Below are 72,089 nucleotides of genomic sequence, written 5' to 3'. Positions count from 1 at the left end.
CACAAACACACTGACACACTGACACACTGACACACTGACACACGGACACACGGACACAATGACACACTGACACACTGACACACTAACACACTAACACTGACACACTGACACACTGACACACTGACACACGGACACACGGACACACGGACACACGGACACACGGACACACTAACACACTAACACTGACACACTGACACACTGACACACGGACACACGGACACACGGACACACGGACACACGGACACACTGACACAATGACACATTGACACACTAACACACTAACACACTGACACACTGACACAAACACACTGACACACTGACACACTGACACACTGACACAAACACACTGACACACTGACACACTGACACACTGACACAAACACACTGACACACTGACACACTGACACACTGACACACTGACACAAACACACTGACACACTAACACACTAACACACTGACACACTAACACAAAAACACAAAAACACAAACACACAAACACACTGAAACACTGACACACTGACACAAAAACAAAAACACACTAACACACTAACACACTGACACACTAACACAAACACACTGACACACTGACACAAACACACAAACACACTGACACACTGACACACAGACACACAGACACACAGACACACAGACACACTAACACACAATCACACTAACACAAAAACACACAGACACACAGACACACAGACACACAGACACACTGACACACTGACACACTAACACACAATCACACTAACACAAAAACACACAGACACACAGACACAAATACACACTGACACACTGACACACTGACACACTAACACACTGACACACTGACACAAAAACACAAACACACAGACACACAGACACACTGACACACTGACACACAGACACACTGACACACTGACACAAAAACACAAACACACAGACACACTGACACACTGACACACTGACACACAGACACACAGACACACAGACACACTGACACACTGACACACTGACACAAACACACAATCACACTAACACACTAACACACTGACACAAAAACACAAACACACTGACACACTGACACAAACACACTGACACACTAACACACTAACACACTGACACACTAACACAAAAACACAAACACACTGACACACTGACACAAAAACACAAACACACAAACACACTGACACACTGACACACTGACACACAAACACACTGACACAAAAACAAAAACACACTGACACACAAACACACAGACACACTAACACACTAACACAAACCGACTAACAAACAAAATTCATTGTTTTTCGCATCACAGCAGGAGCCAATCACTGAGCAGAATTTCGACAGATACGTAAGCACCCTGACTGACATGTACACCAACAAGGAGTGCTTCCAGAACCCGGAGAACAAGGCTTTGCTGGAGAGCATCAACAAGGCTGTGAAGAGCATCAAGGTGTGAAAACCTCCACGAGGAAGAAGAGTGAAAGCCACCTAAAAGTAGAGAGGTGGCATCAAGAGACTAGAGTATATTTAAAGAGAATACGAATACAAAAAGGGCATTCAGGTTTTATAAATGGCAACTTAAATTAAACCCAGGGAGCATTCTGTAAAGAAGAAAACGTAACTAGGACCAAAATCCAAACATGCTGCTGCTGGGATCGGAAGGAGGAAGTGGAATGGAACCAAATCCTTCGGTTTGAATTGATGAACAAAATATATATCTGTTTCTTTGTTTTATGTTACCTTCATCGTTTTCATGTATGTCCTGTTTTGGAGGCATCTCTGTTTTGGAGGCATCTCTGTTTTGGAGGTATCTCTGTTTTGGAGGCATCTCTGTTTTGGAGGCATCTCTGTTTTGGAGGCATCTCTGTTTTGGAGGCATCTCTGTTTTGGAGGTATCTCTGTTTTGGAGGTATCTCTGTTTTGGAGGTATCTCTGTTTTGGAGGTATCTCTGTTTTGGAGGTATCTCTGTTTTGGAGGTATCTCTGTTTTGGAGGCATCTCTGTTTTGGAGGCATCTCTGTTTTGGAGGCATCTCTGTTTTGGAGGCATCTCTGTTTTGGAGGCATCTCTGTTTTGGAGGCATCTCTGTTTTGGAGGTATCTCTGTTTCGGAGGTATCTCTGTTTTGGAGGTATCTTTTTGACTGTCCCAATTCATACTGTAATTCAAGGTTTAGTTCAGCAACAATTTGGAGAAGAAAGAAAGAAAGAACAAAGGATGGAAGTAGTGGTATGATGCCAGAGACGACAGAGGGTATGACCTGCCGACATGAGGTGAAGAAAACACACTGGAAAACTGTCCACATTGTGTCCCAGAGAAGACACGAAGGCTTCAGAAATGTTGTTCTGGGGCAGGATAAGGTGAGAGTGCTTGTGTATGAGTGGGTAGTGTGTGATACTGAGCACTACAGCACTCCTATTGTGTAGAAGTGAATGGAGAATCCCTGAACTCTGGGGTCTTCTTGAGCAATGGTTCATGTGCTTAGTGTTGTTACTGCAGCAAGATGTCAACATGACTCCACAGCTCTTCAAGCGAAGATGAAGTCACAAATCACTGGTTTCTTTTTCCTCTTCTGAAAATCAACAACCTTCTCTATATATCTGCTGGAAGATCTGAGAGCAGCAGATGCAGCCTTCTTTCTTTGAACTGAACGGTGATGGTAATGGAGTGCACACTTGTCTATTCCTGTTAGTTTGTGGTACAATATTTATTGTTATAGAAATTATTTACATTTGTGAATACGCAAATTGTAATGTATTGTCATTTTATGTGTATTTATTTGATTTGGTCTATTTATTTAAAAAAAAAAAAAATGTATATTTAGTAAATCAAAAAATGCAACCCTGCTGATCGATCATGGCCATAAAGATTTAAAATAGGGAGTCTTCTACATCAATATTTAAAAAGCTATTTAGACAACTGTCCACACTTGATTATTTTATATATCTTATTTTATTTTAAATAATTTGTAAACATTTTTAATTGCAAATATTTTATAAATGAAAATGTTTTGATAATTTTATAAAGGTTTTCTCCTTCATTTATGTTATTTCTTTTATCTGTATCTTCAGATACCCACAGCTTAAAAATAAAGTATGTATTTATTATTTATTTAATATTAAATATCGATATGATTGTATATTTATTTTGTTATTTATGTGTGTGTTGTGATGGCTGAGTATCAGTAGTCTTAAAATCCATTTCTAATATTTAAATCAAATTTAAAAAACCATGCTCAGAAAGAATAAATAGAATATTGTTTGATTACTTAGGCTTTCCTAGATATATCAGCAGTTGTAAAAGCAAAATAACCAACGAAAGCAATCACTGTTCTGGTGGTGTCAGAGTGGCTTTGTGTCATCGATGATTTATTTGCTTTTTGTCAGGAAAAATAAGACTTAAGAAAATAGACAGATATAAGGATCAAATGTTACCTCTCCAAGCGCTTTGTAGCGGCCAACACTGGCTTACCCAAAACATCTTTAATCTTTAATAGATGTTTTAATGCCTTTTGATAAATTATTTTTCTCTTTTCATTATTTTCTCTCAATGTGTTGAGCAGAAGCTCCAAAGAGCTCTGTTCCGGAATGTTCCGTCTAGACTGGATGTCTGGGTCTAAGACATTTAAAGGACATCTTCAAGGAAAAACTAAACCATCAAGGAGGATGACCTCTTTGACAATTTATATCACATCCACTTCTACGCCCTTGTAGCCTTATTCTAGATGACATTTGTTGATGCACAAAGTGCCACTACCACTCAGTTTCTTTCCTGATTCTTTGCATTCTGCAATGTACGATGTCTGGTCACATGACATGACCAGGGCGTCACATGACATGACCGAGAGTTGGGATTGTTTCAGATGCCTTTATTTCTTTGCCAAGATGGCCGTAAGTACACTATATATACATTCTGTATAAATAGAATTTAAAATGCTATATATATATATATATATATATATGAATAGAAACATACATATATTTTTCCAGTGTAATTGTTGACTATTTTTCTCTTGTATTAGCTTATCAAAGGAACAGTAGTTGTTTGAGAGTTGTGACGACTAGAGGTGGTTATGACTGTGGTTTTAAAGATACTCAACAAAACTGTCATTGTTTTTTAGGTTTTCTTTTCTTCTCTATCCTTGATCCAAACATGATGATGATAATAATAATACATGGGACTTCTATAGTGCTTTTTCAAGGACCCAAAGTCGACATGTTGTAAATGCTAACGTCTGTTGTAATGAATCTGAAATGACTGTCGTTTTAACTTAAATGGTTGGCTCTTTGTTCAAGTGTCGTGTGAGTGAGTTCATGTATAGAGGACTCTTCATAGTAGTCACATTGGCTATATTGTGCAGTACTGTGTCGTTATGATAAGGTTATGATCATGTCAGCCCACTGAGCGGAGTTTTTAAACACGGATCACAATGTTAAAAAGCCAATAGGGAAAGTGTAGTACTTGCTCTGAGTGATCTGTTGCAGCTAGTGGGAGACCCTGTGATAATATGATGAGGTAACCTAGTGGGAGACCCTGTGATAATATGATGAGGTAACCTAGTGGGAGACCCTGTGATAATATGATGATGTAGCCTAGTGGGAGACCCTGTGATAATATGATGAGGTAACCTAGTGGGAGACCCTGTGATAATATGATGAGGTAGCCTAGTGGGAGACCCTGTGATAATATGATGAGGTAACCTAGTGGGAGACCCTGTGATAATATGATGAGGTAACCTAGTGGGAGACCCTGTGATAATATGAGGTAACCTAGTGGGAGACCCTGTGATAATATGATGAGGTAGCCTAGTGGGAGACCCTGTGATAATATGATGAGGTAACCTAGTGGGAGACCCTGTGATAATAAAAACTCTCTTGGGCACTTTTTTAAAAACCATTGAAAATGCGAGCATTTGAGTATGGACTTTTTAGAACACACTGGGTTTTGGTCACTAGCAAAGTACCGGTATTCACCCCAGCATAAGAAACAAAGAACTGTATATTTGACCTGTTTTGTTATATTTAATGTAAATCTAAACACTGATATGTAGAGAATGCCCTTTGCATCAGTGTCCGGAGGGTTGATTCAATTGATGCTATCAGGTTTTTATACATGCCAGTAATACTCTTCAGACCATACATTTTGTCCAAACCATCTATTCTTTTTATAGACGCGGAAGCAGAGTTTGGCTCGCAGGTTACTGGAAAGAACTGACTAAATCTGCATAATAATATGATACTAGGGCATTAGCCAAAGCCTGCGGCGAAAGCAGGGATTGGATCAAGCCCTCCAAGTGAAAAGAGAGGAACGTGTGGGAGTGGAGATTGAATTGCTGCATTAGAGGTCTCCCTCTTGGTTTGGAAGAGGTGTTTGTTGCATAAATATGTGTCCATTACTCAGAATGTCAAAACCTTTTAATGGCTTCTCCTCTTCTGTATTGTGTAACCTTTACTCAGGAAGGAGTTCTTGATGCGTTTAGTTAAGAAAGTAGCTTATTCTTCGCCCGAACCCTTTAATGCATGAGCATAAAACACTAAGAGAGTATGAAGGTTGTGATCATTATCGTATCTTATTTGATATGGCATGACCCCTTTTAAACTAGTTGAACAGCACTGAGATACTGAGATTAAATAGCTAAATGACGGGTCCAACACATTTCTAAAGATTCGGTACAGAACTCAATGTAATCAAGAGTGTTAACGACAACAGCTTGTCCGTTGGATAGGGAGTGATGGACACATTCTTCATAGAAGGAGTTCATGTCTTCCGTATTCGTAATGGTTCAGTATTTTCTAAATGGTCGATTGGGACGGGATAGGAGCACTGAAGCTGGACTGTTGGCACGGACCAGGGTGTTTGACTGGTCGGTTAAATGCATGGTCATGTTAACGTTCATGACTGCTGATGAAACGTGATGGAGGAACATGGATGGTATGTGATTGTACCATGGCATGTGATTGTACCATGGCATGTGATTGTACCATGGTATGTGATTGTACCATGGCATGTGATTGTACCATGGTATGTGATTGTACCATGGCATGTGTTGTACCATGGCATGTGATTGTACCATGGCATGTGATTGTACCATGGCATGTGAAAACGATCCTTTTCAGTTGATAGTTGTGAATGATGTGGTCTCATGTAGTGGTTGTAAAAACACAGTGTGTCTGTTTGCTCTGATAAACAATGATCACATACCTGTGAATCTCCCTGAATAATGGTACATATATTTAAAAAAAATAATAATAATCAATGACCTAATATGTTAGTCTGTGACAGGCCAGGATACACAGAGATCCCGTGTCTTCTCTTTCCAGGCCTGCTTCACCAGTTAAAAGGAGGACAGGCAAGCCCACATTTGAGTACCCTGTGAACACGAGGGAAGATAGCCCAAAGTTCCCTATTCCGAGCTAGGTGCTGTACACATCTGGAGGCCCCTGAGAATGGTCCCCTGATTCTGTTCTCTTCAGGGAAAGACAAGGGAGGGACCCAATCGTTAGGTGCCTATACTTCAAAACATTCTCATCCAATTCAGAAACTCAAAAATAAAAAATAAAAAATAAATTTTAAAAATCCAAGTAGATCACATGAAAGGCAGAAAGGCAGAAAGGCATGTCTAGTAGAATGGTATAACATGTCATTGAGCTAATCAAACCAAAACCAAACTCCCTCTGTAGTTACTGTAGCTTAAAGCTGTGTGCTTTTATCATGTGTGCCTTTCTCTCTCCACTCATTGCAGGCAAAGGTATGTTTACATTTGAAGAAGCTGGTACAAAATCCTGCTCAAGAGGTTGGCAGGGGTGAAGACGCCTTTTTCAGGGGATAAGGGAGGGTTTGGGTGGCTATTCTAAAAAAAAGCTGATTAAATATGTCTTTGACAGGCAGGCAGGCCTGTTGCCGTGGTGACACATTCACGCTGTTACAGAGACACAAAACATCAATATGTTATAATGGGAAAGAAACTGTGACCTAATTACGACGATTCAGGTACCAAACTGCATGGACAGTTTCTGTGAAGGAAAAAAATCAAATGAAAATCAACTTTATTATAGACAATGCATTAGTGTGTAGGGCATTATTTTTTAAACAAGTTGAAACCTCTGTATATATTTGTATTAAAAGAACAGTGTTATTGTTGTTGTATTAAAGAAAAGTTCAACAAACAAAAATAGTACATAGAGTTAGTGACAAAATGCACAGCCAAGGGTTGTCCTGCTAGCCCATTTTTACAGAGAGATTTCTACTGGCCATTTTCTAGGCATTCACATTATTAATATCCTTTTGGAAATTACAAACTTCCAAAATTACAAGCACTTCCACAATGATAGATAGTAAGGATTGTTGTTACTTTTGTAGAGGTGGTTGTTACTTTGCTACCAGACAACTCTTGGCTATGTGTTCTCTGGGTCTCCTGTTATCTTTTGGAAGTTAACTCTGTAGTTGGGCTGAAATTGTGACTCTGTGTTTGTTCCCATGTTCCTGTGTCAATGTCATAAACTAGAGAAGTGATGTCAGTTATTGTGGGCGTATCAACCATTTTAATGTTATCAATAAAAAATAAATAAAAACATTAATAAAGAATTATAGACAATAGTATCTGTCGCATTTATTAGTGTGTGTGTGTGTGTGTGTGTGTGTGTGTTTGGTTTCACTATTCTTGTAGGGACCAGAAGTCCGTCTTCACACGAATAGTAAAACAAGAAGAATTCAGACAACTGGGGACATTTCGCAGGTCCCCACAAGGAAAAATACTATTTTAGGCTAAATCGTCTATCTGAATCCAAAACGTGTACGCACAGGAGTGTTTTAGAATATTGGACAGTTGGCTTTCATACTTTTCGAATTCTCAGCGTAGCTCAAGCCATTTCTCTAACTGTCAACACATTCAAATGAAAAGAGAAAGTTTACCGGATTGTGGGGGATTGTGGGTTCGGGCTGTACGTCCCCTTGGATAATGGTCTCAGAACCCTGTAGCTATGTCACAATGGGACTCTGGACTTTCGCGCTCTAGCATCTGTGGACTATGACTTACGCTTAACAGGGTTAGGTTTAGAGTTACAATTCGAGTTAGGGTTAGAATTAGGGTTAGGGAAAATAGGATTTTGAATGGGAATCAATTGATTGGTCCCCACAAGGGTAGTAAAACAAACGTGTGAGTGTCTATGTCTATATGTGTGTAGGTGCCATACACTGTATTCTGTGTCTATATGTGTGTAGGTGCCATACACTGTATTCTATGTTTATATGTGTGTAGGTGCCATACACTGCATTCTATGTTTATATGTGTGTAGGTGCCATACACTGTATTCTATGTTTATATGTGTGTAGGTGCCATACACTGTATTCTATGTCTATATGTGTGTAGGTGCCATACACTGTATTCTATGTTTATATGTGTGTAGGTGTCATACACTGTATTCTATGTTTATATGTGTGTAGGTGCCATACACTGTAAACTATGTCTAGTTCTATATGTGTGTAGGTGCCATACACTGTATACTATGTCTAATTCTATATGTGTGTAGGTGCCATACACTGTATTCTATGTCTATGTCTATATGTGTGTAGGTGCCATACACTGTATTCTATGTCTATATGTGTGTAGGTGCCATACACTGTATTCCATGTCTATATGTGTGTAGGTGCCATACACTGTATTCTATGTCTATATGTGTGTAGGTGACATACACTGTATTCTATGTCTATATGTGTGTAGGTGCCATACACTCTATTCTATGTATATATGTGTGTAGGTGCCATACACTGTATTCTATGTCTATATGTGTGTAGGTGCCATACACTGTATTCTGTGTCTATATGTGTGTAGGTGCCATACACTGTATTCTATGTCTATATGTGTGTAGGTGCCATACACTGTATTCTATCTCTATATGTGTGTAGGTGCCATACACTGTATTCTATGTTTATATGTGTGTAGGTGCCATACACTGTATTCTATGTCTATATGTGTGTAGGTGCCATACATTGTATTCTGTGTCTATATGTGTGTAGGTGCCATACACTGTATTCTATGTCTATATGTGTGTAGGTGCCATACACTGTATTCTATGTATATATGTGTGTAGGTGCCATACACTGTATTCTATGTTTATATGTGTGTAGGTGCCATACACTGTATTCTATGTATGTGTCTATATGTGTGTTTGTGCCATACACTGTATTCTATGTTTATATGTGTGTAGGTGCCATACACTGTATTCTATGTTTATATGTGTGTAGGGGCCATACACTGTATTCTATGTCTAATTCTATATGTGTGTAGGTGCCATACACTGTATTCTGTGTCTAATTCTATATGTGTGTAGGTGCCATACACGGTATTCTATGTCTAATTCTATATGTGTGTAGGTGCCATACACTGTATTCTGTGTCTGTGTCTATATGTGTGTAGGTGCCATACACTGTATTCTGTGTCTAATTCTATATGTGTGTAGGTGCCATACACTGTATTCTGTGTCTGTGTCTATATGTGTGTAGGTGCCATACACTGTATTCTATGTCTATATGTGTGTAGGTGCCATACACTGTATTCTATGTATGTGTATATATGTGTGTTTGTGCCATGCACTGTATTCTATGTTTATATGTGTGTAGGTGCCATACACTGTATTCTATGTTTATATGTGTGTAGGGGCCATACACTGTATTCTATGTCTAATTCTATATGTGTGTAGGTGCCAATCACTGTATTCTGTGTCTAATTCTATATGTGTGTAGGTGCCATACACGGTATTCTATGTCTAATTCTATATGTGTGTAGGTGCCATACACTGTATTCTGTGTCTGTGTCTATATGTGTGTAGGTGCCATACACTGTATTCTATGTCTATATGTGTGTAGGTGCCATACACTGTATTCTATGTCTATATGTGTGTAGGTGCCATACACTGTATTCTGTGTCTATATGTGTGTAGGTGCAATACACTGTATTCTATGTCTATATGTGTGTAGGTGCCATACACTGTATTCTGTGTCTATATGTGTGTAGGTGCCATACACTGTATTCTATGTCTATATGTGTGTAGGTGCCATACACTGTATTCTCTGTCTATATGTGTGTAGATGCCATACACTGTATTCTATGTCTATATGTGTGTAGGTGCCATACACTTTATTCTATGTTTATATGTGTGTAGGTGCCATACACTGTATTCTGTGTCTATATGTGTGTAGGTGCCATACACTGTGTTCTATGTCTATATGTGTGTAGGTGCCATACACTGTATTCTGTGTCTATATGTGTGTAGGTGCCATACACCGTATTCTATGTCTATATGTGTGTAGGTGCCATACACTGTATTCTGTGTCTATATGTGTGTAGGTGCCATACACTGTATTCTATGTCTATATGTGTGTAGGTGCCATACACTGTATTCTATGTCTATATGTGTGTAGGTGCCATACACTGTATTCTATGTTTATATGTGTGTAGGTGCCATACACTGTATTCTATGTCTATATGTGTGTAGGTGCCATACACTGTATTCTATGTCTATATGTGTGTAGGTGCCATACACTGTATTCTATGTCTATATGTGTGTAGGTGCCATACACTGTATTCTATGTCTATATGTGTGTAGGTGCCATACACTGTATTCTGTGTCTATATGTGTGTAGGTGCAATACACGGTATTCTATGTCTATATGTGTGTAGGTGCCATACACTGTATTCTGTGTCTATATGTGTGTAGGTGCCATACACTGTATTCTATGTCTATATGTGTGTAGGTGCCATACACTGTATTCTATGTCTATATGTGTGTAGATGCCATACACTGTATTCTATGTCTATATGTGTGTAGGTGCCATACACTGTATTCTATGTCTATATGTGTGTAGGTGCCATACACTGTATTCTATGTCTATATGTGTGTAGGTGCCATACACTGTATTCTATGTCTATATGTGTGTAGGTGCCATACACTGTATTCTATGTCTATATGTGTGTAGGTGCCATACACTGTATTCTATCTCTATATGTGTGTAGGTGCCATACACTGTATTCTATGTTTATATGTGTGTAGGTGCCATACACTGTATTCTATGTTTATATGTGTGTAGGTGCCATACACTGTATTCTGTGTCTATATGTGTGTAGGTGCCATACACTGTGTTCTATGTCTATATGTGTGTAGGTGCCATACACTGTATTCTGTGTCTATATGTGTGTAGGTGCCATACACCGTATTCTATGTCTATATGTGTGTAGGTGCCATACACTGTATTCTGTGTCTATATGTGTGTAGGTGCCATACACTGTATTCTATGTCTATATGTGTGTAGGTGCCATACACTGTATTCTATGTCTATATGTGTGTAGGTGCCATACACTGTATTCTATGTTTATATGTGTGTAGGTGCCATACACTGTATTCTATGTCTATATGTGTGTAGGTGCCATACACTGTATTCTATGTCTATATGTGTGTAGATGCCATACACTGTATTCTATGTCTATATGTGTGTAGATGACATACACTGTATTCTATGTGTATATGTGTGTAGGTGCCATACACTGTATTCTGTGTCTATATGTGTGTAGGTGCCATACACTGTGTTCTATGTCTATATGTGTGTAGGTGCCATACACCGTATTCTGTGTCTATATGTGTGTAGATGCCATACACTCATTGCCGATTTTAGCATGTCAATCTTGGTGGGGCGAACTCAAAAAAAGGATAACGTTTTAGATGCATGCCAGCAAAGCCACTACACAACAACACTAAACAATACATGAATTGCACTATAACGGTGACAAGCGGTTCCCACCTACATAAATCTGTCCCAACAGCAGAGCTTCATTTTCAGCACCATGGAGTACACCTGGCTATCAGCGGAGCCTTGTCTGGCAGCGAAACAGTTCATTCTGCCTCATTTACTGCGTTTTTAAAAAACATAGCTGATATGGCCGACCATTTCTCCCTGGAATATTACATCAGTTATGCAGCAGCATATAAGACATTTTTGGACTCACCTTGTTGTGCGCCGCGGTCCTCCGTCGGCAAATTTTGTCATCAAAGAAAAAGATTTACAATTCCGAGTTGGATGACCGTTCAAAATGTGCGGTTAGCCACCGTCACCGATTCCATCCAAACCACTCAATGTTGAATTTGCGATTTCCAATTTGTTGTGTAATGTTTATGTCTAATGGCCGATGAGCACCGATGCGTTTTATCTGTAATTTATCTTCATTATTTATCTTCATATGACAAGGATTAAAAAGGATTTTCCAGTAGATTGTCGACTTGACTCATGATGATGACTGCTAGCTAAGATTGTGAAAGTGTGATGTTGACATGATCAGTCCAATCAAAGCGACTGTAGATATAACGTGATTTGATGTCATTTTATCTGTGGCCAATGACCGTGAGCCTTCTTGGAAGGGCACTTCTAATGTAACTCTATGGCAGCACCCTAAAGGCTCACATTCTTGATGTCTACCCTTACTAAAAGCGGGTGACAGTGTCCCCATGAGTGACAGAACACTGAGCCAATCACGGTGCAATGCTGAGCCAATCACAGTGCAATGCTCCTATTTTCTGCTGGCCTGCCCCATCACCACTGAAAGCACTGAGCTAAGCTGAAACACCTGCATTTTGGAGCTGCCTGTTTGTATGCGGCTTTATTAACTCAATGATATATCATTGTTTTACATTGTTTACAAACTGATATGTGACACGTATTAAAGCCAAAATAACAGGCAAAAACTGGTGGGGCCCTGCCCTGAATGACAGGTCGCCACTGCACACACTGTAGGCTGCCTGTGTCTATATGTGTGTAGATGCCATACACTGTAGGCTGCCTGTGTCTATATGTGTGTAGATGCCATACACTGTAGGCTGCCTGTGTCTATATGTGTGTAGATGCCATACACTGTAGGCTGCCTGTGTCTATATGTGTGTAGATGCCATACACTGTAGGCTGCCTGTGTCTATATGTGTGTAGATGCCATACACTGTAGGCTGCCTGTGTCTATATGTGTGTAGATGCCATACACTGTAGGCTGCCTGTGTCTATATGTGTGTAGATGCCATACACTGTAGGCTGCCTGTGTCTATATGTGTGTAGATGCCATACACTGTAGGCTGCCTGTGTCTATATGTGTGTAGATGCCATACACTGTAGGCTGCCTGTGTCTATATGTGTGTAGATGCCATACACTGTAGGCTGCCTGTGTCTATATGTGTGTAGATGCCATACACTGTAGGCTGCCTGTGTCTATATGTGTGTAGATGCCATACACTGTAGGCTGCCTGTGTCTATATGTGTGTAGATGCCATACACTGTAGGCTGCCTGTGTCTATATGTGTGTAGATGCCATACACTGTAGGCTGCCTGTGTCTATATGTGTGTAGATGCCATACACTGTAGGCTATGGGTTGCCAGAAATAAAACAATTTAAAAAACTCTCTCTTTTTTTGTTGATTGCCAAAATGGAGGACCGTTTTTGATGTCATGTTGCGCACTGACCTGAATGAGCACTGAAGTGGATGAGCACTGACGTGGATGAGCACTGACGTGGATGAGCACTGACATCTGCTGGGCTACATGGAATCTACAAGTTCTAGAATCTCAAATGTTGTGTTTACTGGGATATTTGAATCAGATATTTGAGTCAGCGGTAGAAATCATATAGGATCTATAAAAATAGAAATGACCATAGGCAATTTTTCTTAGGCTGCTATACATATAACAGGACATCATACATACTGTAATCTTGGGGTAGAGGTAGCCCACGACATCATTCAGCTCTTATATGATGTCCTAACTAACAACCCTAACCCTCTATGTTAAGCTGTGTCAGAGGAAAGCCCTCTATATCAGGCGGTGTCAGAGGAAGGCCCTCTATATCAGGCGGTGTCAGAGGAAGGCCCTCTATATCAGGCGGTGTCAGAGGAAGGCCCTCTATATCAGGCGGTGTCAGAGGAAGGCCCTCTATATCAGGCGGTGTCAGAGGAAGGCCCTCTATATCAGACGGTGTCAGAGGAAGGCCCTCTATATCAGACGGTGTCAGAAGAAGGCCCTCTATATCAGGCGGTGTCAGAGGAAGGCCCTTTATATCAGACGGTGTCAGAGGAAGGCCCTCCATATCGGGCGGTGTCAGAGGAATGGCCTCTATATCAGATGGTGTCAGAGGAAGGCCCTCTATATCAGGTAGTGTCAGATGAAAAGGCCCTCAATTTCAGGCTGTGTCAGAGGAAGGCCCTCCATATCAGGCTGTGTCAGAGGAAGGCTTAGGAAGATTGAGGTGAAGCCACACCCACACGTCTGGAACACCTGTAACCAGCCCAGGTGACAGACCCAGGTGACAGACCCAGGTGACAGACCCAGGTGACAGACCCAGGCCGATAGTAGTCAAGTTCCTAAGATTCAAGAACAAGATGGCTGTTCTGGAGAGAGCCAAGAACTCCGATATGACAAGCTCGTCACCTTCCCTTCCAAAAGTCTGGGAGGAGTGAGAGAGCCAAACTTCAGGTTCAGTAGCTTCAGCCAAACATCACACGCACGCACACAATAATAAAAAATAATAATAAATTATATTCCCAAACCAAGATAATTGACATAAAACACAATGGAAAAATACTTTGGAGTACCTTAACTGATTTCATGGGCAGAAAACCCAAATCAGCTCCATCGTTCGTTGAAGTTAATGTTTCATTTATAACAAGACCTTTAAATATTGCCAATAATTTCAATGACTATTTCACTAGTAAAGTGGACAAATGCAGAAGTGAAATGACCACGTTGAACAGTGGACATATTATTTTGTATGAAAGATTTAATAATGAAAGGGAAGGATTTCTGTTTTGAATGTGTTCAAACTAATGTGGGAGAGGTGCTAAACTGTTGTTATCCATCGATAATGATAAGCCACCAGGTATAGACAACCTAGATAGAAACTACTGAGAATGGTAGCAGGCTGTATTGCCACCCCTATTTGCTATGTCTTTAACCAAAGACTTAAAGGAGTGGCGTGGAAGGAAGCTGAAGTAATTCCACTGCTTAAATTAGTAAACGCACCCTTTGCTGGCTCCAACAGCCACCCAATCAGTTTGAGCATTTTATTTGTATTTTATTTAACGGGGCAAGCCTACCCCAGGCCAAACCCGGACGACACTGGGTCAAATGTGTGCCGCCCTATGCGACTCTCAATCACAGCCTGATGTGATACAGACTGGATTCGAACCAGGGACTGCAGCGACACCTCTAGCACTGAGATGCAGTGCTATAGACCGCTACACCACTCAGGGGCCCAAGTTGATTTATTCTTGCTCACAGATGAAACTGAAGAAATGCATAATTTACAAGTCTAATAATTGCAAAACACTCATTTAAAATACATAACACACAATACGTGACATAAATAGAATATTGAACAATTGTAAACATTAAATATTAAAATGTGATTTAAAAAAATAGAATTAACTGTTGAAGTTGAGACTGGTGTTTTGTGGGTAATGTTTTAATGAAGCTGCCAGTTTGTGAGGCTTGTGAGGCATCTGTTCCTCAAACTAGACACTCTAATGTACTTGTCCTCTTGCTCAGTTGTGCACCGGGGCCTCGCACTGCTCTTTCTATTCTGGTTAGGGCCAGTTTGCGCTGTTCTGTGAAGGGAATAGTATACAGCGTTGTACGAGATCTTCAGTTTCTTGGCAATTTCTCTCATGGAATGGCCTTCATTTCTCAGAAAAATAATAGACTGACGAGTTTCAGTAGAAAGTGCTTTGTTTCTGGCCATTTTGAGCCTGTAAACGAACCCACAAATGCTGATGCTCCAGGTACTCAACTAGTCTAAAGAAGGCCAGTTTTATTGCTTCTTTAATCAGGACAACAGTTTTCAGCTGTGCTAACATAATTGCAAAAGGGTTTTCTAATGATCAATTATCCTTTTAAAATGATAAACTTGGATTAGCTAACACAACGTGCCATTGGAACACAGCAGTGATGGTTGCTGATAATGGGCCTCTGTACAATATGTAGATATTCCATTTTAAAAATCTACTGTTTCCAGCTACAATAGTAATTTACAACATTAACAATGTCTACACTGTATTTCTGATCAATTCTATGTTATTTTAATGGACAGAAAATGTGCTTTTCTTTCAAAAACAAGGACATTTCTAAGTGACCCCAAACTTCTGAACGGTAGTGTATGTATGCAGAGGATTCCACACTTTACATGTCAGCACCCAAAGCCAGTGAGCTCGTTGAAATTCTAAATAAGTATTTTCAGTCAGTGTCAGAATGGGTGATTCATAATAAACTGGTCTTAAATACATCTACAACTAAAAGCATCGTATTTGGTTTCAAAAACATTCTCCAAGACCTCAACAGTTTTTTAAATTTTTTTTATATTTGGACAATTAATAGGCTGACACGTTACTTTTAGCTACATAATATTTCACCACTGTGAGAGTTTCCATCAAATCAAAGTTTATTTGTAACGTGTGCCGAATACAACAAGTGAAATGCTTACTTACAGGCTCTAACCAATGGTACAAAAACGGTATTAGGTGAACAATAGGTAAGTAAAGAAATAAAACAACTGTAAAAAGACAGTGAAAAACAGTAGCGAGGCTATATACAGTAGCGAGGCTATATACAGTAGAGGGGCTATATACAGTAGCGAGGCTGTAATAGTAGCGAGGCTACATACAGACACCGGTTAGTCAGGCTGATTGAGGTAGTATGTACATGTAGATATGGTCAAAGTGACTATGCATATATGATGAACAGAGAGTAGCAGTAGCGTAAAGAGGGGTTGGCGGGTGGTGGGTGGCAGGACACAATGCAGATAGCCCTGTTAGCCAATGTGAGGGAGCACTGGTTGGTCGGGCCAATTGAGGTAGTATGTACATATGTACATGAATGTATAGTTAAAGTATAGTTAAAGTGACTGTGCATATATGACTGTGATGAAGATTCCACATTGTCTGCATAATCAAATAACATTCAGCTCAGACACCCGTACATACCCCCCACAAGACATGCCACCAGGGGTCTCTTCAGACACCCATACATACAAGACATGCCACCGGGGGTCTCTTCACAGGCCCCAAGTCCAAAACGAATTCACGGCAACTCACAGTATTATACAGAGCCGTGGTCCCATGAAACTCCCTTCCATTTACAGTTACTCAGCAAACAGAAAAATTACCGTAAAAAAATAAAAAAAACAGATTAAACAGCATCTCATGGAATAAAGGGGACTGTGAGGTGACACACACACACTAAGACACACTCCAACACACAGACAGACCGGCACACACACGCGCACGCATACACACACACATACTGACAACACATACACACCGAACACACACACACACACACACACACACACACACACACACACACACACACACACACACACGTAATTTGCTGCTGCTCCTCTGTTCTTTATACCAAGACACTTTACCCTGCCTTCATTTACATATCTACCTCAAATACCTTATTATTATCTATCCTGATGCCTAGTCACTTTACCCGCTCCATTATGTACATATCTACCTCAAATACCTTATTATTATCTATCCTGATGCCTAGTCACTTTACCCTGCCTTCATGTACGTATCTACCTCAAATACCTCGTACATCTGCACATTGATCTGGTACTGGTACTCCCTGTATATAGCTCCACATTGATCTGGTACTCCCTGTGTATAGCTCCACATTGATCTGGTACTGGTACTCCCTGTATATAGCTCCACATTGATCTGGTACTCCCTGTATATAGCTCCACATTGATCTGGTACTGGTACTCCCTGTATATAGCTCCACCTTGATCTGGTACTGGTACTCCCTGTATATACCTCCACATTGATCTGGTACTCCCTGTATATAGCTCCACATTGATCTGGTACTGGTACTCCCTGTATATAGCTCCACATTGATCTGGTACTGGTACTCCCTGTATATAGCTCCACATTGATCTGGTACTGGTACTCCCTGTATATAGCTCCACATTGATCTGGTACTCCCTGTATATAGCTCCACATTGATCTGGTACTCCCTGTATATAGCTCCACATTGATCTGGTACTCCCTGTATATAGCTCCACATTGATCTGGTAATCCCTGTATATAGCTCCACATTGATCTGGTACTCCATGTATATAGCTCCACATTGATATGGTACTGGCACTCCCTGTATATAGCTCCACATTGATCTGGTACTGGTACTCCCTGTATATAGCTCCACATTGATCTGGTACTCCCTGTATATAGCTCCACATTGATCTGGTACTCCCTGTATATAGCTCCACATTGATCTGGTACTCCCTGTATATAGCTCCACATTGATCTGGTACTCCCTGTATATAGCTCCACATTGATCTGGTACTCCCTGTATATAGCTCCACATTGATCTGGTACTCCCTGTATATAGCTCCACATTGATCTGGTACTACCTGTATATAGCTCCACATTAATCTGGTACTCGCTGTATATAGCTCCACATTGATCTGGTACTCCCTGTATATAGCTCCACATTGATCTGGTACTCCCTGTATATAGCTCCACATTGATCTGGTACTCCCTGTATATAGCTCCACATTGATCTGGTACTCCCTGTATATAGCTCCACATTGATCTGGTACTCCCTGTATATAGCTCCACATTGATCTGGTACTCCCTGTATATAGCTCCACATTGATCTGGTACTGGTACTCCCTGTATATAGCTCCACATTGATCTGGTACTGGTACTCCCTGTATATAGCTCCACATTGATCTGGTATTGGAACTCCCTGTATATAGCTCCACATTGATCTGGTACTGGTACTCCCTGTATATAGCTCCACATTGATCTGGTACTGGTACTCCCTGTATATAGCTCCACATTAATCTGGGACTGGTACTCCCTGTATATAGCTCCACATTGATCTGGAATTGGTACTCCCTGTATATAGCTCCACATTGATCTGGTACTGGTACTCCCTGTATATAGCTCCACATTAATCTGGGACTGGTACTCCCTGTATATAGCTCCACATTGATCTGGTACTCCCTGTATATAGCTCCACATTGATCTGGTACTGGTACTCCCTGTATATAGCTTCACATTGATCTGGTACTCCCTATATATAGCTCCACATTAATCTGGTACTCCCTGTATATAGCTCCACATTGATCTGGTACTCCCTGTATATAGCTCCACATTGATCTGGTACTGGTACTCCCTGTATATAGCTCCACATTGATCTGGTACTCCCTGTATATAGCTCCACATTGATCTGGTACTCCCTGTATATAGCTCCACATTGATCTGTTACTCCCTGTATATAGCTCCACATTGATCTGGTACTGGTACTCCCTGTATATAGCTCCACATTGATCTGGTACTCCCTGTATATAGCTTCACATTGATCTGGTACTGGTACTCCCTGTATATAGCTCCACATTGATCTGGTACTCCCTGTATATAGCTCCACATTGATCTGGTACTCCCTGTATATAGCTCCACATTGATCTGTTACTCCCTGTATATAGCTCCACATTGATCTGGTACTGGTACTCCCTGTATATAGCTCCACATTGATCTGGTACTCCCTGTATATAGCTTCACATTGATCTGGTACTCCCTGTATATAGCTCCAAATTGATCTGGTACTCCCTGTATATAGCTCCACATTGATCTGTTACTCCCTGTATATAGCTCCACATTGATCTGGTACTGGTACTCCCTGTATATAGCTCCACATTGATCTGGTACTCCCTGTATATAGCTTCACATTGATCTGGTACTCCCTGTATATAGCTCCAAATTGATCTGGTACTCCCTGTATATAGCTCCACATTGTTCTGGTACTCCCTGTATATAGCTCCACATTGATCTGGTACTCCCTGTATATAGCTCCACATTGATCTGGTACTGGTACTCCCTGTATATAGCTCCACATTGATCTGGTACTCCCTGTATATAGCTTCACATTGATCTGGTACTCCCTGTATATAGCTCCACATTGATCTGGTACTCCCTGTATATAGCTCCACAATGATCTGGTACTCCCTGTATATAGCTCCACATTGATCTGGTACTCCCTGTATATAGCTTCACATTGATCTGGTACTGGTACTCCCTGTATATAGCTCCACATTGATCTGGTACTCCCTGTATATAGCTCCACATTGATCTGGTACTGGTACTCCCTGTATATAGCTCCACATTGATCTGGTACTGGTACTCCCTGTATATAGCTCCACATTGATCTGGTACTCCCTGTATATAGCTCCACATTGATCTGGTACTCCCTGTATATAGCTCCACATTGATCTGGTACTCCCTATATATAGATTCACATTGATCTGGTACTCCCTGTATATAGCTCCACATTGATCTGGTACTCCCTGTATATAGCTCCACATTGATCTGGTACTCCCTGTATATAGCTCCACATTGATCTGGTACTCCCTGTATATAGCTCCACATTGATCTGGTACTCCCTGTATATAGCTCCACATTGATCTGGTACTCCCTGTATATAGCTCCACATTGATCTGGTACTCCCTGTATATAGCTCCACATTGATCTGGTACTCCCTGTATATAGCTCCACATTGATCTGGTACTCCCTGTATATAGTTCTGATTTACTATTTGTATTTATATTTTAATTGTTTAACTATGCATCATTGGGAAGGCTTGTAAGAAAGCGTTTCACAGTTTATACTACACCCGTTGTATTCAGGTTGATAAACCTATCCCTAGTTTAATGTCCACATCCCAGCTCAACCCTAAACCTAACCCTAGTTTAATTTCCACATCCCAGCTCAACCCTAAACCTAACCCTAGTTTAATGTCCACATCCCAGCTCAACCCTAAACCTAACCCTAGTTCAATGTCCACATCCCAGCTCAACCCTAAACCTAACCCTAGTTTAATGTCCACATCCCAGCTCAACCCTAAACCTAACCCAATTTCAGTGTCAACATCCCAGCTCAACCCTAAACCTAACCCTAGTTTAATGTCCACATCCCAGCTCAACCCTAAACCTAACCCTAGTTTAATGTCAACATCCCAGCCCAACTCTAAACCTAACCCTAGTTCAATGTCCACATCCCAGCACAACCCTAAACCTAACCCTAGTTTAATGTCCACATCCCAGCTCAACCCTAAACCTAACCCTAGTTCAATGTCCACATCCCAGCTCAACCCTAAACCTAACCCTAGTTTAATGTCCACATCCCAGCTCAACCCTAAACCTAACCCTAGTTCAATGTCCACATCCCAGCTCAACCCTAAACCTAACCCTAGTTTAATGTCAACATCCCAGCTCAACCCTAAACCTAACCCTAGTTTAATGTCAACATCCCAGCTCAACCCTAAACTTAACCCTAGTTTAATGTCCACATCCCAGCTCAACCCTAAACCTAACCCTAGTTCAATGTCCACATCCCAGCTCAACCCTAAACCTAACCCTAGTTTAATGTCAACATCCCAGCTCAACCCTAAACCTAACCCTAGTTTAATGTCAACATCCCAGCTCAACCCTAAACCTAACCCTAGTTCAATGTCCACATCCCAGCTCAACCCTAAACCTAACCCTAGTTTAATGTCAACATCCCAGCTCAACCCTAAACCTAACCCTAGTTTAATGTCAACATCCCAGCTCAACCCTAAACTTAACCCTAGTTCAATGTCCACATCCCAGCTCAACCCACCAGTGCTAAGCTATGCTTCATCTCTTCTCCGGCCTGGGTCTGGCCACAATACTTTGTCCACATCACAAGATACGTTTTCTCTTGCCAAACATAGAGGAAAGTATCTCCTAGCATGGTGTATCCAACCTTGGACAGAGACAACCTCTATGTCCCCACATGGAGGGAAGTATCTCCTAGCATGGCGTATCCAACCTTGGACAGAGGCAACCTCTATGTCCCCACATGGAGGGAAGTATCTCCTAGCGTGGCGTATCCAACCTTGGACAGAGGCAACCTCTTTGTCCCCACATGGAGGGAAGTATCTCCTAGCATGGCGTATCCAACCTTGGACAGAGGCAACCTCTATGTCCCCACATGGAGGGAAGTATCTCCTAGCGTGGCGTATCCAACCTTGGACAGAGGCAACCTCTATGTCCCCACATGCGTCCTCCATTGCCTGGAGAAGCGGCATGCGGGCATAGGGTTGGCGATCATTCACTTTCCAGCGCCAGGCTGAGAAGAATTCCTCTATGGGATTTAGAAAAGGTGAATATGGGGGTAGGTACAAAACTACAAATTGTGGATGGGTGGCAAACCAGTTTTGGACCAGAACAGCCCGGTGAAAACTAACATTGTCCCATAAAACTACAAATCTAGCAGGCTCCTGATCTGGATCAGGGACAAGCATTGTGTAAATTGCATCCAGAAAAGTGAGCATATGGCCGGTGTTGTACGACCCAGTGTGACATTGTGATGGAGGACCCCGTTTTGAGTGTTGGCAGCACACATAGTTATATTACCCCCACGCTGTCCAGGGACATTGGTAATTGCCCTCTGTCCTATTACATTTCTTCCGCGGCGCCTGGTTTTGGTGAGGTTGAAGCCAACCTCATCCACATAAATAAATTAATGGTGAATTACATGGGCATCCAGCTCCAATACTCTCTGTAACAGACAAAAGGATATACAGATGAGAAAATATTGTATGTCTGAAGTACCGGAAGTAGTGTTGCATACATACCTCTACAAAGTCATGTCGCATATTCTTGACTCTGTCAGAGTTTCTCTCAAATGGCACCTTGTAAAGTTGTTTCATCGTCACTCGGTGCCGTTGGAGGATGCGTTGTATGGTCGACAGGCTTACAGCATTGATGTTGTTAAATATGGTGTCATTATTCATTATATGCTCTCTTATCTCTCTAATCCTAATTGCATTGCTGGCCAAAAACCATATTTATAATTGCAGTCTCTTGTACATCTGTAAACAAGTGTCCTCATCCTCCATGATGTCTTTGCCTTTCGACTCTGTACAGAATTCAAACACAATGTACAAAATGTAGTACAGCATGATAACCAACCTCATTCATTCAATGCAGTGCAGTAAATGGATGGCTTAGAGTTACAAATGTTTATGCAATACTATGCAGTCATACGTATTTTACATTACATTACTGTAATGCTAAAATTGTCATTAGATAGTTGCATACCTGTTCTCATTTCTAAAGGTTCAAATTATGGACGCCACTGTAAATCGACTCAAGTTGGTCTGGACTCTCAGTCCAGCCTTTCTCATGGTCAAACCGTGGTTGATCACATGATCAACAAGTGTTGCCCTAATCTCATCAGAGATGGCTCTCCTTCCTTCTCTTCTTTTCCCTCATCCTCTTCTTCATCTACATCTTCCTCTTGCTCTCTGTCCATTGTTGGCATCCATTGTTCAAAACAGGTAATCTGACCTTTGACCTATTTATAGGCCTATGCTACAGTAAAGTAAGTGATTGGTTAGTGATCAGTTAAGCTATTAGTGTTTGCACACGTGAGGAGTGTGTGTGTAACCTGGTGAATAAATGTAGCATTTTGATTGGTTGTGTTTGGAAAAGGAAAGCAAGTCACTTCCTATTAGATGTTTGTGTTTTAGGTAGAGAATTGTGTGTAGTGTTAAAAAAAAAGAAGTGTTTTATGCAATTGATAACTGAGCCAAAGGCTGAGAAATAGCTTATGGTTTTGGATATTTGGTGTGTAGTTTTGCACTTTGAGTGAGAGTGTGAAATCGTGTGACATGAAAATATTTTGTGTGTAAGCAGTTGGAAAAAAACTGTAATGTCCACATCATCCCAGCTCAACCCTAAACCTATAGCTTCATGTCCACATCATCCCAGCTCAACCCTAAACCTATAGCTTCATGTCCACATCATCCCAGCTCAACCCTAAACCTATAGCTTCATGTCCACATCATCCCAGCTCAACCCTAAACCTATAGCTTCATGTCCACATCATCCCAGCTCAACCCTAAACCTATAGCTTCATGTCCACATCATCCCAGCTCAACCCTAATCCTATAGCTTCATGTCCACATCATCCCAGCTAAACCCTAAACCTATAGCTTGATGTCCACATCATCCCAGCTCAACCCTAATCCTAAAGTTAAGTACAAAACTCGTATTCAACTGATTGGTGTGCTATATTAATCAGGAGTGATGAAATGTGAGCAATCATATAGCTCTACAATATACTGAAATTCCTTCTGGAAAAAGAAAGTTATTCTCTATCACATTCACTTTAGAATTGCGCTTGTTTAATTACTATTTTATGTTTAGGCCAATTATTTTTAGAAATGGTATTAATCAATACCCAATCAGAACGTTTATTCGATTGTAAAAAATATATTTTTGTAAAGTAAAAATGTGTCGGATTTACTTAACGTACGTGTGACGTAGGCACGTCGGCTGGTTGAACGTTTACGTGTAGCTAGCGGTGCACACTGTGTGAGCGTTTCCGAACAAAAGCCTGAAGACGAAAAAATCAATAGCAGCAATCGGCATTTTAAAACGAAACAATTGATTATCAAATTGTAGGTAATTATATATTACAGTTATTTTGGTGGCTGTATGTGTATTGTCTGTCGTCCTTGCCTTGTACCGAATCTTTGTTTTGCTGTCTGCGTGCGTGGAAGACTCAGATTACGATTGCTGTTGCCTGTTTGTCTTTTTTCAGATTTCCAATGTGACAACCATTTTTTTTTAAAACTATGTAGATAGTAACTAAGCCATTTAAATGACATGGGTTTGCGCATATGTTATGGATATATTCTGGTCAGAGTTGGATTGGGTAAGACTTTTCTCTTAACCCAAGGCACAGGTCCGTCAGGTTCTACAGCGCCATCCTATGGTCGTGTTTTTTTTTTCATATCTGAAAAATTCGTACCTAATGTTATTCTGAAATAGCTATTACCATCGAGGGAAATGTTCTCCTACATTTCACACTTTATTTATTGTGCTTACATGAGTCATTTGGCAACACAATGTCTCTTGTGCATCAAACCAGGCATCATCAAGCTCCTTTCTTCTCTATTGCTTTATGACACAGCAGGCCCAGTAAACATTTGGCTGGTAGTCCTATCACCTATCACCGTGCTTCTACACCTGCATTGCTTGCTGTTTGGGGTTTTAGGCTGGGTTTCTGTACAGCACTTTGAGATATCAGCTGATGTACGAAGGGCTATATAAATTGATTTGATTTGATCTCCCCATTGGCGTCGTTCAGGTACAAGCCACAGGTACAGCGATCACACCTAATGTGTTGAGGAAGACTTTTAGGTAGCTCTTTCAGCATTGGTCATTCTAATGCAAAAAGGGATGGCTGGTTTAATCTGAAATGTACACAATATGACATGGAGGCGGTTTTGTTGAAGTTTTTATTTAGTTAGTTGTCGCAATGCAAGAGACACTTTTGAATTAAATTGCAGATAACTTAAACATTTATCTTCTTCAGATAAAGGCCCAGAAGTTACCCTTCTCTCCAGCTAAGATGGGAGGAGCTGTGAGCGCTGGGGAGGATAATGACGAGTTGATTGACAACCTGAAGGAGGCACACTACATCCGTTCGGACCTGGTGGAGCGGGCCTTCAGGGCCATCGACCGGGCCGACTACTACCTGGAGGAGTACCGTGACAGCGCCTACAAGGACCTGGCCTGGAGGCACGGCAACATCCACCTATCAGCCCCCTGTATCTACTCTGAGGTGATGGAGGCCCTGGACCTGCACCCTGGCCTGTCCTTCCTCAACCTGGGCAGTGGGACGGGGTACCTCAGCACTATGGTGGGCCTCATACTGGGTGAGTTACTGTAGCAGACGGTACAACCACTCTGGGCCTCATACTGGGTGAGTTACTGTAGCAGACGGTATAACCACTCTGGGCCTCATACTGAGTGAGTTACTGTAGTAGATGGTACAACCACTCTGGGCCTCATACTGGGTGAGTTACTGTAGCAGACGGTATAACCACTCTGGGCCTCATACTGGGTGAGTTACTGTAGTAGATGGTACAACCACTGGGCCTCATACTGGGTGAGTTACTGTAGCAGGCGGTACAACCACTCTGGGCCTCATACTGGGTGAGTTACTGTAGCAGACGGTATAACCACTCTGGGCTTCATACTAGGTGAGTTACTGTAGTAGATGGCACAACCACTCTGGGCCTCATACTGGGTGAGTTACTGTAGCAGGCGGTACAACCACTCTGGGCCTCATACTGGGTGAGTTACTGTAGCAGATGGTACAACCACTCTGGGCCTCATACTGGGTAAGTTACTGTAGCAGATGGTATAACCACTCTGGGCCTCATACTGGGTGAGTTACTGTAGCAGACGGTACAACCACTCTGGGCCTCATACTGGGTGAGTTACTGTAGCAGACGGTACAACCACTCTGGGCCTCATACTGGGTGAGTTACTGTAGCAGACGGTACAACCACTCTGGGCCTCATACTGGGTGAGTTACTGTAGCAGATGGTACAACCACTCTGGGCCTCATACTGGGTAAGTTACTGTAGCAGACGGTACAACCACTCTGGGCCTCATACTGGGTGAGTTACTGTAGCAGACGGTACAACCACTCTGGGCCTCATACTGGGTAAGTTACTGTAGCAGATGGTATAACCACTCTGGGCCTCATACTGGGTGAGTTACTGTAGCAGACGGTACAACCACTCTGGGCCTCATACTGGGTAAGTTACTGTAGCAGATGGTATAACCACTCTGGGCCTCATACTGGGTAAGTTACTGTAGCAGACGGTACAACCACTCTGGGCCTCATACTGGGTGAGTTACTGTAGCAGATGGTATAACCACTCTGGGCCTCATACTGGGTGAGTTACTGTAGCAGACGGTACAACCACTCTGGGCCTCATACTGGGTGAGTTACTGTAGCAGACGGTACAACCACTATGGGCCTCATACTGGGTAAGTTACTGTAGCAGATGGTATAACCACTCTGGGCCTCATACTGGGTAAGTTACTGTAGCAGACAGTACAACCACTCTGGGCCTCATACTGGGTGAGTTACTGTAGCAGATGGTATAACCACTCTGGGCCTCATACTGGGTGAGTTACTGTAGCAGACGGTACAACCACTCTGGGCCTCATACTGGGTGAGTTACTGTAGCAGATGGTATAACCACTCTGGGCCTCATACTGGGTGAGTTACTGTAGCAGATGGTATAACCACTCTGGGCCTCATACTGGGTGAGTTACTGTAGCAGATGGTATAACCACTCTGGGCCTCATACTGGGTGAGTTACTGTAGCAGACGGTACAACCACTCTGGGCCTCATACTGGGTGAGTTACTGTAGTAGATGGCACAACCACTCTGGGCCTCATACTGGGTGAGTTACTGTAGCAGATGGTATAACCACTCTGGGCCTCACACTGGGTGAGTTACTGTAGCAGATGGTATAACCACTCTGGGCCTCATACTGGGTGAGTTACTGTAGCAGATGGTATAACCACTCTGGGCCTCATACTGGGTGAGTTACTGTAGCAGATGGTATAACCACTCTGGGCCTCATACTGGGTGAGTTACTGTAGCAGATGGTATAACCACTCTGGGCCTTATACTGGGTGAGTTACTGTAGCAGATGGTATAACCACTCTGGGCCTCATACTGGGTGAGTTACTGTAGCAGACGGTACAACCACTCTGGGCCTCATACTGGGTGAGTTACTGTAGCAGGTGGCACAACCACTCTGGGCCTCAAACTGGGTGAGTTACTGTAGCAGATGGTATAACCACTCTGGGCCTCATACTGGGTGAGTTACTGTAGCAGATGGTACAACCACTCTGGGCCTCATACTGGGTGAGTTACTGTAGCAGATGGTATAACCACTCTGGGCCTCATACTGGGTGAGTTACTGTAGCAGGCGGTACAACCACTCTGGGCCTCATACTGGGTGAGTTACTGTAGCAGATGGTATAACCACTCTGGGCCTCATACTGGGTGAGTTACTGTAGCAGATGGTATAACCACTCTGGGCTTCATACTGGGTGAGTTACTGTAGCAGACGGTACAACCACTCTGGGCCTCATACTGGGTGAGTTACTGTAGCAGACGGTACAACCACTCTGGGCCTTATTGGGACTGGAAATGGGGAAATCAGCAGGCCAGCTGATTGGAAAAGTGTATTTTCTTTATTCAAATGAATTGTGGATTGTACAAAGCTCACATGGTTGTTCTGTTGTTATCCTGGTTCCAGGTCCATTTGGTGTGAACCATGGGGTGGAGTTATATGCTGATGTGATTGAGTATGCCTACCAGAAGTTAGACTACTTCATCAAAACCAGCGAAAGCTTTGACAAGTGAGACACTTTACCTCTGATTTCCTTCCCCATCTAGAGCAGTCTAGAGCAGTCTAGAGCAGTCTAGTCTGTCTGTCGACATCAGTGGCTTCATGTGTAGCCTGCATTTTTTTGTCTCTTTGTTTATGCTGTATTTGTGTTTTTTAGGTTTGAGTTCTGCGAGCCTTCCTTTGTGGCGGGGAACTGCCTGGAGATCCCCTCTGAGTGCAGGCAGTATGACAGGGTGTATTGTGGGGCGGGGGTGCAGAGAGACCATGAAGAATACATGATGAACCTGCTGAAGGTGGGGGGTATTCTGGTACTGCCCCTAGAGGAGAAGGTGTGTGTAAACACCAACACACTCACACTGAAATGCATACATGTTAAATGAGTACTATTACCTGACCCTTACACAACAAGGATGTACCCTAATCTAGGGGTTCCCAAACTGTTTTACTCAGGCCTCCTTTCTAGCATTGGGGAACACCCCCCCCCCCCACACACACACACACACGTCTAATTCTACAGGCACAAGCACTGTTCATGACACAAACTGTTCACACCCCTCTTGTTGGTAGAGAGAAGTTTCAGGTTTAAATCCCATTGTCTTCCACTTCTATACATTTGACCATGTCTAATGTGTATTCATGTGATGATATCTGAGTGACTCAAACATTACAACAACATTTAAGGGCTAAAAAAACAGCTGACATGGGCTCGTTGATCTGGACATTTCTCTAATGGTCTGTAATGACTGACATAACAAGAGGAACTGATGATGTAATACCCAACTACAAAATGTCACCTTGTGCATTCTACTATTACAACTTTCAACGGTAAATTGAAAGCCGGGCTGAGTTCCTTTTAAAAAATAAATGTTTTTATTATTTTTTGAAACAATTTGGGAGGGGGCACAGTTTGAGAACCACTGCTCTGATGTACCCTCTTGTTGTGCAGTCATAACCTCTTGTTTTGCCCTTATAACCTCTTGTTGTGCAGTCATAACCTCTTGTTTTGCCCTTATAACCTCTTGTTGTGCAGTCATAACCTCTTGTTGTGCAGTCATAACCTCTTGTTTTGCCCTTATAACCTCTTGTTGTGCACTCATAACCTCTTGTTTTGCCCTCATAACCTCTTGTTTTGCCCTTTCTAGCTAACCAAGATCACGCGTACAGGCCAGAGCAGCTGGGAGACCAAAAAGATAATTGCTGTGTCCTTCGCTCCCCTGGTGCTCCCCAAAGATTACACCAGTAACATCAAAACATCAAAGACCGCCCCACTACGTGAGTGCCTCATCAGTTTGTTGTACATGGGAGTCATGACTCGCCAGACCGATTGTCGCTCTGCACAGTACGGGGGCCGTTCGCTTGCTTTCCGGTGCGGCGTGTTATAAGGACTGACAGCCATCATGTCGCCCATTTCTACATGTAGAATCAGTCTGCAAATTTATACCGGCGCTGTTTAGAGGTGCTGAGTACTGTTTAGAGGTGCTGAGTACTGTTTAGAGGTGCCGAGTACTGTTTAGAGGTGCCGAGTACTGTTTAGAGGTGCCGAGTACTGTTTAGAGGTGCCGAGTACTGTTTAGAGGTGCCGAGTACTGTTTAGAGGTGCCGAGTACTGTTTAGAGGTGCCGAGTACTGTTTAGAGGGTGCCGAGTACTGTTTAGAGGGTGCCGAGTACTGTTTAGAGGGTGCCGAGTACTGTTTAGAGGGTGCCGAGTACTGTTTAGAGGTGCCGAGTACTGTTTAGAGGTGCCGAGTACTGTTTAGAGGTGCCGAGTACTGTTTAGAGGTGCCGAGTACTGTTTAGAGGTGCCGAGTACTGTTTAGAGGTGCCGAGTACTGTTTAGAGGTGCCGAGTACTGTTTAGAGGTGCCGAGTACTGTTTAGAGGTGCCGAGTACTGTTTAGAGGTGCCGAGTACTGTTTAGAGGTGCCGAGTACTGTTTTGCACTGTTTTGAGGTGCTAAGCACTGTTTTGAGGTGCTAAGTACTGTTTTGAGGTGCTAAGTACTGTTTTGAGGTGCTAAGTACTGTTTTGAGGTGCTAAGCACTGTTTTGAGGTGCTAAGTACTGTTTTGAGGTGCTAAGCACTGTTTTGAGGTGCTAAGCACTGTTTTGAGGTGCTAAGTACTGTTTTGAGGTGCTAAGCACTGTTTTGAGGTGCTAAGTACTGTTTTGAGGTGCTAAGTACTGTTTTGAGGTGCTAAGTACTGTTTCGAGGTGCTAAGTACTGTTTTGAGGTGATAAGTACTGTTTCGAGGTGCTAAGCACTGTTTTGAGTTGCTAAGTACTCTCTACCGGCACTGTTTCGAGGTGATAAGCACTGTTTCGAGGTGCTAAGCACTGTTTCGAGGTGCTAAGTACTGTTTTGAGGTGCTAAGCACTGTTTTGAGGTGCTAAGCACTGTTTTGAGGTGCTAAGCACTGTTTTGAGGTGCTAAGTACTGTTTCGAGGTGCTAAGTACTGTGTCGAGGTGATAAGTACTGTTTCGAGGTGCTAAGTACTGTTTTGAGGTGCTAAGTACTGTTTTGAGGTGCTAAGTACTGTTTTGAGGTGCTAAGTACTGTTTTGAGGTGCTAAGTACTGTTTTGAGGTGCTAAGTACTGTTTCGAGGTGCTAAGTACTGTTTAGAGGTGCTAAGTACTCTCTACCGGCACTGTTTAGAGGTGATAGGCACTGTTTAGAGGTGATAAGTACTTGAGTTGAGTGACGATAGAAAACACCCAAAATAACTTTTTGTCACCATGGAAACAATACTCACGTTAACCGTTTTCTAACTTTCCCATCATTCTCTGTGTGCTTTCCTTTCGATCGTCTCTCTGGTGACCCACGGAGCAGCCACTTTTGAGGTGCGGACGCTGCAAGAGCTGGCTCGTATAGCCATCCGCCACACCCTGAGAGTGACCACGGACAACAGGGGGGGTCAGCCACGAGGCCGGGGCTCTTTTGGAGGAGGCAGGGGCCTGGGGGTCAGTGGGCTCCACAAGTACGGCCCGCGTTTTAAACGCCGGCGCATTCATCGGCGCCACGGCAACTCTGTGGTACTGAGCAGTGCCCTCCCTACCTCCGCCCCCCTGGACAACAACAATAACCGCGGGGGCCAGAAGGTGGAGGAGCAGGGAAGGGCAACCCGGGGAGCGGGAGAGGAGGCTGCGGCAGAGGAGGAGGAGGAAGAAGAGGAGGAAGCAGAGAGGGGGACAGGGGAGCTACTCCGGGCAGAGCCACCTATAAACATCTTGAGAGAGAGGATTCTCTGTCTGCCCCTCCCGGAGCCTCTGAAGATGTACCTGCTGTACTACCGGGAGAAATGACTTCTCCACAGATAGAACTAACAGCAGAAAACAACCAAGCAACCAGCCTTGGGCATCTACAACCCCTGACCCCTACCATTCTTCTAGGCAGGGCAACAGGCCCCCTGTTACTGACTTACTGACTGGGTCTGTATCCCTCTTGTCCTCTACATCATCCTCTCTCTCTCTCTCTCTCTCTCTGTGTTTTTCTTACTCAATACCTTTTCTGTATGTGTAAGAAGCATACATATTTGACCAGTGTAATGGTAAGAGTTTCAACTCTGTGATAGAAAGGCTCCATGGGAATCTGTAGCTTAGCTTTCTCAATGGCACAGATAGCTTTCTCTGACAGCCAAACAGATACATTTTAACTCAGAGAGTTGGGTGGGTGTGAGTTTGTGATCTATCATTCTGTGCTGTGACTGAGCCCTGGACATACGGTGGCGTCTGTTATCTTGTTGGAAGACTTCTTATTGGTCGTTACGTGCAGCCACAGGTTCCAGAGCACGTTGGTTCAGGTCTTCAACAAAGGTAAACCACTGGATATTGCTTTAGAGCCTTGTGCTTCATAAATGGCATAGCGTCCGAGCCGGAGGAGAAATAGCTTGTCATTTCAGTCGTGTCCAGAAGCCAGAGAGACTTTGTTTGGCATAGTGGACAGGGATTTGAGACCACACAGCTGGGATTTTCCCTATTAGACCCCCCCCCCCCCCCCCCAAGTTCCCATAGCATCATAGATCTGTTCAGGGGAGCTGTTTGTGTGGAGTTGGAACTCTGTAAATCAACAGAGCTTGCACAATGAGTATCAGGTAGGATTCCACAGTGAGGCCATTTTGTTTTTGATATTGCACATCGCAACATTGGTCTGATCTGGTGTGGCTGAGTGGAGCTGGTAGAGGTGCCTGTTGAAGACGTGTGGGTGAGTGGAGCTGGTAGAGGTGCCTGTTGAAGACGTGTGGCTGAGTGGAGCTGGTAGAGGTGCCTGTTGAAGACGTGTGGCTGAGTGGAGCTGGTAGAGGTGCCTGTTGAAGACGTGTGGGTGTGGAGCTGGTAGAGGTGCCTGTTGAAGACGTGTGGCTGAGTGGAGCTGGTAGAGCTGCCTGTTGAAGACGTGTGGGTGTGGAGCTGCCTGTTGAAGACGTGTGGGTGTGGAGCTGCCTGTTGAAGACGTGTGGGTGTGGAGCTGCCTGTTGAAGACGTGTGGGTGTGGAGCTGCCTGTTGAAGACGTGTGGGTGTGGAGCTGCCTGTTGAAGACGTGTGGGTGTGGAGCTGCCTGTTGAAGACGTGTGGGTGTGGAGCTGGTAGAGGTGCCTGTTGAAGACGTGGTATGGTTGAAACTGTTGACCTACATTATGATGAGTGTGGTTTAGAGACATATATATCTAAAGTGATGCTATTGGTTGACTCTATTCTGTTAGCAGGTTGACCTTGGTAGACTGGCAGTGAAGACTAGGTGTGTTTTTGAGAGTCAGAGAATAACTGTAGTCAGTTAATAACTGTAGTCAATATATGATATGATTAAGTCCAGAAGACGTTTCAGATTCAACATGATCATGAGACTAAGGTTGGCAATGCTTCTTCAATTGTCATGACGGATTCTACTCATTTCCAGATTCAAAAGCACCTACTAGAGATCAAATTCTCTTTTTGTGTTTAGTAGATTTATTTTCCAAGAGGTCCTATGAATATTTCCTAGCTCGTCCGTGTTGGGACATTTTTAATTGTCAATTCGGGGGGGAAACTCATTTTAAATTTGATTCATAGGTGGATTTAAATTTAGTTGAATTGCATTAGCTTCTGAATTTATTGGATAAAGGTGAAATTGACTCTAACCCTAGCATGTACGTTTATCTAAATATGTTAATTTAGTTTATTTCATAATCGATAGTGAAAGGATGATGTTTTTTCCACCAAATACTAGTTGTGTTTTCCTATTGGTCGACAACAGCATGATTTCTCCTGTCATTCAAAACTATTTGTTTTGTTAGTGGAGTTTTGTGGTGTTCATCAACACATGGGACATTGTTTTGTGTGTAGTATTTGGTCTGTAATGCAACAGGAAAATGTAAAAACGGACTAAAATATTTTTTTTTTTTAGATCTTAATCGCTACAGATATTCCTTAAGTTACAGACTGGATGTTTTACCATTTTTCATCTCGACTCCGAAACTTTCACCCTTCAGTGCCAAACCTAAAGTATGTCGCATGAAGCTTGCATTCTAGTTAAAAACTATTCTGATTTGTCCTTTTTTTAATAGAACATTTGGAAAGATAATGCTTTCTCATTGATCAAATTATCGATAAATCTTTATAGTGACTTGGTCGTCTGACTGTGTAACAGTACACGTCTTGAGTTCTGTCATGTTCATTTTCAATATTGTGGTAGATGACAGTCTTTCCCAATCTGCCTTTTATTCTGTGCTGTAGAAGCATTCCTTTGGTTTCCTTTGAATATCGCTTATTTTTTTTTTTGGTTCTGTCAAAGGTTATCATTTCGTGAATGTATGTGTTGTACTTCAGCAGTTTTGTAAGGATGTTTTTTGGAATTTGAGCTGTACTATTGAATGCTGTTAATAAAATCCTTTATGCAAAGTTGAGAATGTGTAGCACTTTAGTGATTTAAACACCAGATTCACATGGAACAATTTGTAATTAAGTCTTTAATAAAAAGAAATGTACAAGGAAAAAGAGGACTTCTGCATTTCCCAGACAGCACCAGATTGTAGTGCACCAGCACACTCTTATTAACTTGGCTAAAACAATATCAGAGATTCATCTCGGTCAAACGTCTTCTACACAGATACATGGAGTCTGGGTGTGGTGCGGTAAAAATTTAGGGATTATCAAGCAAATTGAACATTCACATTTACCAAATTCTATGGCTTGGTGACAATTGGTAAGAATTTTCTAAAATCATGCAATATGTGGTGTAATTGTTAGCTTTCATAAGATCAGAGAAGTAATTTAATCAGGGGCTAACCATTGTATAAAAGACTCATGGCAAATGTACACAGTGTACAAAACCATTAGGAACACCTCTTTCCATGAGACTGACCAGCTGAACGCTATGATGTTAAATCCACTTCAATCAGTGTAGATGAAGGGGAGGAGACAGGTTAAAGAAGGATTGTTAAACCTTGAGACATGGATGGTGTGTGAATGGGAAAGACGAGAGCCTTTGAACAGGGTATATGGTAGTTGCCAGGCACACCGCTTTGTATCAAGAACTGCAACACTGCTGGGTTTCACACAACAGTTTCCCGTGTGCATCAAGAATGGTCCACCACCCAAAGGACATCCAGCCAACTGGACACAACTGTGGGAAGCATTGGCGTCAACATGGGCCAGCATCCCTGTGGAATGCTTTCAACACCTCATAGAGTTCATGCCCCGACGAATTGAGGCTGTTCTGAGGGCAAAAGGGAGGGATGGCTGCAACCCAAGAAGTCTTCCTAATATTTGCTATACTCTGTGTACACATGTCCCAACATATGCTTTCACACACACAATCTGAGTGAACATCACATTAAGAGAACGCATATAAAACATTGCAGTTGAGCCAACCTTAATTTACATTTTAAAGTTAACCTAGAGCCATTTATTAAACGTGTCAGATTAAAACAAAAAGTATAAACCAATGAAACAAAATGTGTACATAAAGTTGAAATTATACAAATCCAAAAATAAAACTTTAATCTACACGTGTCTATAAAAATGAAAAGTGGTAATAAGTTAACTTCTCCAAATATTGAGACCTATTTACTTGTATAATTTCTACAACTGAAAAGGTGCCGCAGGATTATCTATGGACATGTTGTTCTCTATATATATATTTGTATATACTATGTCACGGGGTAGTAGAACCCAGTAGTAGCAGCAGCAGCAAGCGGCAGCACAGCCCCAGGAGGTGCAGCACAGCCCTCACAGTGACAGGAGGTGCGGCACAGCCCTCACAGGGACAGGAGGTGCGGCACAGCCCTCACAGTGACAGGAGGTGCGGCACAGCCCTCACAGTGACAGGAGGTGCGGCACAGCCCTCACAGGGACAGGAGGTGCAGCACAGCCCTCACAGGGACAGGAGGTGCAGCACAGCCCTCAGTGACAGGAGGTGCAGCACAGCCCTCACAGTGACAGGAGGTGCGGCACAGCCCTCACAGTGACAGGAGATGCAGCACAGCCCTCAGTGACAGGAGGTGCGGCACAGCCCTCACAGTGACAGGAGGTGCGGCACAGCCCTCACAGTGACAGGAGGTGCGGCACAGCCCTCACAGTGACAGGAGGTGCGGCACAGCCCTCACAGTGACAGGAGGTGCGGCACAGCCCTCACAGTGACAGGAGGTGCAGCACAGCCCTCAGTGACAGGAGGTGCGGCACAGCCCTCACAGTGACAGGAGGTGCGGCACAGCCCTCACAGTGACAGGAGGTGCAGCACAGCCCTCAGTGACAGGAGGTGCGGCACAGCCCTCACAGTGACAGGAGGTGCGGCACAGCCCTCACAGTGACAGGAGGTGCAGCACAGCCCTCACAGTGACAGGAGGTGCAGCACAGCCCTCACAGTGACAGGAGGTGCAGCACAGCCCTCAGTGACAGGAGGTGCAGCACAGCCCTCAGTGACAGGAGGTGCAGCACAGCCCTCAGTGACAGGAGGTGCAGCACAGCCCTCAGTGACAGGAGGTGCGGCACAGCCCTCACAGTGACAGGAGGTGCACCACAGCCCTCAGTGACAGGAGGTGCGGCACAGCCCTCACAGTGACAGGAGGTGCGGCACAGCCCTCACAGTGACAGGAGGTGCAGCACAGCCCTCAGTGACAGGAGGTGCGGCACAGCCCTCACAGTGACAGGAGGTGCAGCACAGCCCTCACAGTGACAGGAGGTGCAGCACAGCCCTCAGTGACAGGAGGTGCAGCACAGCCCTCAGTGACAGGAGGTGCGGCACAGCCCTCACAGTGACAGGAGGTGCGGCACAGCCCTCACAGTGACAGGAGGTGCAGCACAGCCCTCACAGTGACAGGAGGTGGGGACAGTAGTCACACCGTGCAGGTTTCAACCGTGTGGAATAAGACTGCATATTTATCCAAAACATACACGGAAAGCTACCTTCATTTTCATTTTCATTTTGATGGAGACTGATATAGTAGTATAATAGGTAGAAGAGCTTTTTATTACGTTTTTTTTTGTACAGTATTCCAGCCTGCTCTTGTTAACCTATAAAATGTCTTACGGACAAGTTTTACATTAGTTATTAGTCCCAACCTTCAACTCCATTCAACCCCTCCAATCTCTCTCAAGTACAAGAAATCGGTTGATTCCAAAGAACATAAAGATGAGTCTGGGGAAACGATACAACCCCTCCATCCTCTCCTTTAGCCTGTCCCTGTAGGAGAATATAAAGGCACCTTGGAACCCTGATAGATTTGGTTTGTGTTGACCTCTAGTTCCCCACTATCCTCCCCCCGTCGTCGCGCCACCCTCCCCCGTCACCCTCCCCCCGTCGTCGCGTCATCCTCCCCCCGTCGTCAAGCCACCCTCCCCCCGCCACCCCGTCGTCGCGCCACCCTCCCCCCGGCACCCTCACCCCCGTCGTCGTGCCACCCCGTCGTCGCGCCATGTGCGCCAGAAAGAACAGAATCTAGTGATTCCAGCAGCAACCGGTCCCCACCGCGCGACGGAGACGTGTTGTAGTGTGCTTCACCCTCCGGCCTGTACACTTCACCATGCAGTACAGACAGTACAGACACTTATCTAGGGCAACAGACGAAGCTCAGACAGACCTCCTGGATAACAGCATTCCATTGTAAACCTAAAGTAGGGAAGCACAACCACTTCTGAACAGACATGCAGCACACAAACACACAGCATGTCAATGACATGTAACAGCTGTCATGTGCCCCATCAGATGTCAGCCCCCCATGTCCACATCCCATTATACTGCAGACCTGGGAGGGGCCCAGGAGGAAACGTACAGCTCAGAAAAGTATTGGTCCAGAAACCATTTGGGATGATAAGATTGTAACAAATCTCTTTAAAAAAAAAAACGCAAACATAAACAGCTACGTTCTCAGGTAAAATAAAAGAGTGTCCTTTACTTTCTCTGCAAATCAGTCTGCAAGACTCAGCAGCAAAACAAAACAAAAAGCAGTCTTGGGGTCCCAAAACAGAAAGGTGTGGGGTGATCACTTGGGCACCAGCCCACGGGATTGTGGGTATAAAGGATGTCCTGGGCTGGAGGGGCTGTATGGAGAGGTGGGGGTGACAGTCTTCTTACCCGTTTTAGGTCGGCTGGAAGAGATAGGAAGATCAATATTTTGTTGGGGGCGAGAAGGTTGATGTGGAAACAGTTTTTAAATCATGATTACTGCTTTATAACCCTGTGGTATTGAGTGTAGCATTTCGCTACAGACATTAACATCTGCTAACCATGTGCATGTGACTAATACAATTTGATCTGTGACACAAAACAGGCAGAAACACTCCCTACTGAAAAAACTGAAAACCCAGTGCTGATTTGTGCAGAACAGGACAGACCCTTACCCAGACTTACCCAGTTTCCTTCCAGCCCCAGTGCTGATTTGTACAGAACAGGACAGACCCTTACCCAGACTTACCCAGTTTCCTTCTAGCCCCAGTGCTGATTTGTACAGAACAGGACAGACCCTTACCCAGACTTACCCAGTTTCCTTCCAGCCCCAGTGCTGATTTGTACAGAACAGGACAGACCCTTACCCAGACTTACCCAGTTTCCTTCTAGCCCCAGTGCTGATTTGTACAGAACAGGACAGACCCTTACCCAGACGTTGGTTTCCTTCCAGCCCCAGTGCTGATTTGTACAGAACAGGACAGACCCTTACCCAGACGTTGGTTTCCTTCCAGCCCCAGTGCTGATTTGTACAGAACAGGACAGACCCTTACCCAGACGTTGGTTTCCTTCTGGCCCCAGTGCTGATTTGTACAGAACAGGACAGACCCTTACCCAGACTTTGGTTTCCTTCCAGCCCCAGTGCTGGTGGTCTGGGTGGGTCCGAGGCTGCTGTGGAACCCGGAGGCGTCCACCTGAATCTCATCTTCTTCACGCAGAGCATCTTCCAATGCCGCTGCTACCATGGGCGCTATGACCGGCTCCTCGTACTCCTTAGTGGTCCGAGCGGGAAGGTCCATCTCCAGCATCAGGATATTCTCAGCCTGGGGAAGAGACAGAGAGAAAGGGAAGGTCAGGCAGGTCCATCTGCAGCATCAGGATATTCTCAGCCTGGGGAAGAGACAGAGAGAAAGGGGAGGTCAGGCAGGTCCATCTGCAGCATCAGGATATTCTCAGCCTGGGGAAGAGACAGAGAGAAAGGGGAGGTCAGGCAGGTCCATCTCCAGCATCAGGATATTCTCAGCCTGGGGAAGAGACAGAGAGAAAGGGGAGGTCAGGCAGGTCCATCTCCAGCATCAGGATATTCTCAGCCTGGGGAAGAGACAGAGAGAAAGGGGAGGTCAGGCAGGTCCATCTGCAGCATCAGGATATTCTCAGCCTGGGGAAGAGACAGAGAGAAAGGGAAGGTCAGGCAGGTCCATCTGCAGCATCAGGATATTCTCAGCCTGGGGAAGAGACAGAGAGAAAGGGGAGGTCAGGCAGGTCCATCTCCAGCATCAGGATATTCTCAGCCTGGGGAAGAGACAGAGAGAAAGGGGAGGTCAGGCAGGTCCATCTCCAGCATCAGGATATTCTCAGCCTGGGGAAGAGACAGAGAGAAAGGGGAGGTCAGGCAGGTCCATCTCCAGCATCAGGATATTCTCAGCCTGGGGAAGAGACAGAGAGAAAGGGGAGGTCAGGCAGGTCCATCTCCAGCACCGAGGAGAGAGAGGACAGAACATCATACCTTGTATCTGACGTCAGCCTTCATCACCATGGAGATACGGGCGTGCTGACTCAGGGGTCTTCTGTAGCCCACCGCTGACACTGGCCTGGTCATCATCCGCTGGTCACTGTGAGAGAGAGACAGAGAGACAGAGAGAGAGAGACAGAGAGAGACAGAGAGAGACAGAGAGAGAGAGACAGAGAGAGAGACAGAGAGAGAGTTATTAAGAAGACAATCTGTGTGTGTTCCTACACACACACACACACACACACACACGGGATTTACCAACCACTTCTTCCAAACCCTGTGTTTGTATTCAGGATGGTTTTCAGCATGTTTGTATGTCTAAATGTCTCTACTGGATAATTAAATGTGAATATACTCCTCTATGCGTGTGATGGGACGCATCTTCCAGTGGTCGTCCTCCTCGTCGAGGAACGCCCTGTTCACAATCTTATTCTTCTCCTCCGTGGGGATGAAGTTCTCAATGATGAGATGCCTGGCAGACAGAACAACAAGGTCAGTTCTGCTGTGCAGCTGATGGGGGACCTCTAACAGCTTGAGGGTACGATCATTGATAATAGGAGGTCGTCTAGGCAGTCATGGGGGATGAGGGAACTACTGTACAGTCTGCTAATCTAGACCAATCAATAACAGCTACGTTAGAGGAACAAAGAACTTAGTATGACTGACGTGTGGGTGTCTCACCTAGCTATCTGAAGATGAACGCACTAACTAAGTCTCTCTGGAGACTACTCGTCACAGCGGGGCAACAACCAAAACACACTATATTGATTTTTGTTTTCTCTTTCCTGCATGTGAGAAATGCGAGGTGCGGCCGGGCGGCTCCATACTTGAGTTTGAGGTCCCTGGTCAACTCGTTCTGGGTCTGCTCCAGCTCCTGTCTCTCCTTACTGTGCAGCTCCTGGACGTCATGGATCTCTGTTTTCACTGCCTGCAGCTTCGCAAACAGCTGAGAGAAAAACAGGTTAGTGAGGCAAAGAGAAGAGACACAAACACCTTGATTCAGTGCAGCAAACACATTTACAAGGAAAAAGTTATGCACAATTTCCTTTGAACTTTTTGTAAGCTAAACTGACAACGTAAAGGACAGGAATCATATACAGTCGTTTGTTATGGTTTTCTAATATCCTACCTTTTTCAGCTTCTTGGTCTTGATGTCTACTTCCTGTTGTAGAGAGCTGTATGTCTCCTTCAACTCCAGGGTCTCCTCGTCACGATTCTCCACCTGCTGTTTCATCTCCCTCTCTCTGCGTTTCTGCACACAAACACACAGAGCGTCACGGTAACAAGGGCAGGGCTGTGTAAATCACACAAATTAGTCAAATGTTTGTGTCTGCAAATCAATACTATTAGATAGACATTCTATTGAGTGTTTATTTCTCTATCAATAACCTAAGTCTAAACATAAACGTTACCCGCTCAGTCTAAACATAAACGTTACCCGCTCAGTCTAAACATAAACGTTACCCGCTCAGTCTAATCATAAACGTTACCCGCTCAGTCTAAACATAAACGTTACCCGCTCAGTCTAAACATAAACGTTACCCGCTCAGTCTAAACATAAACGTTACCCGCTCAGTCTAAACATAAACGTTACCCGCTCAGTCTAAACATAAACGTTACCCGCTCAGTCTAAACATAAACGTTACCCGCTCAGTCTAAACATAAACGTTACCCGCTCAGTCTAAACATAAACGTTACCCGCTCAGTCTAAACATAAACGTTACCCGCTCAGTCTAAACATAAACGTTACCCGCTCAGTCTAAACATAAACGTTACCCGCTCAGTCTAAACATAAACGTTACCCGCTCAGTCTAAACATAAACGTTACCCGCTCAGTCTAAACATAAACGTTACCCGCTCAGTCTAAACATAAACGTTACCCGCTCAGTCTAAACATAAACGTTACCCGCTCAGTCTAAACATAAACGTTACCCGCTCAGTCTAAACATAAACGTTACCCGCTCAGTCTAAACATAAACGTTACCCGCTCAGTCTAAACATAAACGTTACCCGCTCAGTCTAAACATAAACGTTACCCGCCCAGTCTAAACATAAACGTTACCCGCCCAGTCTAAACATAAACGTTACCCGCCCAGTCTAAACATAAACGTTACCCGCCCAGTCTAAACATAAACGTTACCCGCCCAGTCTAAACATAAACGTTACCCGCTCAGTCTAAACATAAACGTTACCCGCTCAGTCTAAACATAAACGTCACCCGCTCAGTCTAAACATAAACGTCACCCGCTCAGTCTAAACATAAACGTCACCCGCTCAGTCTAAACATAAACGTCACCCGCTCAGTCTAAACATAAACGTCACCCGCTCAGTCTAAACATAAACGTCACCCGCTCAGTCTAAACATAAACGTCACCCGCTCAGTCTAAACATAAACGTCACCCGCTCAGTCTAAACATAAACGTTACCCGCTCAGTCTAAACATAAACGTTACCCGCTCAGTCTAAACATAAACGTTACCCGCTCAGTCTAAACATAAACGTTACCCGCTCAGTCTAAACATAAACGTTACCCGCTCAGTCTAAACATAAACGTTACCCGCTCAGTCTAAACATAAACGTTACCCGCTCAGTCTAAACATAAACGTTACCCGCTCAGTCTAAACATAAACGTTACCCGCTCAGTCTAAACATAAACGTTACCCGCTCAGTCTAAACATAAACGTTACCCGCTCAGTCTAATCATAAACGTTACCCGCTCAGTCTAAACATAAACGTTACCCGCCCAGTCTAATCATAAACGTTACCCGCCCAGTCTAATCATAAACGTTACCCGCTCAGTCTAAACATAAACGTTACCCGCTCAGTCTAAACATAAACGTTACCCGCTCAGTCTAAACATAAACGTTACCCGCTCAGTCTAAACATAAACGTTACCCGCTCAGTCTAAACATAAACGTTACCCGCTCAGTCTAAACATAAACGTTACCCGCTCAGTCTAAACATAAACGTTACCCGCTCAGTCTAAACATAAACGTTACCCGCTCAGTCTAAACATAAACGTTACCCGCTCAGTCTAAACATAAACGTTACCTGCTCAGTCTAATCATAAACGTTACCTGCTCAGCGATTTCCTGTCTCTTCTGTTCCAGGATCCTTTGTTGCTCATTGGTGTGGTCCACTATGTTCTTCCCGCCCATCAGAAGCTTACTCTCCATCGCCTGGGAGAGGACACAATCATGAGGCGTGAGGGGAAAACAATCATAAGGTGTGAGGGGAAAACACAATCATGAGGCGTGAGGGGGAAACACAATCGTGAGGCGTGAGGGGGAAACACAATCGTGAGGCGTGAGGGGGAAACACAATCGTGAGGCGTGAGGGGGAAACACAATCGTGAGGCGTGAGGGGGAAACAATCGTGAGGGGGAAACACAATCATGAGGCGTGAGGGGAAAACACAATCATGAGGCGTGAGGGGAAAACACAATCATGAGGCGTGAGGGGAAAACACAATCATGAGGCGTGAGGGGAAAACACAATCATGAGGCGTGAGGGGAAAACACAATCATGAGGCGTGAGCGGAAAACACAATCATGAGGCGTGAGCGGAAAACACAATCATGAGGCGTGAGGGGAAAACACAATCATGAGGCGTGAGGGGAAAACACAATCATGAGGCGTGAGGGGAAAACACAATCATGAGGCGTGAGGGGAAAACACAATCATGAGGCGTGAGGGGAAAACACAATCATGAGGCGTGAGGGGAAAACACAATCATGAGGCGTGAGGGGAAAACACAATCATGAGGCGTGAGGGGAAAACACAATCATGAGGCGTGAGGGGAAAACACAATCATGAGGCGTGAGGGAAAAACACAATCATGAGGCGTGAGGGGGAAACACAATCATGAGGCGTGAGGGGGAAACACAATCATGAGGCGTGAGGGGAAAACACAATCATGAGGCGTGAGGGGAAAACACAATCATGAGGCGTGAGGGGAAAACACAATCATGAGGCGTGAGGGGAAAACACAATCATGAGGCGTGAGGGGAAAACACAATCATGAGGCGTGAGGGGAAAACACAATCATGAGGCGTGAGGGGAAAACACAATCATGAGGCGTGAGGGGGAAACACAATCATGAGGCGTGAGGGGGAAACACAATCATGAGGCGTGAGGGGGAAACACAATCATGAGGCGTGAGGGGGAAACACAATCATGAGGCGTGAGGGGGAAACACAATCATGAGGCGTGAGGGGAAAACACAATCATGAGGCGTGAGGGAAAAACACAATCATGAGGCGTGAGGGGGAAACACAATCATGAGGCGTGAGGGGGAAACACAATCATGAGGCGTGAGGGGAAAACACAATCATGAGGCGTGAGGGGAAAACACAATCATGAGGCGTGAGGGAAAAACACAATCATGAGGCGTGAGGGAAAAACACAATCATGAGGCGTGAGGGGGAAACACAATCATGAGGCGTGAGGGGGAAACACAATCATGAGGCGTGAGGGGGAAACACAATCATGAGGCGTGAGGGGGAAACACAATCATGAGGCGTGAGGGGGAAACACAATCATGAGGCGTGAGGGGGAAACACAATCATGAGGCGTGAGGGGGAAACACAATCATGAGGCGTGAGGGGGAAACAATCATGAGGCGTGAGGGGGAAACAATCATGAGATGTGAGGGGGAAACAGGTAGAATGAAACAACAAAAAATGGTTTGGGTAAAAGACCATGAAAAAGGACGAGAACGTAGTCTCCTCACCTTGACTTTGGCAGTCAGCATCTCGCCTGCCTCCTGCTCCTTTTTGAGGGCGTCCATCTTCCTCTCCTTCTCCTTTAGCAGCCTCTGTTTCTCCTCCGCCACCAGGCTGTGATCCTCCATGATGGCCTTCCTCTCCCTCTCCAACTTCTCCTGCTGTACACGCCAATAATCTGCACCCACTTTATCAGCTGGTTCTACACCATCATCATCCTCCTCCGTCGTCTCTCCATCCTCAGTGTCCTCTTCGAGTTCATCCCCAGCTTCTCCAACCCCCTTCCTCCTCCTCTTCTTCTTCTTCTTCCCTGAGCGTTTCTCTAACTGTTCTTTGAGCCGAGCAATCTCTTCCTGGAACTCCCTGAGCAGAGCATCTTTAGGGTCCTCGTTGACGCGGGGCTTGTTCTTGATGTTCTTGGCCCGGTTTGAGTAGCGTAACGTGGTCAGTGTCTCCTCCACGTTGTAAGATGCTGGTCCGATGTTAGCCACCATGACTGTGCGGGCATTGCCCCCCAGGGAGTCCTGTAGCAGGCGGGTGAGCTTGGAGTCGCGGTAGGGGATGTGGGTGCTCCTGCCATCCACCAGGGCAGAGATGACATTCCCCAAGGCTGACAGCGACAGGTTGATCTTGGTGGCTTCCTTCAGGCGCTCTCCTTGGGCTCCTGTCTTGGTCTGCCTCTCACTGCCAGCCAGGTCCACCAGGTTCAGTTTGCCCACTCGAATGTGGTTCTCTCCGTCGACGCCCAGCTCGCTGCACTCGACGGTAATAAGAAATATGGCATGTGATCGGGAGCTGTGCTCGTTCATATTGGTGGAGCCCACCGAGCGGTTCTGGTTCCCCACGTTCATCACGTGCTCTATTTCTCGTACACTCTTAGTGACGAAGGAGGACAGGTCCTTGACGTATACACCCGTGTCTGGCCTCTCTTTCAGCTCCAGCCGGCGGGACTGGTCCTTGGACAGCAGGTCCCTGATCTCCTCCTGGTAGATCTCCAGGTACGAGGCCCTCACCAGGTACTGCTGGTTCTGGGAGCGGGAGATGTGTGTGAAGACGTGCTCAAAGGAATTGGGGATTACACCCCTTCTCTCTGGGTCATTGCGCACCCCCTCCATAGTGTAGGTCTTTCCTGTACCCGTCTGGCCGTATGCAAATATGGTTCCATTGAAACCAAGCAAAACGGAGTCTACCAGGGGCCTGAAGGTTTCATCATAGAGATCCACCTGTTTGGAGTTCCAGTCGTACACAGAGTCAAATGTAAAGACCTTGGGGTGTTCGTGGGCTGCAGCCCCCCGGGGGTTTCGTACAGCCACCTGGCCCAGCTTCACATCCACCTGCACCACCCTCTCAAAGTTAGCTGCCCGCTCCTTCTCATTCATGGGTCGACAGCGAACCACCACCTTCACCGACTCTCTGGTCTTAGACATCGTGAGGATTCTCAGACAAACTGGCCTTGTGTCTATGTCCTTCAAGTATTGTACAAGTCTGAGTTCACAATGTCAGACCCGCCAGCATCAGAACCTGTAAAAATTGAAAGAAATGATCATATGCTGATGTTCAAATAGCTATTCCCAACATGTTTAGTTACGGTTTTCTTTTGTGATTATGAAGACCTGAGTTTGTGCACTGTGCCTCAAACTAGCTTACTGGCTACAGTGGTGTTAGATACTGTAGCTAGCAAGCTAACATTAACAAGACTAGGTTAACGACAGAGCACAAGATCAAAGATACTGCTGGTAACTAGCTAACCTGTCATCTGAGACATAGAATTAAAGTTACCTAGCTACATGACCAAAAGTATGTGGACATCTGCTCATCAAACATCTCCTTCCAAAATCATGGGCATTAATATGGAGTTGGGTCCCCCTTTGCTGCTATAACAGCCTCCACTCTTCTGGGAAGGCTTTTCACCAGATGTTGGTACATTGCTGCGGGGACTTGCTTCCATTCAGCCACAAGAGCATTAGTGAGGTCAGGCACTGACGTTGGGCGATTAGGCCTGGCTCGCAGTCTGCGTTCCAATTCATCCCAAATGTATTCGATGGGGTTGAGGTCAAGGCTCTGTGCAGGCCAGTCAAATTCTTCCACACCGATCTCAACAAACCATTTCTGTATGGACCTCGCTTTGTGCAGGGGGGCATAGTCATGCTGAAACAGGAAAGGGCCTTCGCCAAACTGTTGCTACAAAGCTGGAAGCACAGAATCATCTAGAATGTCATTGTATGCTGTAAAGTTAAGATATCCCTTCACTGGAACTAAGGGGCCTGAACCATGAAAAACAGCCCCAGACCATTATTCCTCCTCCACCAACTTTACAGTTGGCACTATGCATTGGGGCAGGTAGCATTCTTCTGGCATCCGCCAGACACCTAGATTTGTCCGTCAGAATGCCAGATGGTGAAGCGTGATTCATCATTCCAGAGAGCACGTATCCAGTGCTCCAGAGTCCAATGGCAGCGAGCTTTACACCACTCCAGCCGACACTTGGCATCACATATGGTGATCTTAGGCTTGTGTATGGCTGCTCAGCCATGGAAACCCATTTCATGAAACTCCCGACGAACAGTTATTGCGCCGACATCGCTTCCAGAGGTCATTTGGAACTCGGTAGTGAGTGTTGCTATGCTCTCAGTACTCCCCTTCTGTGAGCTTGTGTGGCTGAGGCGTTGTCTCTCCTAGACGTTTCCACTTCACAATAACAGCACTTACAGTTGACCAGGGCAGCACTAGCAGACCAGTCATTTGATTTACGGACTTGTTGGAAAGGTGGCATCCTATAACAGTGCAACGTTGAATGTCACTGAGCTCTTCAGTATGACCATTCTACTGCCAATGGTTTGTCTATGGAAATTGCATGGCTGTGTACTCTATTTGAACACACATATCAGCGACGGGTGTGGCTGAAATAGACGAATACAGTCATTTGAAGGGGTGTCCACATACTTTCGTATATATATAGCGAGGCTAGGCCATTTCGCCAGCAAAACGTTGTAAATGTATGGGCTACTAACTTAGCTAAAAATGTCACGTTCTTTGGCAAGCTAGCTAGGTATTTATCAGTCAGTACTGCCTAGCGATAGCGACGAAACAGACCTGATGCCATTTCCAGTGCTACTCTAGCGAGTTAGCTAACGCTGGTTGATTGATGCAAATTAAAAATCAATGGTTACAGGTTTTCGGTTTTCTAATTGTGACAATTAGCAATATTGACGAGAACACAGCAAGCAAACTGGATAAATATGTTCAAGTCACCCAACACGATGTTAGATTTAGTTATCCGGCTGGTTTACAAAGACCCGGGACAGCAACCCATCAGACGGCCTAGCAACGGCAAAAAAAACACAGCCATCCTCAGAGGACAAGAGACAAGTTCGGTGTATTTTGGATGATGGAGGCGTCTCCTTATTCAGTTTACAAGAACAAGCACACAATTCTGGTGAAACTCATTTTTTTCGGACATTATTAAAACCGCAACATCCGTGACAAAAGTAAACGTTGTCAGCTAGTTACCATTTAATCCAGTACTTTCACCCAGTCAGCCATTACCGCAGCCGTCAACCGCATCCCAGAAAACTATCCCGGATGGAATGGAGAGATGCGTTCAACGTCACAGCCAATCTTCTTCTTCTTAGGTATAATGGCATTCACAATAATTATACGTGCATTCTGCCACCTACTGTGCGGGTGGATAATGAAGATCCCCAAAATGAAATAATGCGGTGTAAATAATAAGAAATATATACAGTACCAGTCAAAAGTTTGGACACACCTACTCATTCAAGTTTTACTACATTGTAGAATAATAGTAAACACATCAAAACTATGAAATAACACATATGGAATCATGTAGTAATGAAAAAAAGTGTTATACAAATCAAAATATATTTTATATTTGAGATTCCTCAAAGTAGCCACCCTTTGCCTTGATGTCAGCTTTGCACACTCTTGGCATTCTCTCAACCAGCTTCACCTGGAATGCTTTTCCAACAGTCTTGAAGAAGTTCCCACATATGTTGAACACTTGCAGGTTACTTTTTCTTCACTCTGCGGCCCAACACATCCCAACCATCTCAACTGGGTTGAGGTCGAGTGATTGTGGAGGCCAGGTCATCTGGTGCAGAACTCCATCACTCTCCTTCTTGGTCAAAAAGCCCTTACACAGCCTGGCGGTGTGTCAAATCAGATCAAATTTGATTGGTCACATACAAATGGTTAACAGATGTTAATGTGAGTGTAGTGAAATGCTTGTGCTTTATAGTTCCGACAGTGTAATACTTTTTTTTTTTTTTAAACTGCATAGTTTCCTAAGGACTCGAAGTGAGGCAACCCTCTCTGTCAACGCCATCTTGTTGGGTCGTTGACCTGTTGAAAAAACAAATGATAGTCCCGCTAAGCGCAAACCAGATGGGATGGCATATCGCTACAGAATGCTGTGGTAGCCATGCTGGTTAAGTGTGCCTTGAATTCTAAATAAATCAGTGTCAGAATCACACCTCCTCCTCCATGCTTCACGGTGGGAACCACACATGTGGAGATCATCCGTTCACCTACTCTGCTTCTCACAAAGACACGGCGGTTGGAACCAAAAATCTTAAATTTGGACTCATCAGACCAAAGGACAGATTTCCACCGGTCTAATGTCCATTGCTCGTGTTTCTTCGCCCAAGTCTATTCTTATTTGTGTCCTTTAGTAGTGGTTTCTTGACAGCAATTAAGGCCTGATTCACGCAGTCTCTTGTGAACAGTTGATGTTGAGATGTGTCTGTTACTTAAACTCTGTGAAGCATTTATTTGGGCTGTAATTTCTGAGGCTGGTAACTCTAACGAACTTATCCTCTTCAGCAGAGGTAACTCTGGTTCTTCCTTTCCTGTGGCGTTCCTCATGAGAGCCAGTTTCATCACAGCGCTTGATGGTTTTTGCGACTGCACGTGAAGAAACTTTCAAAGTTCTTGATATTTTATGGATTGGCTGACCCTGTCTTAAAGTAATGATGGACTGTCATTCCTCTTTGCCTATTTGAGCTGTTATTGCCATAATATGGACTTGGTATTTTACCAAATAGGGCTATCTTCTGTATACCACCCCTACCTTGTTACAACACAACTGATTGGCTCAAACGCATTAAGAAGGAAATGAACTCCCCAAATTAACTTTTAACAAGGCACACCTGTTCATTGAAACCTTATGAAGCTAGTTGAGAGAATGCCAAAAGTGTGCAAAGCTGTCATCAAGGCAAAGGGTGGCTACTTCAAAGAATCTATTCAATTTGTATAACACTTTTTTGGTTACTACATGATTCCATATGTGATATTTCATAGATTTGATGTCTTCACAATTATTCTACAATGTAGAAAATGGAAAAAAATAAAGAAAAACCCTTGAATGAGTAGGTGTGTCCAAATCTTTGACTGGTGCTGTAAGTATACAGACCCTTTACTCAGTACTTTGTTAAAGCACCTTTGACAGTGATTACAGCCTCGAGTCTTCTTGGGTATGAAGCAACTTCTCCTGGAATGTTCAGCCTAAGATATTGACATCACAGCCAATCGGTGTCTTTGTCCTGCTACTGTATGTAGTAGCCTAGCAACATGTTCCTAGGTAACAGCTGAAGACCAATCATAATAAATAGGGAGCAAATGTCTCGTACAAAATTGGGTCAATATAACTTTGGAAAATGTTATTCAAAGAAATGCATTGAAAAATGTAACATGTCAAAAGCGAGAATATGCATTAACTGGTTTCATTCAAGGCTACAGACATGTATTCACCAGTGAAGCCTGAATCTTCTCCATTTATCTAACCGAGGAAGCTCAGTCATCACATTTTAGGGTTCATTTGCATAAATGTCATGTTCCCAGTCATTTTCATCACAGAGCAATAATACAACTAGCTAGCAGGTACAACGCTTCAAAAATATCAGAAACCGATTACAAAAGCTGATACAGTAATCATTTACATACGTACATTAGACAAATGTAGGAGGAAGACTGTCAACCTCCCCTTTATAACTAGTATCTGCAGGATCAGTTACTGCACTCCTGAGAGGGTTATGTCCCACCCTCATCCACCAGGTCGCCTTTACATCGTATTAAAGAAGGATAGGAGGGAGGGAGAGCAACACGTAAGAGCTGGAGCACAGGATCAGACCGGGACATTACACTGGAAGTCTTACCCACCCAGGGTTCAACAGGGTGATCTGAGCTCCTGCTAACTTGGCTGCTATGCAAATTGAGACATATGTAGCTGTGGCTATAGAAAGTATTGTGGAAATTGAACACCCTTTTGATGCTCTGAAGAGTTATGTAATAGTGTAACTGATTGTTTAATCGCAGTGGTGTACTAGAAGCTAAACCCAAGTAAATGCAGTTTACGCAACATTTTTATTTTTTTACCTACCTTTTGCAGGAAACATGCATTGAAAGCATTACTTTATTCACAGCGAACGGCGATCTGAGTCCCCCCCCCCCTAAAAAAGTATTACTACACCACTGTGTAATATGAGGATGGAGTAGATCACATTCCCACAATGCACTGTCCAAGTCCTCACCCAAGATTGAAAAGCCTATTTGTCATCTTTCTTCAGAATGGACGACCCAGAAACGGAAAATCTTCACAGCTCCTGTTTCTTGTACATTTTTCCAGCATGGTCCATTCCGAAGAAAGACGACGGACGGGAATGGACATCCCGGTCTCGTTTGACAAAAGCAGAGAACGAGGACACACAATTCCCAACGAAGTGGTCAGCTTGGCTTAGGATGTACAGGTCCAACTGGGCAGAGTCCGGCTTGAGGCTCACCACCTTCACCTGGGCATGGACAGACAAACAGACGACACACTGAACATGCAGTATACAAACAAAGCATGTTTACCAACAGTGTAACACCTGCGAAAAACAGATGTACTGTGTGTTTATACAGTGTATTCAGACGCCTTGACTTTTTACACAGTTACGTTACAGCCTTATTCTAAAATTGATTACATAGTTATCTACACACAATACCCCATATTGACAAAGCAAAAACAGTTGTTTTTTTTGCAGATAAAAAAAAAAAAAAAAAATTACTGAAATATTACATTTACATACATGTTCAGTGAAATGCATTCCAGGTGACTACCTCATGAAGCTAGTTGAGAGAATGCCAAGAGTGTGCAAAGCTGTCATTAAGGCAAAGGGTGGCTACTTTGAAGAACCTCAAATATATTTTGATTTGTAACACTTTTGGTTAATACATGATTCCATGTGTTATTTCATAGTTTTGATGTCTTCACTATTATTCTACAATGTAGAAAATGGTAAAAATAAAGAAAAACTCTTGAATGAGTAGGTGTGTCCAAACTTTTGACTGGTGCTGTAAGTATTCAGACCCTTTACTCAGTACTTTGTTGAAGCACCTTTGGCAGTGATTACAGCCGAGTCTTCTAGAGTATGATGCTACAAGCTTGGCACACCAGTCTGTATTGGCACACCAGTCTGTATTGGCACACCATTCTGTATTGGCACACCAGTCTGTATTGGCACACCATTCTGTATTGGCACACCAGTCTGTATTGGCACACCAGTCTGTATTGGCACACCAGTCTGTATTGGCACACCAGTCTGTATTGGCACACCATTCTGTATTGGCACACCATTCTGTATTGGCACACCAGTCTGTATTGGCACACCATTCTGTATTGGCACACCATTCTGTATTGGCACACCAGTCTGTATTGGCACACCAGTCTGTATTGGCACACCATTCTGTATTGGCACACCAGTCTGTATTGGCACACCATTCTGTATTGGCACACCATTCTGTATTGGCACACCAGTCTGTATTGGCACACCAGTCTGTATTGGCACACCATTCTGTATTGGCACACCAGTCTGTATTGGCACACCATTCTGTATTGGCACACCATTCTGTATTGGCACACCAGTCTGTATTGGCACACCATTCTGTATTGGCACACCATTCTGTATTGGCACACCAGTCTGTATTGGCACACCATTCTGTATTGGCACACCATTCTGTATTGGCACACCGAACATATTTTATTTAATCCATTTTAGAATCAGGCTGTAACATAACAAAATGGGGAAAAAGTCAAGCGGTCTGAATATTTTCCGAATGTATGCGTGCATGTATGTATGTATGTATGTATGTATGTATGTATGCATGTATGTATGTATGCATGTATGTATGTATGTATGTATGCATGCATGTATGTATGTATGCATGTATGTATGCGTGTATGTATGCATGTATGTATGCATGCATGTATGTATGTATGTATGTATGCATGTATGTATGCATATATGTATGTATGCATGTATGCATGTATGTATGTATGCATGTATGTATGTATGCATGTATGTATGTATATATGTATGTATGCATGTATGCGTGTATGCATGCATGTATGTATGTATGTATGCATGTATGCATGTATGTATGTATGTATATATGTATGTATGCATGTATGTATGTATGTATGTATGTATGTATGCATGCATGTATGCGTGCATGTATGTATGTATGTATGTATGTATGTATATATGTATGTATGTATGCATGTATGTATGCATGCATGTATGTATGTATGCATGTATGTATGTATGCATGTATGTATGTATGTATGTATGCATGTATGTATGTATGTATGTATGCATGCATGTATGTATGTATGTATGCATGCATGTATGTATGTATGCATGCATGTATGTATGTATGTATGCGTGCATGTATGTATGTATGTATGCATGTATATATGTATGTATGCATGTATGTATGTATGCATGCATGTATGTATGTATGTATGTATGCATGTATGCGTGCATGTATGTATGCGTGCATGTATGTATGTATGTATGTATGCGTGCATGTATGTATGTATGTATGCGTGCATGTATGTATGTGTATATGTATGCATGTATGTATGTATGTACATACGCACGCATATATATATATATATATATAAAACTGACAAATAAAATCAATAAATCAAACAAAGCTCACCTTATCCTTGAAGAGTTTTTGGATCTCAGCAAGGTGGGACTCTGAGTCTGTGGCGATGTAAACAGAACGGGCAGAGGTTTTCTTGACCCAGAGCTTGAGGGCCCGGCGGATCTCAGCCAGGTCAGGGAGGCACATGGTCATGGTGAGGGGCAGAGCGGTGTGACGGTTATAACCCACACACTGAGGAGAGGCCATGAAGTGAGGCCCAGTATCCCCACTCTGGAGCAGCTTACAGGCATTAACCTACAAGGACAATTCAATCAGGGAATACAACAGGGAAACAGAATGGGTCTGGGCGGCCAAAAAAAGGATTGAAAATGTCAATAACTAATCATTTTTTATTTTGTCGACTATGTGTGTGTGTGTCTCTCTATCCATGTGTGTATGTGTGTGTTCCCAGCTCACCCAATCAGAGCCGATCCTGAGATGTATGGCCACGTATGGCCTGGGCAGCAGAGCAGCGATGTGTTCCTGTCCCTCCTGCACCATCCTCTCCGTCCAAACGACATACCGCTGTAGATCCACATATTCCTCTATGACAGGGAACTGGGCCGGGGCACCAGGCAGGGCCAGGACAGGGTGCTCTGACGGAGGGAACCTGCACAGGGGAAACCACAGAGGCAAGGAATTCGGGACTGCAGATGAAAATTAGCTGGCTGGCTAAAACTTGCACTTCTACAGTGATGTTCATGAATGGGCACCGTCCCTGTAAAACTACATTCAATGTAATAGATTGGTTATGGTAATACGAGGTGTAATTATTCTGTTATATCACCAGTAAGTTGAGCAAAAAAAAACATGCTTATGTTTCACTCACAGTAAAACACAAAGACTTACTTGTTGAGCCAATGAGGTTGGTGGTAGGAACTGAAGGACAAGCCGTCAAACAGGACAGACCTGTCAAACTCCACTCCTACGTGGTCCCAAAACGGACCAAAAGGATTCCCGTCCTGATAATGACAGCATGTGATGGTTCATAACACCCCACGAGCAAGGCTTGACATGACATTTATACCAGATCTTATGATTTTTCACCACTAAGGTGGTAAACATGAGAAATAGATGATAAGGAAGAGATTTTAATGTAAAATACAGTTATAGTAACATTCCAGCAGGGGGCAGTGTTCTGCTCTGCCATGGCATTCTTTTCATTAACATTAACAACACTAAATCAATTAATTTCTTATAAGTAATTTAACTATATAAAAGACAATAGAGCCAAAGCTATGGCCTCTGTTCCAGGACCTGGCTTTTATATAATCTTTCTTGACCAGTTTCAACGTTTTTTTTCCTTCTTTCACTAACCAGGCTCAATACCTGAGCAACTGGCTCAGTTATCTCCGACTCTCTGAACCTCAATCACAACACTCACCTTCATGGGGCAGGACTTCTTGTCCACGCTCCTCTGGGCAGCTGACTCAAAGCAGTAGGCTGCCCTCTGTCCCTTAGGCCAGTGTGTTGGGGCAAGCTGCTCCATGAAATCCTCCAGGCTTACCACACGGTGGTAGTGGGTCAGGGCTTCCAGCTGGAAGAACTCACTGTAGGGGACATGTACCTGTTGAGGGGGAGACACAGCTGTGACTGTGAGATGTGATCATCTCTGCATCACAATTTTCTGTCCTTTCTCCCAAAGTGTGCTCTTGTTCACTTCGTGGATTTAAAAAAAAGGGACTGGTGAGATCAACACCAGGAAACATGATTCATACACTTACATTTGAGTATGGTGGTGCGTGGTGCCGGTACACTATGAAGGGGGGAACTGCCAGTGTGCGATTCAGGATTTTTGCGAATGCCAAAGAACCCAGAAAGTGGTCGGCTTGGTTTCCAAATCGACCTGAGTAACGAAATTGGTTTCATTAGCAACGAACTTTAAACACTACATTTATATTTGGAAAATACAAATCTAGATAGATAAATACATAACACCTGCGCTAATAAATTAACTGTAAGGAAAACAAAGCCGGACTAGTTACACATCAGACATCAAGGACACCAGAGTATCTAACGTTACAATGCTTCCGATTAAAGTTGATCAAATTACCCATGCAAGGACAATATAAAATGTAGCCATTGTCGTCCCACGTTAACTCTGTAGCACACGTTAGACTAATTTGTAGCAATATTGCTATAAGCGAATAATAAACCACAAAAAGTTGCAAATGATTGAGTTTCGCCGCCATTGTGTTTCATGCTACATCCCAGAATGCATTGGATGTTGAAAAACGTTTAACCCCCGAGGTGCTGCTTCCGCTTGTATACGCGTGTCTGCTACATTACTCTGAAACGTCCAATGAATTTGGAATTGGAACTTCATATGATCTTGGAAAGTTGATGGAATATTTAGACATAAATCTACTTCATGGAATCTTTAGACATGTGTTTGAGGAAAGTGAGGGGGTTGGGAGAGAGAGAGAGAGAGAGAGAGAGAGAGAGAGGGAGGGGGAGGGAGAGAGAGAGAAAGAGGGAGAGGGAGAGAGAGAGAGAGATAAATAAAATAATATATTATCTGTTGTTTTAATTTCAGATTCATATGTGAGGCAATCAGTCTTCATGAAATGTGAATTTATTAGCCAAAGAAATGTGTGATTCTCTATTTTTAGTAGTCACAGAATTGACTCATTTGTCTAGCATGAACTGCTTTTATACAAAAACTTTTTGGAACAGACTATATCACAAAACTGCGATGTGTAAACGACATTCAGAAGCCGATGACAGGAATATTGTACATTTTTCTTTTTAAATCAGAGCATTCTGATGAAAAGTTAAATGAAAGTGTATGAACAGATTCAAATCCCGCAAATCAAATCCCACGCATATTGCTCACACACGTCTTGTAGTTTAGTTTGGGGGGAAAAAACAAAAACATCATGCTTCTAAACCAAACCGCAAGTGAGTTCATCATCATAGATGTACTAGTATTTGATTGTGTTTCTTCATTAATTAACAACAGGGTCCTCGTGAAATCTTCAGCCGTGACAGAGAGGACCATGAGTAACTGGCTTCCTGACCATAGTGCCTTGAACTGGAATGGAGTCAATCAAAATGGAGTCAATGTTATTTTCACTGATAAAGACCCAGAAGAAACAAGTACTAAGATTGAACCCAGAGTTCTGTGATTAAACTCTTCAATAAAAGCTAAATCTGTGTGCAACATGCCTCAACCCAAAAAACACTTTGTTTGGGTGTGGCCTCACCCCATATAAACACTTGGTTTGGCCTCAACCCATATAAAACTGGGTTTGGGTGTGGCCTCAACCCATATAAACACTTGGTTTGGCCTCAACCCATATAAAACTGGGTTTGGGTGTGGCCTCAACCCATATAAACACTTGGTTTGGGTGTGGCCTCAACCCATATAAACACTTGGTTTGGCCTCAACCCATATAAACACTTGGTTTGGGTTTGGCCTCAACCCATATAAACACTGGGCTTGGGTGTGACCTCATCCTATATAAACAGTTGGTTTGTGTGTGGCCTCAGCCCATATAAACACTGGGTTTGGGTGTGGCTTCAACCCATATAGGTGTGGCCTCATCCTATATAAACAGTTGGTTTGTGTGTGGCCTCAGCCCATATAAACACTGGGTTTGGGTGTGGCTTCAACCCATATAGGTTTTGCCTCATCCTATATAAACACTGGGTTTGGGTGTGGCCTCAACCCATATAAACAGTTGGTTTGTGTGTGGCCTCAGCCCATATAAACAGTTGGTTTGTGTGTGGCCTCAACCCATATAAACACTTGGTTTGGGTGTGGCTTCAACCCATATAGATGTGGCCTCAACCCATATAAACACTTGGTTTGGGTGTGGCTTCAACCCATATAAACACTTGGTTTGGGTGTGGCTTCAACCCATATAGGTGTGGCCTCAACCCATATAAACACTTGGTTTGGGTGTGGCCTCAACCCATATAAACACTTGGTTTGGGTGTGGCCTCAACCCATATAATCACTGGGTTTGGGTATGGCCTCTAACCATATAAACACTTGGTTTGGCCTCAGCCCACATTATAGTGCTGTGTGTACATGCGTGTGTACATATGCCAGAGAGAAAGGGTCTGTATGAATGTTTGTAAATTGTATGGGGCATTAAAAATAAAATATCACCACTACTGTCAATGAAGCCAATTTGTCTTAATTAATTGATAGATCATTTTATCATGTCTTATAACAATTTTAATTTAGACAGCAGAAAGGTCGATTGGGCAAGTTCCTGAGGTGGCTTGAACTTTAGAATGCTAATTGTAGGTTGACAGACCCATCATGAGCGGTTGATATCTTCATAGGGTAACTCTCCCATCCCCCTCCTCCCATAACCACGTACTCATGCACACACACACACACACACACACACACACACACACACACACACACACACACACACACACACACACACACACACACACACACACACACATGCAGGTACAGACGTTCCTCAAAAACTACCCCTGTTCTATGTGTGTGTGAACCTTTCTTACTCTGAATGTAGTTCATTCATAGAGGTCCATGACATGCATGTGACTGTGCAGAATACCTCGTGAAGTATGTGCTGTAATGAGCTCTGGTCAGTTACTAGCAGGTTATGGAACTTGATGGATTGGCTGTTCATCCCATTGCTTGAGAGGAAAACCCCACCGCTCACAGGTTCAAATTCAGTCAATGTAATTTCATGTGTTTTCTTCTGTCTCTGCTCAGGCCTCTCTTTCCCTCTTTTCCTGTCTGGCTCTGCTCCGCCCCCATTCACTGTTTTTCATTGTCAGAGATGACAGCGATGATAACGAAGCAGAGAGCCACAGCTCACCACCCTGAGACTTCCTCCAGGTGGATAACTGAAATAGATTAACCAACGGCGGGTGAAAACAAAAGCTAACTGTTCAACATAGTAGGTGAACTTTAAAAAAAACAGTGCTTTCTAGAACCTAAAAGGGTTATTTAGCTGTCCTCATATGAGAACCCTTAGAAAACCTATTTTTGGTTCCAAAGTAGAACCCTTTACCCTTCCATGTAGAACTTTTCTGAGTTACGTTTGGAACCCTTTCCACAGTGGGTTCTACATGGAACCAAGAAGGGTTCTACCTGGAACCAAGAAGGGTTCTACCTGGAACCAAGAAGGGTTCTTCTATGGGGACAGCCAAAGAAGCCTTTTGGAACCCTCCTTCAGCCTCACAATTTCTCTCCTTCAGCCTCACTGTTTCTCTCCTTCAGCCTCACCGTTTCTCTCCTTCAGCCTCACTGTTTCTCTCCTTCAGCCTCACTGTAACTCTCCTTCAGCCTCACTGTTTCTCCCCTTCAGCCTCACTGTAACTCTCCTTCAGCCTTACCGTTTCTCTCCTTCAGCCTCACTGTTTCTCTCCTTCAGCCTTACTGTTTCTCTCCTTCAGCCTCACCGTTTCTCTCCTTCAGCCTCACTGTTTCTCCCATTCAGCCTTCAGCCTCACTGTATCTCTCTTTCAGCCTTCAGCCTCACTGTTTCTCTCCTTCAGCCTTCAGCCTCAGTTTCTCTCTTTCGGCCTCACTGTTTCTCTCCTTCAGCCTCACTGTTTCTCTCCTTCAGTCTTACTGTTTCTCTCCTTCAGCCTCACTGTTTCTCTCTTTCAGCCTTCAGCCTCACTGTTTCTCTCCTTCAGCCTTCAGCCTCACTGTTTCTCTCCTTCAGCCTCACTGTTTCTCTCTTTCAGCCTTCAGGCTCGCTGTTTCTCTCCTTCAGCCTTCAGCCTCACTGTTTCTCTCCTTCAGCCTTCAGCCTCACTGTATCTCTCCTTCAGCCTCACTGTTTCTCTCCTTCAGCCTCACTGTTTCTCTCTTTCAGCCTTCAACCTCACTGTATCTCTCCTTCAGCCTCACTGTTTCTCTCCTTCAGCCTCACTGTTTCTCCCATTCAGCCTTCAGCCTCACTGTTTCTCTCCTTCGGCCTTCAGCCTCACTGTTTCTCTCCTTCAGCCTCACTGTTTCTCTCTTTCGGCCTCACTGTTTCTCTCCTTCAGCCTCACTGTACCTCTCTTTCAGCCTCACTGTTTCTCCCCTTCAGCCTTCAGCCTCACTGTGTCTCACCTTCAGCCTTCAGCCTCACTGTATCTTTCTTTAGCCTCACTGTTTCTCTCTTTCAGCCTTCAGCCTCACTGTTTCCCTCTTTCAGCCTTCAGCCTCACTGTTTCTCGCCTTCAGTCTTCAGCCTCACTATTTCTCTCTTTCAGCCTTCAGCCTCACTGTTTCCCTCTTTCAGCCTTCAGCCTCACTGTTTCTCTCTTTCAGCCTTCAGCCTCACTGTTCCTCGCCTTCAGCCTTCAGCCTCACTGTATCTCTCTTTCAGCCTTCAGCCTCACTGTTTCTCTCTTTCAGCCTCACCGTTTCTCTCCTTCAGCCTTCAGCCTCACTGTTTCTCTCTTTCAGCCTTCAGCCTCACTGTTTCTCTCCTTCAGCCTTCAGCCTCACTGTTTCTCTCTTTCAGCCTTCAGCCTCACTGTTTCTCTCCTTCAGCCTCACTCTTTCTCTCTTTTAGCTTCTTCAAAAGAGATTCACAAATGTTAGGTGCAGGAACTACATTTTTTGAGGCACAGGAGAGATTGCAGGGCACCATTAAGACAAAACAATTCCATGAACTGCAAACCTCTATGTATCTATTTACATAGAAACTACACTGTTTATGAGCTCTGTGCATGTTTTGATGTCTTGTCTTCCCATCCCTTTCTATGCTCACAATCGTCTTATCTACCTGTCCCCCCCCCCTCTACTTTCTCTTAATAAAGCCCCCTTCTCTTAATGAAACCCCCCTCTCTCTACCTTCTCTTAATGAAACCCCCTCTCTCTCTATCTTCTCTTAATGAAACCCCCTCTCTCTACCTTCTCTTAATGAAACCCCCTCTCTCTACCTTCTCTTAATGAAACCCCCTCTCTCTACCTTCTCTTAATGAAACCCCCTCTCTCTCTACCTTCTCATAATGAGACGCCCTCTCTCTACCTTCTCTTAATGAAACCCCCTCTCTCTACCTTCTCTTAATGAAACCCCCTCTCGCTACCTTCTCTTAATGAAACCCCCTCTCTCTCTACCTTCTCATAATGAAACCCCCTCTCTCTCTACCTTCTCTTAATGAAACCCCCCTCTCTCTACCTTCTCTTAATGAAACCCCCTCTCTCTCTATCTTCTCTTAATGAAACCCCCTCTCTTCTCTTAACGAAACCCCCTCTCTCTATCTTCTCTTAATGAAACCCCCTCTCTCTATCTTCTCTTAATGAAACCCCCTCTCTCTATCTTCTCTTAATGAAACCCCCTCTCGTCTCTTAATGAAACCCCCTCTCTCTACCTTCTCTTAATGAAACCCCCCCTCTCTCGATCTTCTCTTAAACCTCTCTCTACCTTCTCATAATGAGACGCCCTCTCTCTACCTCCTCTTAATGAAACCCCCTCTCTCTACCTTCTCATAATGAGACGCCCTCTCTCTACATTCTCTTAATGAAACCCCCTCTCTCTACCTTCTCTTAATGAAACCCCCTCTCTCTCTACCTTATCTTAATGAAACCCCCTCTCTCTCTATCTTCTCTTAATGAAACCCCCTCTCTCTACCTTCTCTTAATGAAACCCCCTCTCTATCTTCTCTTAATGAAACCCCCTCTCTTCTCTTAATGAAACCCCCCCCCTCTCTACCTTCTCTTAATGAAACCCCCTCTCTCTCTACCTTCTCTTAATGAAACCCCATCTCTCTCTATCTTCTCTTAATGAAACCCCCTATCTCTCTATCTTCTCTTAATGAAACCCCCTCTCTATACCTTCTCTTAATGAAACCCCCTCTCTCTACCTTCTCTTAATGAAACCCCCCCTCTCTCTACCTTCTCTTAATGAAACCCCCTCTCTCTACCTTCTCTTAATGAAACCTCTCTCTCTCCTTTGGCTGAGACAAGAACAGCTCAAGGACTGAACTGCCTACATTGACAAGAACAGCACGACCTACTGTCACGGCTGGCTGAAGGACAAAGGTGCAGCATGGTAAGCGTACATTTTATTTTTTATTAAAAATGACCCAAACCCAAACCCCAACCCAAACCCAAAGACAAACCCAAGCCCAAACCCAGACCCAGACCCAGACCCAAACCCAGACCCAGACCCAGACCCAAACCCAAACCCAAAATTAGACCCAGACCCAGACCCAAACCCAGACCCAGACCCAGACCCAAACCCAGACCCAAACCCAAACCCAGACCCAAACCCAAACCCAAACCCAAGCCCAAACCGTGAAGCTTTGGGCTATGTGCCCTGAACAAAGACAAACCGTGAAGCTTTGGGCTATGTGCCCTGAACAAAGACAAACCGTGAAGCTTTGGGCTATGTGCCCTGAACAAAGACAAATCGTGAAGCTTTGGGCTATGTGCCCTGAACAAACCCAAACCGTGAAGCTTTGGGCTATGTGCCCTGAACAAAGACAAACCGTGAAACTTTGGGCTATGTGCACTGAACAAAGACAAACCGTGAAGCTTTGGGCTATGTGCCCTGAACAAAGACAAACCGTGAAGCTTTGGGCTATGTGCCCTGAACAAACCCAAACCGTGAAGCTTTGGGCTATGTGCCCTGAACAAAGACAAACCGTGAAACTTTGGGCTATGTGCACTGAACAAAGACAAACCGTGAAGCTTTGGGCTATGTGCCCTGAACAAAGACAAAGTTAACTTCCCACTAAACAGGTGGGGAAAAAGGGTACCTAAGTATGGTTCTCAATCAGAGACAACGATAGACAGCTGTCCCTGATTGAGAACCACACCCGGCCAAACACATAGAAATAGAAAATCATAGAACATAGAACATAGACTGCAGACCCAAATCACACCCTGACCAAACCAAAATAGAGACATAAAACGCCCTCTACGGTCAGGGCGTGACACCTACATTTAAAACAAGAACAGTTCAAGGACAGAACTACCTACATTTAAAACAAAAACAGTAGAACCATTAATGATTCTGCACACATACCTACTGTACGTTGGTACGTACACACATACCTATGAGTTATTTAGGTCAGATAGGGGAGAGGGGTTGTGTTGTGAGGTGTTGTTTTATTAGGTTTTTTATTTAAAACAAATTTGACTGCTTGCATTATTTGAGATGGAAGGGAGTGCCGTGTGATCATGTATAATACTGGGATTGTGAAGAGACCCCCGGTGGCATGTCTGGTGGGGTAAGTATGTCTGTCAGAGCTATGTGTATGTTGATTATACAGACAATTTGGACATTTCAATGCATCAATGTTTCTCACAAAGACAAGAATCGATGCAGTCAAGAGAAAGCCGTTCTGCTCTTTTCTTGACCAGCTGCACCTTTACTAGTGCCTGTGAGGTACACTGTCAGAGGACCAAAAAGGATCGCATGTAGACTGAATAAATGTTAAAAGCTATACTTGTGCTCAACACACGACAAACTACATTGCTAGCATGGAAAGAGATCGAGGGACACGGAAACAGAGGAAATCAAAGGTATTTAAGAGAATGTTATTTCAGTGTTGTTCTCTACTGACTGTCAGGGCTGGTATCCCCTCTGGCAACAGGACAAGGTTATGATGTATTTCTGGTTTGACGTGCAATACTGGGTCCACCCTTCTGCCTTATCAACCTACTGCAGACTGCTGGTGTAGACTGTCTATTGCTGATACCACACCTCATCAAAAGTACTCAGTCACTGCTAACCTCTCTCACGACACCTCCCTACCTATGTTAATACCAGCCCAACTCAACAAATAAATGGGTATCTAGGCAGGATTCTGTTTTTATTGTGACTAACTATAACTTGTCACCATACTACCACTACGTTATTACATCTTCATTCAGTGCTGTTATTTAAAGTGCTACACGTCCATAATGTGTAACATTCATTCAATCTATCATCAAAACAATGTCTCAAAACCTGTTTTTTATTTTTATTTTGTAAGTGTTGAATAATCCAATGTTTTATATATATAAATAAACAAGGTCAGTTATGAACATGTGTATCCTGAGTTTGAATGAAAAGACCATATGATGGCAGCACACAATACATGGAACATCCTTGAGTATCAAAAAAACATCCATGGGATTAGAAAATTAAATCAGAATTTGTACATTTCCATTGAAGCGCTCCTATTCGGGGCATTTGCATTATTTTACAATAGCAGAAAGGCTGTGTTTCTAATAGCACCTATTGAAACGTATAGGAAACAGCAAGCTCACATAGAAAACATCAGACAAGCAGACAGAGTAATAAATACATGTGCTGTAAACAACATATAAGTCTCACATATCGCACCCTATTCCCTCATATAGTGCACTACGCTTGACCATAGCCCTATGGGTCCCGGCCCAAAGTAGTGCAGTGCATAGGGATCATAGGGAGCCATTTGGGACACGCCGTCTTGGGTTAGGAAATTAAAGCCGTTATAGTCACACGTATCAAGAGAGGACTGCATCTCAGGCTTAATACGGTAGCTTTTAAAACGTGCTGAGAACGCACCTAACGTTGATGATGCTCGGCAGTAGCAACACAAGCTTCAGGAAGTCTCCACAGAACATGACTGACTGGTTGATGGCTGCCATCATCTTTAATATAGTACTGTAATGGTAAAATGTCATTACTTTCACACACTGTCTGTGAGAGAACTAAATTGGTCAACGTTGAGTGGTTAGAAAAATATGATTATAAATGTATATTGTTTAACCAGGAAATAAAATGTACATGAAATGCCAGAAGAGACCGTTGGGTAAAACAGGTCCAGACTGTCTGAGACAGGTCCCAAATGGCACCCTATTCCCTATGTAGTGTCCCAAATGACACCCTATTCCCTATGTAGTGTCCCAAATGGCACCCTATTCCCTATGTAGTGTCCCAAATGACACCCTATTCCCTATGTAGTGTCCCAAATGACACCCTATTCCCTATGTAGTGTCCCAAATGGCACCCTATTCCATATCCAGCGAACTACTTTTTTACCAGATCCCTACAGACACTATAAAGGGTATAGGGAGCTATTTGAGACAGTGTCCCTGTAGATCACAGACAGTTGACCAGGTTGTCCCTCTCCTCTATCTGCTTGTCCACTGCTAGGTCCATTTAACAGTCACTTCTAACAGTGACTGGGTAGGTTATTTCGCCACCTCTTCTGAGTGTGACCAAGTGGTTCTGTGGAGAGGCCTGTAGCTGGACTGTTATCATTTCAAATGGGTCTTCCTTTAGCGATCTCTGTTGTATTGGGTAGTGTTACTCAAAGGAGCTGTGTTTGGAGGGAAGGCTAAATCCGTACGCAAAGCAAAGTTGCTGGCGTTCCACTGCTGGTATTTATAGCTTTTTAACCTAAGTTGTGTGTATGTTGTATATTGTTAAGACTTGACTTAAAGTGATTTTTGGGACTGACATGTTCCCTATAAAATCACAGCCAAGTGAGCCAACATGCTGTCATTCTGCCAATGGAAAACCATTGTCTAAACACGAAGCTGATACTAATGTGTTGATTGGTGGAGGGATGGGAGAGAAGGTTGAAGGGGAAAAGAAACTGCATCAATATCACTCTAAAAGTGTAACACTATGTCTTAATACTTCCTGTACATGACACAGTGTACATTATCTAACTGTACATGACACAGTGTACATTATCTCCCTGTACATGACACAGTGTACATTATCTTCATGTACATGACACAGTGTACATTATCTCCCTGTACATGACACAGTGTACATTATCTAACTGTACATGACACCGTGTACATTATCTCCCTGTACATGACACAGTGTACATTATCTAACTGTACATGACACAGTGTACATTATCTCCCTGTACATGACACAGTGTACATTATCTTCATGTACATGACACAGTGTACATTATCTCCCTGTACATGACACAGTGTACATTATCTTCATGTACATGACACAGTGTACAATATCTTACTGTACATGACACAGTGTACATTATCTAACTGTACATGACACAGTGTACATTATCTAACTGTACATGACACAGTGTACATTATCTTCATGTACATGACACAGTGTACATTATCTCCCTGTACATGACACAGTGTACATTATCTTCATGTACATGACACAGTGTACAATATCTTACTGTACATGACACAGTGTACATTATCTAACTGTACATGACACAGTGTACATTATCTAACTGTACATGACACAGTGTACATTATCTCCCTGTACATGACACAGTGTACATTATCTTCATGTACATGGCACAGTGTACATTATCTCCCTGTACATGACACAGTGTACATTATCTTCATGTACATGACACAGTGTACAATATCTAACTGTACATGACACAGTGTACATTATCTCCCTGTACATGACACAGTGTACATTATCTTCATGTACATGACACAGTGTACATTATCTCCCTGTACATGACACAGTGTACATTATCTTCATGTACATGGCACAGTGTACATTATCTTCGTGTACATGGCACAGTGTACATTATCTCCTTGTACATGACACAGTGTACATTATCTTCATGTACATGACACAGTGTACAATATCTTACTGTACATGACACAGTGTACATTATCTTACTGTACATGACACAGTGTACATTATCTTCATGTACATAACACAGTGTACATTATCTTACTGTACATGACACAGTGTACATTATCTAACTGTACATGACACAGTGTACATTATCTAACTGTACATGACACAGTGTACATTATCTTCCTGTACATGGCACAGTGTACATTATCTTACTGTACATGACACAGTGTACATTATCTTACTGTACATGACACAGTGTACATTATCTTCATGTACATGGCACAGTGTACAATATCTTACTGTACATGACACAGTGTACATTATCTTACTGTACATGACACAGTGTACATTATCTCCCTGTACATGCCACAGTGTACATTATCTTACTCTGCATGGTGCAGTGTACATTATCTTCCTGTACATGACGTCGTGTACATTATCTTCCTGTACATGGCGTCGTGTACATTATCTTCCTGTACATGACGTTGTGTACATTATCTTCCTGTACATAGCGTCGTGTACATTATCTTCATGTATATGGTGCCGTGTAAATTATCTTATTGTACATGACGTTGTGTACATTATCTTACTGTACATGACACAGTGTACATTATCTTATTGTACATGACGTTGTGTACATTATCTTACTGTACATGACACAGTGTACATTATCTTACTCTACATGGTGCAGTGTACATTATCTTCCTGTACATAGCGTTGTGTACATTATCTTCCTGTACATGATCATAAACATGATTATCAAGCACTAGAATTCTACAACCACATCTCTCTCCTAGACGATCAAGTGAAATGTCTTACCAAAACATAGAAATCAAACATACTAATATGAGCTGTGGAAATACATTTCTCCCATCCCGACTAGCATAAGCAGGGATGGGAAGACAGTTACTCAAACTGTGGGATAGAATAATCAGGGCAATTAGCAGATGAACGGAGCATCCAAACACTTCCCCTCTCACAGTATCCCTCCCAACATCTCTGGCGCTGGCAGGCTGTGATGGCTCTGTTGGGTGGTTTTGCATCTAAGTTGTTTATCGCCAGCCTCTGGTAGCATTAACCAGCCATCTGTTTTAAACCAAACACATACAAACTCTATAATCTGTGCCTGGAAGAAGGGATTTCTGAGTATCCTAGTGGTGAGGAAATACTCTCCAGATGTGAACAAATCGTCCAGTTGTAGTTTATCGTCTGTAACCTGCCCTCCATCAAGGACCTGCACACCTCCAGGACAAGGAAGCAGGTAAGATCATCGCCAACCCCTGCCCACTCTGGACACCCAGCCCACCCTGGACACCTTGCCCACCCTGGACACCCTGCCCACTCTGGACACCCTGCCCACTCTGGACACCCTGCCCACTCTGGACACCCTGCCCACTCTGCCCACTCTGGACACCCTGTCCACTCTGGATGCTCTGCCCACTCTGGACACCCTTCCCACTCTGGACACCCTGCCCACTCTGGACACCCTGCCCACTCTGGACACCCTACCCACTCTGGACACCCAGCCCACTCTGGACACCTTGCCCACTCTGGACACCCTGCCCACTCTGGACACTCTGGACACCCAGCCCACTCTGGATACCTTGCCCACTCTGGGCACCTTGCCCACTCTGGACACCCAGCCCACTCTGGATACCTTGCCCACTCTGGATACCTTGCCCACTCTGGATACCCAGCCCACTCTGGACACCCTGTCCACTCTGGACACCCAGCCCACTCTGCCCACCCTGGACACCCAGCCCACTCTGCTCACTCTGGACACCCTTCCCACTCTGGACACCCTTCCCACTCTGGACACCCTGCCCACTCTGGACACCCTGCCCACTCTGGACACCTTGCCCACTCTGGACACCCAGCCCACTCTGGACACCCAGCCCACTCTGCCCACTCTGGACACCCTGCCCACTCTGGACACCCTGCCCACTCTGGACACCCTGCCCACTCTGGACACCTTGCCCACTCTGGACACCCCATATTTTAGAGATCCCATTCCACTGATTCTGCTCTAGTCATTGCCATGAGCCCGTTCTTGTCAATTAAAGTGCCACCAACCTTCTGTGATGTACACCTCCACAAAACACTGTTGATGCCAGTGCTCTCCAACCCTGTTCCTGGAGAGCTACCGTCCTGTAGATTTTCACTCCGATCCCAATCTAGCGCACCTGATTCTAATAACTAGCAGGTTGAAAAGATTCATCTGGTTAGTTACAACTGCATTTGTATAGAAATCTACAGGAGGGTAGCTCTTAGGAACAGGGTTGGCGAGAGAACCTACAGGAGGGTAACTCTCAGGAACAGGGTTGGAGACAGAACCTACAGGAGGGTAGCTCTCAGGAACAGGGTTGGAGACAGAACCTACAGGAGGGTAGCTCTCAGGAACAGGGTTGGAGACAGAACCTACAGGAGGGTCGCTCTCAGGAACAGGGTTGGAGAGAGAACCTACAGGAGGGTAGCTCTCAGAACAGGGTTGGAGAGAGAACCTACAGGAGGGTAGCTCTCAGGAACAGGGTTGGAGACAGAACCTACAGGAGGGTAGCTCTCAGAACAGGGTTGGAGAGAGAACCTACAGGAGGGTAGCTCTCAGGAACAGGGTTGGAGAGAGAACCTACAGGAGGGTAGCTCTCAGAACAGGGTTGGAGACAGAACCTACAGGAGGGTAGCTCTCAGGAACAGGGTTGGAGACAGAACCTACAGGAGGGTAGCTCTCAGAACAGGGTTGGAGAGAGAACCTACAGGAGGGTAGCTCTCAGAACAGGGTTGGAGAGAGAACCTACAGGAGGGTAGCTCTCAGAACAGGGTTGGAGACAGAACCTACAGGAGGGTAGCTCTCAGAACAGGGTTGGAGAGGTGTATCCATTGTATATATTCACCACGGCAGCATCCCTCCCTCTGCTTATATAGCTATAGCTCCTCTGTAAATTGTATATACTCTCTGTAATCAGCCTATACTCTGTATGGTGTATATGTGGACTGCCTGTATTCTGTTTGTATTGTCTATTGCTGGCAGCACCTTCTCACTGTGGCAAATTCTGGGCATGTGTAAATGTGCTTGGTGAAAAAAAGGTGGTTCTGATTCAATGATGCCTGGTTTTCTGGCTTTTTAATCTGAGTTGGCAGGGGGAGTGGGTAGAAGGAACTCAAAGTAGAAGGTGAGGAAGAGGTAAAATGGGATGACAATAGAACCAGTTTGGAATTAGAATACTGCATGGCTTCTTATCCATAAACAGACGCAGAGGTTATCGATGCCCCACAACTCTATCGGGTTTATTTAGGCAAGTCCCTTTCTTCTTTCGTGTCATCATTGCATTTGAAAGCCTAAACTGCTGGCATCCCAGCCCCCAACTTGAATCAGAGATTTAATTGTGGTATAGGCTGAAACTGGACTGAGACTGGGTAGAGACTGGGCTTAAACTGGACTGAGACTGGGCTGAGACTGGGTTGAGACTGGGCATAAACTGGTCTTAAACTGGGCTGAGACTGGGCTTAAACTGGGCTGAGACTGGGTTGAGACTGGGCATAAACTGGGCTGAAACTGGACAGAGACTGGATTGAGACTGGGCTTAAACTGGGCTGAGACTGGATTGAGACTGGGCTTAAACTGGGCTGAGACTGGGCTTAAACTGGGCTGAGACTGGTATGAGACTGGGCTTAAACTGGGCTGAGACTGGATTGAGACTGGGCTTAAACTGGGCTGAGACTGGATTGAGACGGGGCTTAAACTGGGCTGAGACTGGATTGAGACTGGGCTTAAACTGGGCTGAGACTGGGTTGAGACTGGGCTTAAACTGGGCTGAGACTGGGTTGAGACTGGGCTTAAACTGGGCTGAGACTGGGTTAGACTGGGCTTAAACTGGGTTGAGACTGAGTTTAAACTGGGGAGTGTCTGCCTGGCTTTGAAACTCACTCTACTCTTGTTGTTCATGGTGGGTTGTATGAGCAGTTTTGGAATGGAGAAAGGAGGGAGGAAGAGGAGCTAGCTACCATGGCAGGCACTATGTGGCGTTCCATAGGGTACTTTAAAATCGATCTACAACTCTAAATGACAGGCCGCAACTGCAATCAACCTGAATGTGGCCCAACCACACAGTAATCCAAATAAATAAACAGTTGGATAATGAAAGTAGACCATTCTGCTGGGAAATCGTTTCCCTCTTCCTCCTTACCCACACTCTCTCGTGTATTCTTGTAGGCTACACTTTCTATTTGGTCTTTAGATTTTTGAAGGGGAAAGTAGCACAAACATTTTCACTAAGTGATGTGGGGATCTTTATATAACACAACAGCAGCAGCAGCAGCAGCAGATGTTTGATGCAGACCACAGGAGGCTGTTGAGGGGAGGACGGCTCATAATAATGGATGGAAAGGAGCAAATGGAATGGCATCAAACACATGGGACCCATAAGTTTGTCCTATTTCATACCATTCCACTCACTCTGCTCCAGCCATAACCACCAGCCCGTCCTCCCCAATTAAGGTGTGCCACCAACCTCCTGTGATACACAGACATAAACTACTTGTTTCTGTCTACACTCTTAGAAAGAAAAGAGTGCTATGTGACAACATTTGTACCTGTAGGAAAACCCCTGAAAATAAGCTCCAGATTAGAACCTTTTTCATGTCCAGATAGAACCCTCTTCAGCTCCAGATAGAACCCTTTTCATGTCCAGATAGAACCCTTTTCATGTCCAGATAGAACCCTTTTCATGTCCAGATAGAACCCTTTTCATGTCCAGATAGAACCCTTTTCATGTCCAGATTAGAACCCTCTTCAGCTCCAGATAGAACCCTTTTCATGTCCAGATTAGAACCCTATTCATGTCCAGATTAGAACCCTCTTCAGCTCCAGATAGAACCCTTTTCATGTCCAGATAAGAACCCTTTTCATGTCCAGACAGAACCCTTTTCAGTTCCTGATAGAACCCTTTTCATGTCCAGATAGAACCGTTTTCAACTCCAGATAGAACCCTTTTGGGTTCCAAATAAAAAAAACTTTTGGTTCCACATAGAACTTGTTAAAGGAACTTTTTTTTCAGAGGGTTCCCCCTTCAAGGACAAAATGAGAGTGTGTTGTGAGTGACACTTTCCCTGTCCTCACTCATCACCCATCGCCAGAACATGTCAGTCTCACAGTTTATCAAAATCTAAAAGTTGTGCTGAGGGGTTAGATTTGTATTGTCCTTTTTCTAACTACAGGTATCAGACTGTATGAAATGTTGAAGCCCTTTACGGAGATATTAATATCTATATTCATATATGTCTATGACCCTGAAACAAATGTTTAGGATAAAACGATTTGTGGAATGAAGGAAACTTCCACATGTTTTCCGAACAGTTGCGGATTTCAACCTCCTATCATTTATTTGTTTACGAGACGTTTATTTGTTTTAATTAGAATAGTTTTGCAATAAAAAAAAATCTGTCTTGATGTGATTTTCTATACCATTCCATTACCTTTTTAAGGTTTAAATGGCTAATGGTAGGTTGGGAATTTCTTCATCCACACTAGAATCTCACTTTAAATTAATACAAAATATAATCTCTCTTTAAACTAACCCATAATATAATCTCACTTTAAACTAATCCATAATATAATCCCACTTTAAACTAATCCATAATATAATCTCACTTTAAACTAATCCATAATATAATCCCACTTTAAACTAATCCATAATATAATCTCACTTTAAACTAATCCATAATATAATCCCACTTTAAACTAATCCATAATATAATCTCACTTTAAACTAATCCATAATATAATCCCACTTTAAACTAACCCATAATATAATCCCACTTTAAACTAATCCATAATATAATCTCACTTTAAACTAATCCATAATATAATCTCACTTTAAACTAATCCATAATATAATCTCACTTTAAACTAATCCATAATATAATCCCACTTTAAACTAATCCATAATATAATCCCACTTTAAACTAATCCATAATATAATCTCACTTTACACTAATCCATAATATAATCTCACTTTAAACTAATCCATAATATAATCCCACTTTAAACTAATCCATCATGTTGAAGTTGGTAAACCCCATTTTAAACATTTTATAAGAATCATGAATGACCTAAAGTATCTGATTATCAAATAAAATCCAAAATGATCATGGGGAACCTCTCAAATGAAGAAAAACTCAATAAATAACTGAAACGTTGATTTTATGCTAATCAAAGTAATCATTCCCTTATGGTATTGCAGTTGAATAAATTCCCTGAATGACAGGGAATCATAAATAGTTTAAGGTACATCCCATGTTTCCATTTTCCTGATAACATTTAACTACAAATTGTATTCAAACAGTTGAAGCTGGTTCCAAACATTTCTGGGTTAAAAATCCCAATATTTCAGGTCACATGAACATATAAATAATAATAGTACTGTAAACACTACATTCCCTGGATAACTA

General features: G+C 43.7%; 4 protein-coding genes across 8 annotated transcripts in view; 2 read left to right on the top strand and 2 right to left on the bottom strand.

The window, feature by feature from the left end:
• LOC139417394 (myelin transcription factor 1-like) overlaps nt 1-1,447 on the top strand; it is a 64,096-nt gene extending 62,649 nt beyond the window's left edge. Inside the window, exon 23 of the mRNA XM_071166664.1 lies at nt 1,304-1,447. Within this exon, the coding sequence (XP_071022765.1) occupies nt 1,304-1,447 (144 nt within the window). The remainder of the gene's footprint in view (nt 1-1,303) is intronic.
• A 22,922-nt stretch (nt 1,448-24,369) lies between these two features.
• On the top strand, nt 24,370-34,151 carry LOC139416922 (protein-L-isoaspartate O-methyltransferase domain-containing protein 2-like). Of its 4 annotated transcripts, XR_011635145.1 has the most exons (8): nt 24,385-24,503; nt 25,424-25,766; nt 28,183-28,285; nt 28,433-28,604; nt 29,418-29,547; nt 31,104-32,428; nt 32,467-32,533; nt 32,681-33,038. XR_011635145.1 is itself a non-coding variant. In XM_071166098.1 (6 exons), the coding sequence occupies exons 2-6, from the start codon at nt 25,460-25,462 to the stop codon at nt 31,574-31,576; spliced, it is 1,185 nt and encodes a 394-aa protein (XP_071022199.1). In that variant the 5' UTR covers nt 24,370-24,507; nt 25,424-25,459; the 3' UTR covers nt 31,577-34,151. The 4 variants fall into 4 exon arrangements, 1 of the variants encoding a protein (XP_071022199.1); XR_011635144.1 differs by having other exon boundaries at nt 31,104-32,533; XR_011635143.1 differs by having other exon boundaries at nt 31,104-32,533; nt 32,652-33,038.
• Nucleotides 34,152-37,629: 3,478 nt separating this feature from the next.
• On the bottom strand, nt 37,630-47,738 carry LOC139416919 (kinesin family member 3B). 2 transcript variants are annotated; one of them, XM_071166095.1, is made up of 9 exons: nt 47,656-47,738; nt 44,154-45,666; nt 42,501-42,602; nt 40,554-40,676; nt 40,252-40,370; nt 39,780-39,896; nt 39,419-39,524; nt 38,527-38,735; nt 37,630-37,835 (listed from the first exon to the last, which is right to left on the bottom strand). In XM_071166095.1, the coding sequence occupies exons 2-9, from the start codon at nt 45,570-45,572 to the stop codon at nt 37,730-37,732; spliced, it is 2,301 nt and encodes a 766-aa protein (XP_071022196.1). In that variant the 5' UTR covers nt 45,573-45,666; nt 47,656-47,738; the 3' UTR covers nt 37,630-37,729. The 2 variants fall into 2 exon arrangements, with proteins under 2 accessions (XP_071022196.1, XP_071022197.1); XM_071166096.1 differs by lacking the exons at nt 37,630-37,835; nt 38,527-38,735 and adding an exon at nt 39,138-39,338.
• A 2,066-nt stretch (nt 47,739-49,804) lies between these two features.
• On the bottom strand, nt 49,805-55,359 carry LOC139416921 (protein O-fucosyltransferase 1). The gene is made up of 7 exons (XM_071166097.1): nt 55,187-55,359; nt 54,858-54,979; nt 54,518-54,700; nt 53,983-54,095; nt 53,551-53,743; nt 53,146-53,388; nt 49,805-50,951 (listed from the first exon to the last, which is right to left on the bottom strand). Exons 1-7 carry the CDS (start codon nt 55,323-55,325, stop codon nt 50,757-50,759), a joined length of 1,188 nt encoding a protein of 395 aa, XP_071022198.1. The 5' UTR covers nt 55,326-55,359; the 3' UTR covers nt 49,805-50,756.
• Between the last annotated feature and the right edge of the window lie 16,730 nt (nt 55,360-72,089).

The sequence above is a fragment of the Oncorhynchus clarkii genome, chromosome 9 (assembly GCF_045791955.1).
Source record: "Oncorhynchus clarkii lewisi isolate Uvic-CL-2024 chromosome 9, UVic_Ocla_1.0, whole genome shotgun sequence".
Lineage (NCBI taxonomy): Eukaryota > Metazoa > Chordata > Actinopteri > Salmoniformes > Salmonidae > Oncorhynchus > Oncorhynchus clarkii.
The sequence above is the reverse complement of the archived record's forward strand: the minus strand, read 5'-3'. Positions and strand labels throughout refer to the sequence as shown.

Coding starts and splice junctions, on each gene's coding strand:
- LOC139416922 (XM_071166098.1), top strand. CDS start 25,460: ATGGGAGGAGCTGTGAGCGCTGGGGAGGATAATGACGAGTTGATTGAC. Junction 28,605..29,417: donor TACTGCCCCTAGAGGAGAAG/GTGTGTGTAAAC, acceptor TGCCCTTTCTAG/CTAACCAAGATCACGCGTAC. Junction 29,548..31,103: donor ATCAAAGACCGCCCCACTAC/GTGAGTGCCTCA, acceptor CCCACGGAGCAG/CCACTTTTGAGGTGCGGACG.
- LOC139416919 (XM_071166095.1), bottom strand. CDS start 45,572: ATGTCTAAGACCAGAGAGTCGGTGAAGGTGGTGGTTCGCTGTCGACCC. Junction 39,525..39,779: donor CCCATCACACGCATAGAGGA/GTATATTCACAT, acceptor TCTCTCTCACAG/TGACCAGCGGATGATGACCA. Junction 37,836..38,526: donor GGAAGGAAACCAAAGTCTGG/GTAAGGGTCTGT, acceptor TATCTCTTCCAG/CCGACCTAAAACGGGTAAGA.
- LOC139416921 (XM_071166097.1), bottom strand. CDS start 55,325: ATGGCGGCGAAACTCAATCATTTGCAACTTTTTGTGGTTTATTATTCG. Junction 54,701..54,857: donor ACGCACCACCATACTCAAAT/GTAAGTGTATGA, acceptor CCCCCTCAACAG/GTACATGTCCCCTACAGTGA. Junction 53,389..53,550: donor TCAGGATCGGCTCTGATTGG/GTGAGCTGGGAA, acceptor TTGTCCTTGTAG/GTTAATGCCTGTAAGCTGCT.